General features: G+C 46.1%; 6 protein-coding genes across 8 annotated transcripts; 4 read left to right on the top strand and 2 right to left on the bottom strand.

The window, feature by feature from the left end:
• Positions 1-3,773: 3,773 nt before the first annotated feature.
• LOC147219343 (cysteine-rich secretory protein LCCL domain-containing 1-like) lies at positions 3,774-17,033 on the bottom strand. Its single transcript, XM_086172120.1, has 15 exons — positions 16,882-17,033; positions 15,989-16,299; positions 11,253-11,371; positions 9,469-9,601; positions 8,751-8,866; positions 8,571-8,671; positions 8,279-8,437; positions 7,460-7,520; positions 7,306-7,372; positions 7,094-7,224; positions 6,412-6,455; positions 6,250-6,322; positions 6,089-6,158; positions 5,857-5,990; positions 3,774-4,390 (listed from the first exon to the last, which is right to left on the bottom strand). The coding sequence occupies exons 2-15, from the start codon at positions 16,235-16,237 to the stop codon at positions 4,339-4,341; spliced, it is 1,509 nt and encodes a 502-aa protein (XP_086028246.1). The 5' UTR covers positions 16,238-16,299; positions 16,882-17,033; the 3' UTR covers positions 3,774-4,338.
• A 5,643-nt stretch (positions 17,034-22,676) lies between these two features.
• Positions 22,677-34,314, top strand: LOC147219342 (neuropilin and tolloid-like protein 1). The gene is made up of 10 exons (XM_086172119.1): positions 22,677-22,832; positions 23,225-23,290; positions 24,736-24,870; positions 24,938-25,186; positions 31,785-31,826; positions 31,903-32,030; positions 32,123-32,351; positions 32,458-32,571; positions 32,649-32,793; positions 33,547-34,314. The coding sequence occupies exons 1-10, from the start codon at positions 22,805-22,807 to the stop codon at positions 34,052-34,054; spliced, it is 1,644 nt and encodes a 547-aa protein (XP_086028245.1). The 5' UTR covers positions 22,677-22,804; the 3' UTR covers positions 34,055-34,314.
• Positions 34,315-34,925: 611 nt separating this feature from the next.
• On the top strand, positions 34,926-38,463 carry atpsckmt (fATP synthase c subunit lysine N-methyltransferase). Of its 2 annotated transcripts, none has more exons than XM_086172121.1 (4): positions 34,926-35,473; positions 37,588-37,725; positions 37,936-37,986; positions 38,067-38,463. In XM_086172121.1, exons 1-4 carry the CDS (start codon positions 35,198-35,200, stop codon positions 38,274-38,276), a joined length of 675 nt encoding a protein of 224 aa, XP_086028247.1. In that variant the 5' UTR covers positions 34,926-35,197; the 3' UTR covers positions 38,277-38,463. The 2 variants fall into 2 exon arrangements, with proteins under 2 accessions (XP_086028247.1, XP_086028248.1); XM_086172122.1 differs by having other exon boundaries at positions 37,588-37,744.
• Positions 38,464-38,565: 102 nt separating this feature from the next.
• On the top strand, positions 38,566-52,609 carry LOC147219340 (E3 ubiquitin-protein ligase MARCHF6-like). 2 transcript variants are annotated; one of them, XM_086172117.1, is made up of 26 exons: positions 38,566-38,815; positions 39,883-39,982; positions 40,050-40,123; positions 40,198-40,341; positions 40,444-40,516; positions 40,659-40,839; positions 41,931-42,207; positions 42,297-42,358; positions 42,471-42,503; positions 42,725-42,776; positions 42,846-42,904; positions 42,990-43,070; positions 43,738-43,806; positions 43,878-43,952; positions 44,026-44,160; positions 44,239-44,358; positions 44,466-44,566; positions 44,660-44,797; positions 44,878-45,091; positions 45,155-45,224; positions 45,299-45,480; positions 45,592-45,726; positions 46,636-46,725; positions 46,803-46,935; positions 50,401-50,536; positions 50,621-52,609. In XM_086172117.1, exons 1-26 carry the CDS (start codon positions 38,797-38,799, stop codon positions 50,694-50,696), a joined length of 2,829 nt encoding a protein of 942 aa, XP_086028243.1. In that variant the 5' UTR covers positions 38,566-38,796; the 3' UTR covers positions 50,697-52,609. The 2 variants fall into 2 exon arrangements, with proteins under 2 accessions (XP_086028243.1, XP_086028244.1); XM_086172118.1 differs by lacking the exons at positions 50,401-50,536; positions 50,621-52,609 and adding an exon at positions 48,845-50,056.
• A 471-nt stretch (positions 52,610-53,080) lies between these two features.
• On the top strand, positions 53,081-60,039 carry ankrd33bb (ankyrin repeat domain 33Bb). Its single transcript, XM_086172751.1, has 6 exons — positions 53,081-53,308; positions 54,724-55,825; positions 56,300-56,429; positions 57,303-57,443; positions 57,514-57,677; positions 59,074-60,039. Exons 2-6 carry the CDS (start codon positions 55,367-55,369, stop codon positions 59,722-59,724), a joined length of 1,545 nt encoding a protein of 514 aa, XP_086028877.1. The 5' UTR covers positions 53,081-53,308; positions 54,724-55,366; the 3' UTR covers positions 59,725-60,039.
• A 2,850-nt stretch (positions 60,040-62,889) lies between these two features.
• Positions 62,890-64,095, bottom strand: LOC147219338 (coiled-coil domain-containing protein 42 like-2-like). The gene has a single exon (XM_086173138.1). It carries the CDS (start codon positions 64,093-64,095, stop codon positions 62,890-62,892), a length of 1,206 nt encoding a protein of 401 aa, XP_086029264.1.
• Between the last annotated feature and the right edge of the window lie 277 nt (positions 64,096-64,372).

The following is a 64,372-nucleotide window of genomic DNA, read 5'->3' as shown; positions in this document are numbered from 1 at the left end:
TGTGTGTGTGTGTTCAAAGATGTCAGGTTATACTGGGCTATGTCTGAAAAAAGAAAATCAAGGTCAGGGAGCCGAGTTCCCCTTTTCTTGCCGGGAGGCCCAGAGCAGTCCTTGCAGTAGCAGGCAGAAGCCCAGAGAAGTACTTGGAGTAACACATCAAGGCTAAAAGCAGTACTCGCAGTACTATGCTAAGGCCCAGAGTAGTACTCGCAGTACTATGCAGGGGACAAGAGCACTACTCAAAGGTTCCTGGAGAGGCCCAGAGCAGTACTTGCACTACCATGCAGAGGCCCAGAGCAGTACTTGCAGTACCGTGCAGAGGGCCAGAGCCGTACTCAGAGTACCCTGCAGAGGCTCAGAGCAGTACTTGCAGTACCAAGCAGAGGCCGAGAGCAGTACTAGGAGTATCATGCAGAGGTCCAGACCAGCACCTGCAGTATCCTGCAGAGGCTCAGAGCAGTATTCCCAGTACCCTGCAGAAACCCAGAGTGGTACTCACAGTACCCTGCCCAGAGCAGCACTTGCAGTACTGCGCAGGGGCCCAGAACAGTACTAGCAATACCCTGTGGAGACCCGGAGCGGGACTAGAGTACTGCACAGAGGCTCAGAGCACTACTCGGAGTACCCTGCAAAGGCTCAGAGCAGCACTTTGCAGTACCAGGCAGAGGCCAAGAGCAGTAATAGGGGTACCATGCAGATGCCCAGACCAGTACTCACCGTATCCTGCAGAGGCACAGAGCAGTACTGAGAGTACCATGCAGAAGCCTAAAGCAATATTCGCAGTACTGCGCAGGGGCCCAGGGCAGTACTTGGAGTACCCTGTGGAGGCCCGGAGTGGTACTCGGAGTACTGCACAGAGGCCCAGAGCACTACTCGGACTCGCACTACCTTGCAAAGGCTCAGAGCAGCACCTGCAGTACCATGCAGAGGCCCAGACCAGTACTCACTGTATCCTGCAGAGGCTCAGAGCAGTACTCGCAGTACCCCGCTGAAGCCCAGAGCAGTACTCGCAGTACTGCGCAGGGGCCCACAGCCTTGCAGAGGCCCAGAGCAGTACTCGCAGTACTGCGCAGGGGCCCAGAGCCCTGCAGAGGCCAAGAGCAGTACTCGCAGTACCAAGCAGAGTACCCAGGGCAGTACTAGGAGTACCACACAGAGGCCTAGACCTCCTCTTCCTCCTCCTACCCTTCCTCTTCTTCCTCCTTCCCTCCTGACCACGGTGTCCTCCTCCTCTCCACAACATTGTCCTGTGAATTCTCTCACCGTTGTGGCTCCTGTTCTCCGGTCAGTCGTGGAGGTCTGGAGCTTCTGGTATCTTCTGTGGGCGGTTGTCATATTTAATCTTGATGAAGGGCCTCTTCCCCGCCGCCTGATGTTTGGCTCTTGGCCGACCCTCCCCGACCTCGGCGACCTTTCCCTCGTTTATCTGAGGGGGGAAACACAGCTGGCGGTTTTAAAGGGGCGGCACCTGTTCTGGTTTTCCTCTCCGCTGCACCGGGAAGGGAGGTGGATCTCTGAGGTTCCTCCAGGAAGGAGGCGTAGATGATCCAGGAGGTGCACCGGTTCCAGTTGGTACAAAAGAAACTGTAACCGCGCTAAGCTAACGGAAATTGAACTACAACTAAGATGGTAGCTTTTCCTCATCTATCCGGATCTTGTGGTGATTGACAGGCGGTTCGTCCAATCACCTTCCAAGTTGTTTTTTTTAGAAGCCCCTCCTCCCCGTGGAGTTGTTCTTCATGTTCTTCACCATTTTCCCAATGTTCTTCATTTCCTGCATGTTCTTCACCGTTTCTTGGAGGTTCTTGGTTGTTTCCATGATGTTCTTCAGTGTTTCCATGGTGCTCTTCAATACTACCCAGATGTTCCTCATCATTTACTAGATGTTCCTCATCATCTTCTGGATCTTCTTCATTATTTCCTAGATGTTCTTCATGGTTACCTCGGTGTTTTCTTTCATCACCTGGGTGTTCTTCAACATTTACCCAATGTTCTTCATTGTTTTCTGCTGGTTCTTCAAAGTTCCTTGAATGTTTATCATTGTTCTCTGGATGTTCTTCCTCGTTTCTTGGATGTTCTTCATTGTTCTAAAGATATTCTTCTTTGTCTCTAAGATCTTCTTCATCGTTTCTTGGATGTTCTTGGTTGTTTCCATGACGTTCTCCATCGTTTTCATGGTATTCTTCATGGTTATCCAGGTGTTGTGCTTCATTTCCTGGACGTTTTTCATTTTTTCCTGCAAGTTCTTCATCTCCCGCATGCCCTTCATTGTTCTCTGGATGTTCTTCATCATTTCTTGGATGTTCTTCATCGATTCTTAGATCTTCACCATCGTTTCTTGGATGTTCTTAGTTGTTTCCATGGTGCTCCTCATGGTTATCCAGGTGTTGTGTTTCATTTCTTGGATGTTCTTCATTGTTTCTTAGATCTTCTTCATGTTCTCCCTCATTCCCTGGATGTTCTTCATCATCATCTAGATCTTCTTTATTGTTTCCTGGATGTTCTTCATGGTAACCTCGGTGTTCTGTTTCATTTCCTAGATGTTCTTCATTGTTTTCTGGATGTTCTTCATCATTTCTTGGATGTTCTTCATCGTTTCTTAGATCTTCTCCATTGTTTCTCAGATCTTCATCATTCCCTGGATGTTCTTCATTTTTTGGATGTTCTTCATCGTTCTCAGGATGTTCTTCATCAGTTCTTAGATCTTCTCCATCGTTTCTTGGATGTTCTTGGTTGTTTCCATGATGTTCCTCATGGTTTTCATGGTGTTCTTCATGGTTATCCAGGTGTTGTGTTTCATTTCCTGGATGTTCTTCATTGTTTCCTGCAAGCTCTTCATGGTTTGTTGGATCTTCTTCATGTTCTCCCTCATTTCCTGGATGTTCCTCATCATCTTCTGGATCTTCATCATTGTTTCCTGGATGTTCTTCATGGTTACCTCTGTGTTCTTCATCATTTATCCAATGTTCTTCATCGTTTCCATGGTGTCCTTCATGGGTACCCAGATGTTCCCTTCCATTTTTCTAGATGTTCCCCATCATGTCCTGGAGGTTCTTCGATGGTTCCTTCTTCTTTCCATAGTTCTCCTCAATATCACCCAGATGTTCTTCATCATTTATTGGACATTCTTCAGCGTTTCCTGGAGGTTTTTTGTCGCTTCCTAGATGCTCTTCAACATTACCCAGGTGTTCCCTTTCATTTCCTGGATGTTCTTCATCACTTCCTGACTATTCCTGGATGTTCTCCAGACAGAGCCATTTGAAACCTGGACTCAGGATTCCACCTCTTCCTGTTTTTTCTTTTTGTTCATGCCAAACCTTCTCCTGGGAACCAGCTGGACTTGATCTCCGCTCCTCCGTCCTGAAGTTCTACCATCGCCAAAAATGTTCCTCAGAAGAGATAGAGATCGAGGGGAAACACAATGTCCGTCTTTGTCTGGAGAAACCTGGAAAGATCTTCTCACCTTCTTTGTTGTCTCTGAAAACCAAATTAAAAAACAGGAATCGGCGGGGAAAAAAAAAAAAAAACCTGTGACGAGGCGACCAATCAGAACCCAGGATTCAAAGTTTGGGGGAATTAATCCCCGATCTTGTCTGTCAGGAAGCGTTAGCTTGTTTTGCTCCAAGTCGGTAAACCGTAAAACAACGGCGGCTGTTCTGACAGGACACACACACACACACACACACACACACGCACACACGCACACACACACACACACACACAAATGACACATTTGCTTATTTTCCCCATCAGGAGTGTTTTTAATGGTAATCCTTGCCATGCACGTACCTGGCCAGCCAGGGGCTCCTTTAATTATTTATTCATTTTTATTTATTTTTTTTATAAATTTATAAAACCAAAGCCGGGGAGGGAATTGCAGCGGGGGAATATATTACCTGAAAATATTTACAAAATACGCTAGCAGGAGAAAACAAAGATGGCCGCCTCACCGCCTATTGATTATTGGCAAAAGGAAATACTAGAAGAGTTCACAATCCAGCAGGGTTGTAGTAGTATTTACATTTTCATGTACAAAAATATACCGTGTGTATTTGTACCGCCTTGACGTTCTTCATAGTGTGTAATACTAGAATTGACCCAGCTCACCGGCGCCCCCTAGTGGCCGGAGGTCAAAAGGTTAAACGTAAACAAAAGGAAAGCGTGTTTTTTTGTTTTTTTTTTCGGAGATCGGATGAAGCTTCGGCGCTTCGTCCTCCAGGTGACCTTGAAAGAGAGCGAGGCGGCGGCGCCACGCTGCCAGTGGTTGAAGGAGCTGAACGGAGGAAGTGAAAGAAGGCGCCGCTGGGACGTCGTCTTCTGGAATCCGTGGCGGCGTTTTCAGACGACCGCAAACACTCGGAAGGCTTTTCCTCCCGAGGGGTTGAGGGAGCTGGACGGGGACGAAATGGCAAAATTGCAAACATAAAGTCTGATTATTATCAAATGGCACCGCTTTGTTTAGGACATGTTTATTATTCGCTTATTACACAGTTATTACTATTTTATTACACATATATTAGTTGGCGTTGAAATCTTCTAATTCAGTGTTTTTCTTTATTATATGTTTATTCATCTCAAGATACAGATTTATTTACCGCTTGTTAAACATTTATTACTAAATACAAATTCGACTTACACTGAATACTGACTGTTATTAATCACATGTTGTCACGTTTTCATCTATTTTACAAATATTAATCATTTGCATCTGGTTTTTGAGTATGACACATTTTGTATTTGCTTATTTTATTATCCATTATATGCAAAATAATACATATAAATATAAAATATAAATTTGTTTAACTTATTTACAAATTTATTATTTACTTATCATAATTTAGCATTCACTTGTTACACTCCTATTACCCACTTATTTATTCATTTACTATTATATATTCAGTATCTTCTCATTAGACGTTAAGTATTTGCTTATTTAAAATGTTTTGTTCACTTAAAATGCATTAAGTGTTCGCTCATCACTCATTTAGGATTTTTTTAATACACATTTTATATCCGCTTATTACACATTTATTATTTACTTATTGCATTGCACATTTTATATCTACTACTTAACAGTAGCTTATTACACATTTTTTGCCATTTGCATATTACAAATTTTATATTCCCTTACATTCCCTAGTACACATTTAGCATGTGCTTATTACAAACTTATCACTCATTTAGCACGCACTTATTACACACTTATTACCCTATTAGCATGTGCTTATTACACACTCATTACATGTTTCGCAAGCGCTTAGTACACCCTTATTACACATTTAGCATGTGCTATACACACTTATTAGACGTTTAGCATGCGCTGAGCACACCTTTAGCATGCGCTAATTACATACTAATTACCCTATTAGCATGCGCTTATCACACACTCATTACACATTTAGCAAGCACTTAGTACACATTTAGCATGTGCTTAGTACATGTTTAGCATGCGCTTATTACACACTTATTACACATTTAGCATGCCCTCATTACACACTTATTACACATTCAGCATGTGCTTATTACACACTTATTGCACATTTAGCATGTGCATATTACACACTTAGCATTCGCTTATTACACACTTATTACACATTCAGCATGTTCTTACCACACACTTATTACACATTTAGCATTTAGCAGTGCGTTTAGCATGCACTTGGTACACGTTTAGTTGGTGCTTATTACACACTTATTACACATTCAACATGTACTTATTACACACTTATTACACATTTAGCATGTGCTATTACACACTCAGCATGCGCTTACTACACCCTTATCACACATTTAGTATGTGCTTATTACACACTTATTACACATCCACCATCCTTTTATTACACATTTATTACCCACCTCTCGGAGGTGACGCCGTTCTGGAGGCTGCCTCCGTACTGCCGCCGCCCGTCCACCGGCATCACGTCCAGGTACCCTCCCGCCTCATTCCGGATCACGCCGGCGTGGACCGCCGCCCGGCAGATGCCGGACCTCTGGACCAATCAGGAGACGAGGGGTTTAAAAACACACACCAGGCAACCGCCGGAGGGCGAGATGAGTGTTTCCGGTTGACGACGAAGCCCAAACGTACGTCTGAGTAGTACTTGGAGCCGATGACTCGTGCACGGCCTTCCTGCAGGCAGTTCCTGGGGCAGAAGAGCCTGGGCGGGGGGGCAGATACGATGAGACATTCAGGGTCCGGGAAAAAAATCCGACACCTGAGCGTCTGCTAGCGGACGCGTCGGGTTTTACCTGGCGCAGTGGCGGACGGGTTTTTTGAAAGGGCAGAACGTCGCCACCGTGGTGTCGCACGTCACCGCCTTCACTGGGAGGAGAAACGTGCACGAGGAGATTGGTGGTTAGCCTCGGTTAACTTGTGGGCGGCGGCGGCGGCGGAGGTGGCGAGCGTCTTACCAGGTACCGCCTCCACCTTGAAGGAGTTGGCGCTCTTGTTCTTCCTTGAAATTGAAGAAAGGAAACAAATTGATGGAATCAACCGACTATTACACTGTTATAACACACTCTAAATGTTATTACTGTTTATTACATTGTTATAACAACGCTGTATGTTCTATTGTTTATTACACTATTGTATATTATTACCATTCATTACACAGTTATAACACACTCTATATGTTATTACTGTTATTACCATAACACACTGTGCAGGTTATTACTGTTTATTACATTGTTATGACATACGCTGTACCTTTCATTACCGTTTATTACACAGTTATAAAACACTCAAAATGTTATTACTGTTTATTACACAGTAATAACACACTGGATGTTATTACCATTTATTACACAGTTATAACACACTCAATATGTTATTACTGTTTGTTAAACAGTTGTAACACACTTTATATATTAATACTATTACACATGTTAATACCGTTTATTACACAGTAATAACACTCTGTATGCTATTACCATTTATTGCACAGTTATAACACGATGGATGTTATTACCATTTATTACACAGTAATAACACACCCTATAATGTTATGACCGTTTATTACACAGTAATAACACACACTATGTTATTACCATGTATTATACAGTTATAACACACTCGCAGGCGGGGGTTACTGACCCGAACGACTGGACGCCGTTCCTGTAGGATCTGGCGAAGCGTTGCCTCCTGCCCAGCCGGGTCACGTCCAGCCAGCCTCCGTCGTCGTCGATCACGCCGGCGTGCAGGGCTGCGCCGCACACGCTCGATTGCTGATTCGCCAGTAAAAAAAAAAAAACAGCAGTGGGTATATGCATGAGAAACCTCCGCCTGCGACGCCGCGTCGTAATTACCATGTCGTAATGCGTGGTCCCGACCACTTTCCCGCTCCGGTAGAGGCAGCCGGGCGGACACTCGTATCTGCAGGTGGAATGATCTCATTGGTTCCCTGCTGGTCACATGACACAATGAAGGTTGTTTGTTTGTTTTTTTTTAATTCAGACATACCTGTTGCAGGTGGTTCCTTTGCAGCGGTCCCTCAGCTTGGTGTCACAGTCCACCTGCTGGCCTGCAAACAGAACATACAGTTATAACCTGGTAATAACATGGTAATATAACATGTAATAACATGGTTATAATATGTTTATAACAAGTAATAACATGCAAAAAGCCTGCAATATCATGCAATGACATGTAAAAGCCTATAATAACATGGTCATAACACGTTATAACATGGTACTACCTGTTAATAACATGGTAATAACATAGAAGTACCTAACAAGTAATAACATGTAATAGCCTGTAATAATATGTAATAGCATGGTTATAACATGGAATAAACATAAGAGCTGTAATGGCATGTAATAACATGGTTAGAACATATAATAACATTTAATGGCCTGAAATAACATGTAATAGGATGGTAATATAATGTTATGACACATAATAACATGGTAATATCATGTAATAAAATGTAATAACAAGTAATTACTATCAATAACATGGTAATAACAAGTAATAACATTCAAAAGCCATAATATGTAATAGCCTGCAATAACATGTAATAACATGTAATAACATGGTGATAACATGGTAATAACAAGTAATAACCTGTAGTAGTCTGTAATAACATGTAATAACATGGTGATAACATGGTAATAACAAGTAATAACATGTGATAACAAAGTAATAACATAATAATAACAAGTAATAACATGTAGCAGCCTGTAATTACATGCAATAACATGGTTATAACATGTAATAACATGTAATAGCATGTGATTACATAGTAATAATATGGTAATAACAGCGTTGGCTCCTCCTTACTCATCTGCTCCGTGCTGACCACCCGGTTTCCGCTGTTGGTGGGGGGGGTCCGGCTGGGATCAGGGGTCTGGGGGTCCCGTTCCCTCGCGGGGTCCGGCTCCGGCTCGATGTAGTTGGTCTCCTCGGTCTCAGGAGCCGGGCGCCTGTCCACGCCGCCCTCTGGGAGATGTGTTAGCATTAGCGTTAGAAAAAGAAGCTGTAATTCAGCATCAGAAGAGGCATGGGCTATATTAGCGCCTTATCTAGCAACCTAGCTCTGCACAGGACTAGCATTAGCATGCAAAGACCCCACCTTTGTAGCAGAGGTTGTCCCTGCAGCCGCCGCCGTAGCTAGCCGGGCAAGCCGAGCACGGGGCGCCGTACTTGTACGGGGCGTGACCCCACCAGTTGCCGCTAGGGAGGGGCAAGAAAACAACATTTAGCGGCGCCATCTCGTCAGTCACGTGACCTGCCTTGGGCGGCGGGGACTCACGGCGGGGAGTAGTTGCACACCAGGTAGACGGCTTTAGCCCAGATCATCCCCCACACGTTCATGTTGTAGCAAATGTTGATGGCGCAGCCGATGCGGCTGCTGGTTGCCCACACCAGCTGGTCGCCACGGAAACGGAGACAAAAACCAACAAAAGACATCGAGGCTCACCTCTGAACCCGCACTTCCTGTTTGTGTAATAGTCAACACGGCTAGCGTGTCGAAGGTACATGTTCTGCCCCCTTTTTTCACCTTCAAGAACGGGAAGTTCTTCCCCCGGTGCGACGCTCAGCGCCGGACGGGACGCCCCCGCCCCCGGACCCCCGTCCCATCTGGCTCTTATTTTTCCCAAATATCTCCGAAGCAGCACTTCTGGCCTCCCGGAGCGCCGCCGGGCTCACGTTCTGTTTGGGCTCCGCCGGCGTCTAATCCCGAGCGGCGGCCCCGCCGGCCAACGTCAACAAAAACCCCCGACGAGGAGGGCGCCGCCCCTCCGGCTCGGGGAAATCGGAACGGACCGAAGAACGAAGGAACCCGCGGGGTTGAACCCGGTCGCGTGTTTTTGATTGACATCCGAGGGCGGCGTCCGCCAGAACAGGATACGGGGTTTCAGGAAATGAACAAAATCTACCTCCGCTTGCGCCGGAATCCGCGTGCGAAGCGAAAAAACCTGGATGAGACCGTGATTAGCTTGTTGCTAGCGATAAGCCCCGCCCCTTACCTGGGTGTAGTGCGTGCACACGGGGCCCGAGCACCTGAAGGGGCAGTGGGGGTTGCACTCCTGGGCGTAGGGGTAGCTGTAGTACCGCACCTCGTCGTACCAGGCCTGGACGTGGTAGGTCGGGGGCCGGTCCCTGGGGTCCAAACAGAAACAGCGACACCAATGAGGGTCGGGCTAGCTTAGTAGCCGCCGCCGCCGCCACGTCGCGTGACAAGACCCATCGGACAGTTTGTTTTGAAATTTTCTGTAAGGCGCCGGGCATCAGGATGCGGGCTGGGGGGTTGGTAGGGGAGGTGGTTTACCGACGCCCCTCAGGATGCAGGGGGGCTCCGAAAAACGCCGCCACGCTAATCAGGTGGTTGTCTTAGCGGCTAAGTATAGCTCAGCGGCGGTAGAGGCGGGTCCCGTTCCCGATTTAGTCCTGAAAACACCACGTTTCACAGCTTTAACCCCAAAATGTTAACCGCGGCAATGAACCCTGAAGTGGCCTTTCGCCAGTTGCCAACGTCGCATGGCGCTTTCAGAACCACCACATGATGATAACCACACCCCCTCGCCGGGTTCAACCGCCGGAGCCCCACTGACTTTCTGCTAACACTGTTCTCACGGGGAATGTTCTGGACGTTTCCCGTAAAAGCTTATCAAGCAGCCCTCGGGGTCACGCCATTAGCATTGTTAGCATTCTTAGCATTCTTTTTGCTAGTCTGCTTTTCACCGACAAGGACTCTGAAAGTAAAATGTTTGCTCTTACTTTGAGATTTATGACCTTTCTGGCTCAGTTCTGCTAACTATAGCTGCTAACCTGGTCTGCCACCCTGTTAACACATGGCAAACAGTAGCTTTAACAATGTTCTGCCATTCCGTGTCAACAGTTAGCTAACTATAGCAGCTAACTTGGTGTGCCATTCTACGTCAACAGTAAGCTAACAGTAGCTTTTAACCTGGCATGCCATTCTCTGTCAAGAATTAGCAAACTGGAAGTTTTAACCTATTCTCCAACAGTTAGTTATTGGTATTTCAACAGTTAGCTATTGGTAGCTGCTAAACTGTCTTGCCATTCTGTGTCGACAGTTAGCTCAAATAAGCTAACTGTATCTTTTGACCTGGTCTGCCATTCTGTGTCACTGTTAACAACCTGTAGCGGCTAACTTGGCTCGCCATCCTGTGTCATGAATTAGCTAACAGTAGCTTCTAACCTAGTCTGCCATTCTGTTTAGACAGTTGTCTAACTGTGGTGTGCCATTCTGCGTCAACCGTTAGCTATTGGTGGCTGCTAAACTGTCTTGCCATTTTGTGTCAACAGTTAGCTCTATCGAGCTAACTGTTTAAGCTAACTGTAGCTGTTGACCTGGTCTACCATTCTGTGTCACTGTTAACAACCTGTAGCGGCTAACTTGGCTTGCCATTCTGTGTCATGAGTTCGCTAGCAGTAGCTTCTAACCTAGTCTGCCATTCTGTTTAGACAATTGTCTAACTGTGGTGTGCTTTTCTGTGTCAACCGTTAGCTATTGGCCGCTGCTAACCTGGCCTTCCATTCTGTTAAGAGACAGCTGACAGCTTTAAACCTGTTTTGCCATTCTGCGTCACGAGTTAGCTAAATGTAGCTTTAGATCTGGTCTGCCATTCTGCGTCAAGTAGTTTGGTTACCATAGTTGCCACCTTGAAACAGATACAATAATCTAGCTTACACCATCATGAGGGGTTATTGTAAAGGCAAGTGCGCAGAGTCCGCGATAAAGAACTACCCTCGAACCGAGTGACCTCCGGTGTCCGGACATACCCACCTGCCCCAGTGCGCCCCGAGGTTCTGGCCTATCTGGGTCAGCATGTGGCTCGGGCCGTGCTCCCACCGGCAGGTATGCGCCCAGTACTCGGCGCTCCTTTCCAACTCGTAATCCCACACCTGCAGGGCGCACACATGCCCGCACAAAAACAAACACAGACGCAGCGACGGTTAAAAATATTTGCCCCACCACCCCTGTAACCCTCTAACCTCCTCCTCCCCCGCGTGGGATCAACACTGAAGGAGAATCTGGGAGATCAGATGACCTGAGCGGACAATTACCTTTTGGGTTTAGCTTCGGTATGCTTCATAAATGTTTCTTTTTGAGATTCATCCACCGGGTTTAGAGGGACGGCGAGCAGGTTTTGGTGATTGCATGAAGGGCGGCAGGGGGTCGGGGGGGGGGGCATGAACACCCAAATTATCTGTTAGCATAACTGCTAACATAGCAATGTTTCTCCCGCAGAAAAAAAAGGATTTTGTTTTTGTTTGAGACAATGTAGTCTAAAGAGGGTGAGCAGGTTTTGGTGATTGCATGGAGGGCGGCAGGGGGTCGGGGGGGGCATGAACACCCTAAACATCTGTTAGCATAACTGCTAACATGGCAATGTTTCTCCCGCAGATAAAAAATGATTTTGTTTTTGTTTGAGACAATGTAGTCTAAAGAAGGTTCATGGTTTAATTCCAACTTGGGCCCTTCTGTGTGGAGTTTGCATGCTGAGCTAAGTATGTTAGCTATATGTAGCCCTCTGACCCAGGCTGGGATAAGCTCAGCTTGGATTAGTGTTAACCAGTTGTTGTTAACCAGTGACAGTTAGCAGAATAGACCAAGGGGACTGTGTTATGATGTTCATGTGTGTGTGTGTGTGGGTGTGTGTGTGTGTGTGTGTGAGACCCCCTCCCATCCAAAAAAACAAAATAAATCGTGCAAAGTAAACCCAAAACACCGGCCTAGCCATACGCATGCATGTAGCAAATGTAGCAGGGTCGAGCCAAAACCATGGCTGTCCCATAAAACACATGCACACACACGTGGGTAGAAAACACACACACACACACACACACACACACACACACAGGTATCACCACCTCATCAACTTGCAGCTTTGTGCTACTACTCCTGCGCTGCAGTTTGACCGCACGTCCTCCTCTAGCAACAAAACGCCAAAACAGAGGGTCTTTGTTTGGCGCCTCGATGGCGTCTCGGCTTAAAAAAAAAAAAAAGCAAGAAAAAAAAATAAAAAGAAGAAAATTAAACCTAATTCATGTCAAAGTGCCTGAAAACTATTTGCGCGCCGATTTCCCATTTTGGCAACGGAAAAGCTGCAGTTGCGCGCCGCTGTTTTGGTGACATTTCAGCTAGCGCACGTCAAAGCTAATAGAATAATAGCCTAGCGCCGCACAGCAGGGGCAGCAGCATCAGCAATCGGGATTGGCCGCCGTAATGCCTTCCACATGGACGCGCCGCGCACAATGTCGCCCATTCAGGCGGCCTGGAGGTCGTGGCGGGGGAGCAGAGGTGAAGCAGCGGGAGCTCGAGGCTAAGGAAGCAGCACCGGCGACGGCACCAGAAATTACTGGCTCAGCTTCCGACTCCCTTGGCTTCACTCGTCTTCTCACGCTTGTCACTCAAGAAGGAAGAAGTGGGGTCACTTTAAGAGACAACCCTGTGACCAAGCTAACCCTCTAGCAAAGAAACATGGTAGCAGCCAAGTGCTAGGTCACAGCAGATCCAGGGACAGCAGATTCAGGACTGCAATCCGGACTGGTTTGGACAACGCTGCCCCTCGGCTAAAGGCATACCAAAAGATTTCCAGACAAAAAGGGAAGGAGCTGGCAGCGCTCCCGTCATCTTAGCCGTTAGCTATACGGTGGTAATCCAAGTTTTTTTTTAAGCCATCACGGGGGAACCAGGAGCAGAAGGCAGCCACTTAGCGGAACCAGGGGAGCAGCTAGGGGTTCAGTGTCTTGCTCAGTAACACTTCGACAAGCTAGGAGGCCCAAAAGGTTGCTCTTACGACAATGATTTATAAGTCTTTATGGTGGCGGAACTCAATCGGCAACCATTAGATGACCTCGGAAACAGGAAAATGGTGAGTGAACAACCAATCAGCGGCAGTGATGGCGAAGGACTTCCCGATCACTGTGGAGTGTCCAGAAAGAGGAGCAGAACAGCCCAGTGGACCTTGTCAACACTCCGACGTATCACCAAAAGCATCGAGTTGTCGACTTGTAAATGGTGACTCTGTAAGATTCACCGTCTTTGGGAAATCAAGGCTGCGACTAAGAACTCTGCAAACCAGTCTTGGGATGTGAGCAGGAGTGAGGTGGTAGTTCTCCACAGCTCTACTATGGGCGTACTAAGGATACTTGTGGAAATCTTCTTGTCTTGGCAACTGGACTTGAGTTTCTTCCCTTGAAGGCGTTTCACCCCTCATCCCAGAGGCTTCTCCAGTTGCCGAAGACGACAACTAGATTCCGGAGAAGGTCTGGGGTGAAACGTCTTCAAGTGAGGAAACTCAAGTCCGATTGCCAAGAATGGAAGATTTCGACAAGAATTCCTCATGACCCGGTAGACTGAGAACTTACTCAGGATAAATACTAAGGATAAGCACTTCCACCTCGCAGCGTGAAGTTTGGATTCCCATACCAGATCGGCAGCGACTCCATCCACCTGCGACGGGCTTCACACCCTCCCTCCCCGGAGTTCCCCGAAATACCGAGGCACCTCCAGCCTTCTGCCAGGACCACCGAGGGTACGGAGTTCCCTCCCACCCAACCGCCCCCAAAGAAAAACAAGAAGGCGCCCTTTGTTTTCCCCAGGTATGTTAAACGGCGCCTGCAGATTCTGGTAATCTAATTTACATTGACGAAACTGATTGTGATTGCAGAGCGGGAGGCGTCGGGGCAAAACAGGCGGTTCGGGTTTCATGAGAAAGCATGCAGGAGGTGGTGTTGGGGTGCAGGATGACGCGTGACCCCCCCCTTCACCTAGATCCTGCAGTCCTGAAAACCCAAATCCTTGGCCCTCAACAGCGCCAGGGGCCCCCACCGCATCATTATCATCAGTAACAGGACCCCAACCCCGCCCGGATTAGTGCACGGAACGCACGTTTGCAGAGCCGTGGCCCCCCGTGACTCCAAACGCCATCTTTTGTACCCCCAAAAAAATGAGCTGCATGGGGGCGGGATGGATCAAATGAAAGATAACATTGGGTTTTTGAACAAGCCGTGATGGATGGGTGGAAGTGTGTGTGTGTGTGTGTGTGTGTGTGTGTGTGTGTGTGAGTGTGTGTGTGAGTGTGTGTGTGTGTGTGGGGGGGGGGGTGCAGATGAGGAAGTGCAAGGCAGGGAGAAAAAGTGATAGAGTTGGGTGGAGGTGGAGGTCTAGAAAGGGCTTTCGCCACTGCGAAAATAAAATAAAATAAAATAAAATAAAATAAAATAAAATAAAGTTAAATTAAATTCAGATTTATTTATTTATTTATTTGTTTGTTTTTTTTCTTGATAGTGGAAACGTTTGGAGGAAAGGTGTTGTCAGACCGGGAGATCTGAGTGTCACCGGGAAGCTGGAAATTTAGACAACATCAGGAAATGAAACAAAATGGATAAAAGGGAGAAATTGCTATAAAAATATGGAGAGAGATTCACGAAAAATGAGCTGGAAATTGAGATATTCAGAGATAGAACAGGAGGAGCCCTAGGATTTGATCCTCAGATTGAAGTGTTTGAAGTGATTGTGTTTCCTCTTTGATGTGATTGTGTTTCCTCTTTGATGTATTTCTCTTTTTCATGTGATTGTGTTTCTTGTTTGAAGTGATTGTACATCCTGTATGATGTGATTGTGTTTCCTCTTTGAAGTGTTTTGTGTGTCACATGATCGCTACTACTTGATGTATTTTCTGTTTGATGTCCTATACTTCCTAATTGATGTGTTTCATTTTTGATGCGTTTCCTCTTTGATATGTTTCCTGTTTATGTTTCCTTTTTGATGTGATTGTCTTGTTTGAAATGATTGTGCATCCTCTTTGATGTGATTGTTATTTCCTCTTTGAAGCGTTTTTTTTGTTTGACATGATCGCTACTACTTGATGTATTTCGTGTTTGATGTACTTCCTATTTGATGTGTTTCATTTTTGATGTGTTTTCTCTTTGATATGTTTCCTGTTTGTGTTTCCTTTTTGATGTGATTGTCTTTCTTGTTTGAAACGATTGTACATCCTCTTTGATGTGATTGTGTTTCCTCTGAAGTTTTTTTATATCTTACATGAGTGCTCCTGTTTGATGTATTTCCTATTTGATGTGTTTCCTGTTTGTGTTTCCCTTTTGATGTGATTGTCTTTCTTGTTTGAAACGATTGTACATCCTCTTTGATGTGATTGTGTTTCCTCTGAAGTTTTTTTTATGTTTGACATGAGTGCTCCTGTTTGATGTATTTCCTATTTGATGTGTTTCCTGTTTATGTTTCCTATTTGATGTTTCTTGTTTCCCGTTTGATGCACTTCCTCTTTCCTGACTGACACATTTCCCTTTGTGTTACCACTCGATGATGTTTCTTGATTCAAAGTGCTTCCCGTTTGACGGGTTCCCTATTGATGTTTCCTATTTGATGTTTCCTTTTTGATGTCATCCCTATTGATGTTTCCTATTTGATGTTTCCTGTTTCCCATTTGACGTGTTTTCCTTTCCCGTGTCGACGTCCTCCTCTTCCTGTGACCGAACCTCGGCGGATCGTACCATGTACTCCATGTTGGAGGCGGGAGGGTGGACCTGCCCCCGCAGCTTGTTGTGCAGGTCCAGGATCAGGTTCATGTCCCCCTCGCTGATGGCCCGCCGCCCCCTGGACCTGGCCCGCCACCGCGCCTCGTCCTCGGCGCCGTCCCGCTCCGTGGCGTTAGCCACGTTGGCTAACGCCGAGGCGATCCGGACCGAGCACAGGAGCAGGGCGGCGGTCCCGAACCAGCGGGGGAAGGGGCGGGGCGTCATATCCGGGCTGGGACGGCGTCGGCGAGAAGATCCAGACGGCCTTCGGGTGACTTCCCTCGCAGCTTTGGGACGAGAGAACATTATTTTTGACGTGCTAGCAGCCGGAAAAAATCGAAGAAACAACCCGGTCATGGATGAAATGAACACAATGAAATGAGGATCCAAGATGGCGGCGCGTGTGGCCGCGCCGCCATCTTGGATCCTCATTTCATTCTTTTTTTTTCTTTCTTTTTTCTTTCTCGGTCTGATTTCCGTCGCGGATTGCGCTAACCCAGCACGGAAGAAACATTCACGTCACCCTTTCACGCCATCCGCACCAAGAATATAGTAAATAACTTGTTTATTTTGTTTCATTTTTTTTTATAAAATAAACAAAAATTTCACCGTGGCTGCACAATGACAATTAAAAATCAGGATTCCTTTGCTCACCGAGCGCACCCAACCTGAGCCTCCAGTAATAACACGGTAATTACCCTGCGTGTGTGCGTGTGTGTGTGTGTGTGTGTGTGTGTGTGTGTGTGTGAGGGTCAGCACAGAGGCGCCAGTGTGACTTCTTGCAAGTCAAAAAAAAGCTTAAATAAACCATTAAAGATTATCTTCCGCACATGCCCTTATAAGGTGTGTGTGTATGTGTGTGTGTTTACCTGCAAGATCCCGCTCCAGGTGGGATAATCCGGACGCCGGGGTGGAAACACCGCGAGATCACGCGAGAACGGCGCCGTGCGCCGCGGGAGTGTGTGCAGGCCGGCGGGACTCCGACCCGCCTCGGCTCGTCATCCTCAGCAGGCCGCTGGAGCTCCGCCGACGGCTGCGCAGCTGCAGCCGCGCATCCCGCGCTTATATGCCAAGGTTGCGCTTGGCAACGGTCGTCAGGAGCGGGAGGGGCCACGCCCACAGATCCCGCCTCGAAAACACACACACACACACACACACACACACACACACACACACATGGATCTGCCCAATAGTTTTCGTGAAGGTGTCACTTTACAAACATCTGTCTTTTTTTTTTCCCTCCCCCCTCCTTTGACCTCTGACCCCTCACCTTCCCGCCACACACACACACACACACACACGCACACACACCCACACAAACACACACACACACACACACACCGGTTGTATCTCCTGCTGTGAGTGACGTCACAGAAGGCAGGGTGAAGCGTGACCTCAGTGTTTAACATCTGAGAATGCCAGTGTGTGTGTGTGTGTGTGTGTGTGTGTGTGTGTGTGTGTGTGTAGCGGGGGGGGGTAATTCCCCTGCTACACCACCACAAAGCCCTGATTCATCTCCCTTTGCATACACTGGACCATTTGTGAAACTGTGTGTGTGTGTGTGTGTGTGTGTGGGTGTGTGTGTGTGCACGTCCTTCACCCGTGCACGTGCCGTCTTCCTGTGACATCACGCAGCGCTGGCCCAAAGCCTCCACACATGTTATTCTATAAATATTATCTCCCCGTGGTTCTTTCTCCATTTAGAAATAAAATGCAGGGGAAATTAATTAAAATGCTCAATTAAAATAAAATATATTTAAAAAAAATTAAATATAATTACATGCTTTTATGGAATTTGTACATTTTGGCCAAGATGATCCTAAAGTAGATGAAGTTGAAGCCCGTTTTTTTTTTGGTTGTTTTTGTTTATTTTATTTTTATGACAGTAAATAGATAGTTAAGCACTGTGAACAAATCGTTATTATTTCTTTTAAATTTAAAAATTAATAAAAAAGACATTTTACATTTGGAGCTGCTGAGCTCTTACAAGTAAACCGCTGCTGCTCCCTTCTGGTGAGAAAGCAGTACTGCACACAACAGTGAATCATAATTATGATAATAATATTATTATAATAATAATAATTATTATTATTATCATTATTATTGTTGTTGTTATTGTTGTTGTTGTTGTTGTTGTTGTTATTATTATTACCATTATTGTTATTATTGTTATTATTATTATCATTATCATTATTGTTGTTGTTGTTGTTATTATTATTATTATCATTATTATTATTATTATCATCATTATTTTATTATTATTATTATTATTATTATTATTGTTGTTGTTGTTGTTATCATTTTTTTTTTATGACTTCATCCATTCTCATCTATTGTTGAAAAATAAATGAAAAAATATGTTTGTTTTTTTTCTTGGATAAACTTGAATGGATATAAAAGCAGGACATAGTAACAGAAATATCGGGGGGAGAAAAATGCTAAAAATCCACTCCACTAAAAAGGAAATAATGCCGATGTTCAAAACATGACAGTTGGTCATCGTTTCATAAAAAACGACTTCTGAAGTCTTAATGAAGATGTAATTTGCTCCATCTGGTGTCCAAAAGTATCATCTCATCCGTCCAAATAATCAGAATCAGGTGTTCCAACCTCCTCCGTGGCCACAGGTGGGTAAAATCAAGCACCCCGACATGCAGAGCGTTTGTTTGTTTTTAACAAACATTTGTGTAAGAATGAGTTCCGACAAATCCAACATCGGACGGAACGAGGTCTGCGGATGCTGAGGTGCCAAGAGGTCGTCAGAGGGTTCGAACCTCCAGACTTCAGTGGCCTCCAGATGAGGTGAAGAACAGTAAGCGAGAGCTTTAGAGCAGTGGAGATCATTTATTTTATATTTTCATGCAAAAAAAAGTGCAGGGCTTTTGGGGTAAAACTCAAAAATTGGTTAAAGACAAGTTTCCATCGTCATCAGTTTCCTTCTCAAGGAAAAGTGTCACTGAGACACTTCATAGTTTATATTTTATTTTTATTTCTAATTCTGCCTTTTTCTTTTTTTTATTTTCTACTTTTATATTTTCTGTAACTCTGGCACAGCAATTTCCTTCGGGATTAATGAAGTTGTTCTTATTCTTATTCTTATTCTTATTCTTATTCTTATTCTTATTCTGAAGAGAGGACGTTAAATTTGGTTTATTTTTAAGCAACAAAAGAGATGAACTCAATGTTATTTTAGGCCTGGTCAAGTTCTTTATTCACAAAAAAAAGAATGCAAAAGTGAATGCAAAAGATTTTAGTTTTTTTAGTTTTTTAGTTTAGTTTTTTTAGATTTTAGTTTCTTTTTTAGTTTTAGTTTTAAGTTTTTTAGTTTTTTTTTTACTCTCCATTGAGCCAACGGCAACCATAAAAACCTATCTTTAACCTAAAAAAAAACAAAAACAAAAACTGTGCAATATTTCATTTCATAACAGCTACACTACAATTTTTCCTTCTATCATACTATTGTGCACTCCTTACCTCACTTGTTACTAAGACACTGAGACACTTTATAGTTTATAGTTTATTTTATTTCTAATTCTGCCTTTTCTTTTTAATATTTATTACTGTTATATTTTCTGTAACTCTGGCACAACAATTTCCTTCGGGATTAATAAAGTTATTCTTATCTTATCTTATCTTATCTTATCTTTATAAAAAATTTTGAATTATAAAAAAAAAAATCCTTAAAACTTATGGAAAAATCCCAAAACCAAAAAATATATAGTTTGATGTCTGAGATTTCTTGTGAACTACCAAGTTAAATACAGTATTTTTTTAATTTTTTTATTTTATTTTATTTTTCTTCTAGCGTTAAACATTTCTCACAAACCTTTAACACTTTTAAATTTATAATAACATACAGAACGAACGTCCTTCCTCATCCCAGGTTGTTTCATTGACATTCGATTCAACCTTGCTATGTTTATTTGTACACATGTGTATTTGTTTGTATTGTTTTTGTTCAAAAAAAAAAGGAGGAACACGTTCAGGTTACCTTTAATATTGAAGATAATATTTGAACATTTTGTGAAGTACAATATTGTATCTACAGGTCATGTATTTTTGTAATGCAAAAATCACCAAAATGGATTAAAGTTTGGAAAGATGACATACTGAAAAAAAAAAAGTTTATACATATGTATATCTGTTTATACTATTTATGTTAAAAAAAAATTATTTGTTTTTTTTTACAAATTTTTATCGAACATAAATAGATATGTACAAACAAACATGGTGAAACACTTTAACTGCACAGGTTCAGAGGATTAAAGGTTTGTGAGAAATTCTATAAGAGAAAGAAAATAAATAAAAACATATTAAAAATATAAATGACAAGGGGATTATAATGTGTATTTAACTTGGTTGTTCAAAAGGAATCTCAGTCATAAAACTTTACATATTTCTTGTTTTTTGGATTTTTCCACATATTTAAGGATTTTTTTATATGATTCAAAATGGTTTATAAAGAACATAAAATTGGGGGAAAATTTTTGCATTCTGTTTTTGTGAATGAAGAACTTGACCAGGCCTGAAATAACATTGAGTTCATCTCTTTTGTTGCTAAAAAGTAACACAAATGTTATGTCATCTCTTCAGAGAGAAACTGGTGACGATGGAAATTTGTCTTGAATCCATTTTTGAGCCCAAAAGCCTTGTTTTAAATGAAAGCGTTACGTCTCGTCACATGAATGGACGATTCAGAAGATCATTATTAATATCAAAATTGATTCATTGATTGAAATGGCGCCGACGGGCTGCAGAAACCCAAAGGTGGAGGAAATAAATCAAATAGTAAAACAAAATATATGAAAAAAAATGAAATTAATGTTTACGACATACAAATGAATAAACAATGAATGAATATATAGAGATAATTCAATAAACTGATATGAATAAATGAGTAATGCAAATAAACTAAAAACAATGAACATGTATAAATGGATAAATCAATCAGATAAACACACAAATTATTAAACATAATAAATGAATGAATGAATTCTACATTCAATACATTCAAGCACATTCATGAATATATATATATGTATAAGTGGATAAATCAATAAATAAACACACACATGATTAAACAAATAAATGAATGGGTGAATTTTACATGCAAATACATAGAAAAATTATTAAACAATGAATATAAATAAAAAATAAATTGATAAATCCATTGATAAACATGCAAATAAATAAATAAACGTCTAAATGGGGGAATGAGTGAAAACTACATGCAAACACATGAATGAATATATACAAATATAAAAATAAATGGATAAATCCATCAATAAACATAAATGAATTAGTGACTGAATAAATGAATACTACATGCAAAAGCATGAATGAATATATACAATTATATAAATAAATTGGTCAATCAATAAATAAATAAACATAAATGAATGAATAAATGAATACTACATACAAAAACATAAATGAATATGTACAAATACATAAATGAATGGATAAATCCATACATAAAAAAAAGTAAATGAATGAATGAATAAATAAATACTACATGCAAAAACATGAATAAATATATACAATTATATAAATAAATTGATCAATCCATAAATAATTAAACATAAATGAATGAATGAATGAATAAATAAATACTACATGCAAAAACATGAATAAATATATACAATTATATAAATAAATTGATCAATCCATAAATAAATAAACATAAATGAATGAATGAATGAATAAATAAATACTACATGCAAAAACATGAATGAATATATACAATTATGTAAATAAATCATAAGTCCATAATTAAGTAAACATAAATAAATGAATGAATGAATGAATGAATGAATGAATGAATGAATGAATGAATAAATACTACATGCAAAAACATGAAAAGATATATAGAAATGTATAAATAAATTGATTAATCCATAAATAAATAAACATAAATGAATGAATGAATAAATAAATACTACATGCAAAAACATGAATAAAAATATACAATTGTAAAAATAAATTGATCAATCCATAAACAAACATAAATGAATGAATGAATGAATGAATATATAAATAAATACTACATGCAAAAACATGAATAAAAATATACAATTATAAAAATAAGTTGATCAATCAATAAATAAAGAAACATAAATGAATCAATGAATATATAAATAAATACTACATGCAAAAACATGAATGAATATATACAAGTATACAAATAAATCATAAGTCCATAAATAAATAAACATAAATGAATGAATGAATGAATGAATTCTACATGCAAAAACATGAAAAGATATACTCAAATGCATAAATAAATTGATTAATCCATAAATAAATAAACATAAATGAATGATTGAATAAATAAATACTACATGCAAAAACATGAATAAAAATATACAATTATAAAAATAAATTGATCAATCATAAATGAATAAACATAAATGAATGAATGAATATATAAATAAATCCTACATGCAAATGAATAAATAAACACGTTAATATAGATATAAATCAAAAGATAAATAAATAAACAAACAAACAAATAAATAAATAAAAATAGGAAAAAGGTGGGGGTTTTAATCCCGGACGACGCCGGAGAGACAGATGGAGATGATCTGGATCCCCCGAGGATGGATTTGACGCAACAGGGGAAGAACCGGAGCAGAGAAGAGGAGGAGGAAGAGGAGGAGGAGGAAGAGGAAGAGGAGGAGGAAGAGGAAGAGGAAGAAGAGGAGGAAGAGGAGGAGGAAGAGGAGGAAGAGGAAGAGGAGGACGCTGGATGGCAGCTCTGCACTCCTAGCGTAGCGTCCTCAGGGGGAAGAGATGTTTCACCAACTTCTGCTGCACGTCGGTGAGTTTCCAGCCTGAATTTTTTTTTTTTTCTTCGCTTTCCCTTTCTTTTTTTTTTTTTTTTTATAATTGGAAGGAAATCAAAAAACTTGATATTTTTAATTTACCTATTTTTTGATTATTTTAGCAGGTTTTTTTTTCCTCCACGCACGGTGAGAAAAGTAGTCATTTCCATGCAAATGTGTTTCATGTAACAAAATGTTTTTAAATTGAATTTTGTGACTGTTTTTTTCCAGGTGTGTGGCCTCTAGGGGGCGCCAAAAACACACACACTTTTTTATTTTCATTTTTATTTCAAGCAACTTGTCACTTCTTCATTCTCTCTGGAGTTTCGTGTTTCCGTCATCTTAACTGCTTCCTCTTCTTCTTCGTCGTCGTCTTCCTCCCGCTAAGCGCTAGCAGCGAGCCTCGTCCCGCCCGAACCGTCGGATGCTAACGCTACCAAAGAGAGAAAACAAGGTAGTACGTCGCATTTGGTGCAAACGCGCTTGAAGTCCAGTCGTACCTCGACTCGGGAGTGGAACCGGCTCCGAGCTGTTAACTCAATTTGCTCGTATATCAAATAAAATTTCCCATTTTACCTGAATTGAAACGCTATTAATCCGTCCCGGCCCTCATGTTTGATTGCGTCTTTTTAAAGAACGAAAATGTACTTCATTGATAACAAATAATGTATATTATTTGTTATTAAACCCCCATAAATCTCCTTTTTTTACTCGTTTTTAAACAATAAAAATAAACATTTAAAAGGCAAATACTGTGTAAAAGTATGTAATAAAAGAATTCACCCGTTGAAATAAATTGAAATGCTGTTAATCCCTTCCAGATCCCTGGTTTTGATACATGTTTTTAAATTAAAAAAATAATGAATAAAAATAATTATACAAAATTTATAGATATAAAAATAAATTATTAAGAAATAAGAAATGACCTGCTTTTATTAATTGTATTTAGCTGAAAGATTGGATGAAGATGTCGTCAGTGGCAGAGCTGTTGTTAACTCATTGGCTACTTGATTAATGCTACAATGCTAACTTTGTATCTAAATCTCATTTATGGGCGGGGTGAAGTCGCACCTTTTTATAAAACCGTCAAACCGCCTTTGGACGCCTCGTCCATCGACGTTCCCGCCGTCTTCTGCACCAAACCCCTGCCAATTGTTCTCGGCCTTCTCGCAGACGATGCCCTTCGACACCGTAACTCACCCAAAAACTTCTCGCTCATGTTTTGCCAGTGTTTAGATGCTGCTAACACAGATCTGGACTTGTGTCCAGAAGCCAAAACCCCACTGAGAGACCACAAGTATCTCAGAAAAATCCCAAATCAATGAGTTTGTAAGTCGAGGTTCGGCTGGACGGCATTTCCGCATGTGGCCACTAGGGGGCGCAAGTGAGCAGGGATCGATGTAAACAGCAGCTTAAATCTTCTTGTTGTGGCAACTAGACTTCATTTTTTTCACATGGGGAGTTTCCGAATATAACTGCCGGGTTTTGAGTTGGTCTAGGTTTGTAAATGGTGGCTCGTTATGTAAATGGAAGAGTTGATGGACAGAACTTGGTCTAAGGGGAATGCTATGCTAACGGGAGTGTCGTTCTTTGGGGGCGAAGGAGCAGCTTTTGGGGATTACATGTCTGTGGAGGTTCTTGATCATCAATCCCATGGTGAATTCTTGTCCATTCTTCTTGTCATGTCAACTGGACTTGAATTTCTTTACTTGAAGATGTTTCCGAAATTCAAGTCCAGTTGCCACGACAAGAAGATTTCGACAGGAATTCCCCGTGACTTGTATGACTAACAACCTCCACAGTCTTTGCTCTGCTTCTTTAGAGGACAGGGTGAGGTAGGTGTCCGAAATTTGGTATTTTGGCCCAGAAGTGTCTCAGACCTCCTTCGTCCTCCACCAGTGAAGAACAACTCTGGTGTGACTCCAGCCGGCCTGTGCGGCACCTGGATCAAGGAGCCCGACGGCGGTTCCTTCACCTCCCCCAACTACCCGGAGAGGTACCCACCCGAGAGGGAATGCGTCTACATCATAGAAGGTTAGCCCCCGCCGCACCTCGCTAGCCTCCGTGCTCCCGCCTCTAGCTTACCCCCGGTGTACCGCAGCCGCCCCCCGCCAGTGCATCGACCTCTTCTTCGACGAGAGGTACTCCATCGAGCCGTCCTGGGAGTGCAAGTTCGACCACATCGAGGTGCGTGACGGGCCCTTCGGGTTCTCGCCCATCATTGGACGCTACTGTGGCCAGGAGAGTCCAACATACGTGCGGTCCAGCGGCAGGTACCTCTACATCAAGTTTGTGGCCGACGGGGAGCTGGAGGCCATCGGCTTCTCTGCGCGCTACAACTTTACGCAAGGTGAGCTTCGGGGGGGAACGCTAATGTTAACGCTAACGCTAGCCACCACAGTTGCGGCTTAAAATCCGAGGACTGGTAGTTTCTCTGAGTTTGGACTCAGTCAGGAAGTTGATCTTGGGGGTGATGAAGGTTGGAGTGGGGTCCTTCTTTGGCACTGCCTAGCGACACCATCCTCACCTGCAGTTCACCAGTTTGGCCACTTGCTGGATCCTGTCCTGCATCCACTTAGAATAAACTATAATAATATCTTGACATCCGAAAACAGAGTGCAGTTTGGGCTTCAGTGTACTTGTACTTCCAGCATACATGTGCTTTTAGCGCACTCATACTTGCAGCATACATGTACTTTCAGTGTACTTGCTTTTTCAGCGTACATGTACTTTCAGTGTGCTTGTACTTTCGGCGTTCTTGTATTTTCAGCATACTCGTACTTTGAGCATTCTTCCACTTTCAGTGTACCTGTACTTTCAGCGTACATGTACTTACAGCATACTTGTACTTGCAGCGTACATGTACTGTGTAATAGTAGTTTCAGTGTACCCGTACTTTCAGCGTGCTAGTACTTTCGGCGTTCTTGTATTTTCAGCATACTCGTACTTTGAGCATACTTAAACTTTGAGCATTCTTCCACTTTCAGTGTACCTGTACTTTCAACGTACTTGTACTTTCAGCGTCGATGTACTTTCAGCCTAATTGTAGTTTCAGTGTACCCATACTTTCAGCGTACTTGTACTTTCAGCGTACTTGTACTTTCAGCTTAAATATACTTTCAGAGTAACTGTAGTTTCAGTGTACCCATACTTTCAGTGTGCTTGTATTTTCAGCATACATGTACTTTCAGGGTAGTTGTATTTTCAGCGTACATGTACTTTCAGTGTACTCTTACTTTCAGCGTTCTTGTACTTTCAGCATACTCCTACTTTGAGCATACTTGAACTTTGAGCATACTTGAACTTTGAGCATTCTTCCACTTTCAGTGTACTTGTACTTTCAACGTACTCGTACTTTCAACGCACATGTACTTTCAGCGTACTTGTACTTTCAGTGTACCCGTACTTTCAGCATACTTGTACTTTCAGTTTACCTGTACTTTCAACGTACTTGTACTTTCAACATACTTGTACTTTCAGCATAGATATACTTTCAGTGTAATTGTAGTTTAAGTGTACCCATACTTTCAGTGTGCTTGTACTTTCAGCATACTCATACTTTGAGCATACTTGAACTTTGAGCATTCTTCCACTTTCAGTGTACTTGTACTTTCAACGTACTCGCACTTTCAACGCACATGTACTTTCAGCGTACTTGTACTTTCAGCGTACTTGTACTTTCAGCGTACATGTACTTTCAGTGTAATAGTAGTTTCAGTGTACCCGTACTTTCAGCATACTTGTACTTTCAGTTTACCTGTACTTTCAATGTACTCGTACTTTCAACGTACTTGTACTTTCAGCATAGATATACTTTCAGTGTGCTTGTACTTTCAGCATACTTGTACTTTCAGGGTAGTTGTACTTTCAGTGTACTTGTCCCGGCACCACTTCCATCCCCTCGGCGGCAGCAGGATCCGGGTTTTGTTCTCTTGAGATGATCTCGGGGCTTCTTCCGTCCACGTATCTGTGAAAACCCCGTCTTGTAGAAACTCTGGGATTATTATGGTCTGTCTTCCTGGGTAATTACAGGATGCTTGAAGGACCATCAGAGTCCCTCATTAGGCCTCGGATGTTTACTGTCACCCTTTTAGTTTATATGTAGGATATTTTTTTTTGGTTTATGGCTCGGGGGGGACACTTTGGCACATCCCAGAAGAGTCCATCTCTGTTTTAGGGTTGAGTTGAAACACCCCCGTCCTGCAAAGTGGACTCTTCCACCAGGTAAACACACTGGTGAGAAACACAAGTAGATCACATTTGCAAAAAAATGAAATAAAATAACAACACATGTAATAAATGAAAATGAAGTACAAAAATCGAAACAAAATGAAATAAATCAAAACAAAATGAAATAAATTGAAATAAATTAAGGAAATTAAAGACAAGAAAAGAAAAGAAAAGAAAAGAAAAGAAAAGAAAAGAAAAGAAAAGAAAAGAAAAGAAAAGAAAAGAAAAGAAAATTAATCAGAACACAATGAAATAAAACAAAATAAAGAGAATCAAAACAAAATAAAGGTAATCAAACACAATTAAAGAAATCAAAACAAAATATATCAAAATAAAATATATCAAAACCAAAAAAAATCAAAACAAAATAAAAGAAATAAAAAATAGATAAATAAATCAAAATAAAATAGAAAAATTAAAGGAAATGAAAGAAAAGAAAAGAAAATTAATCAAAACAAAATAAATCAAAATGAAATAAATCAAAACCAAATAAATAAATAGATAAAATCAAAATAAAATTAAATGAAATTAAAGGAAAGGAAAGAAAGGGGAAAAAAAGAAAAGAAAAGACAAAACAAAAGAAAATGAATCCAAACAAAATAAAATAAAACAATGTAACTCAAAATAAAATTAAATAAAATAAAATTAATCAAAACAAAATAAAATTAAATAAACAAAAATGCTTCTTTTTTTTTTTTTACTCAGACTTCAACGCTCTGTCATCGGATTGTTTGCAGCTGTTTGGCTGAAGGACGATTGCAAACACTCCCCTGTAGCTGCAGCTGACCAGAGGGGGGGATGGGGAGGGCAACACACACACACACACACACACACACACACACACACACACACACACACACACACACATGCGCTGGCGGTTAATGAAAGCGTGTCTTCAGGGGGATACAGCTTGTCAGCGCTGAGCCGGCGGCAGCGGCTTAAAGGAGTCCGAGGGGTTTTATTTCTTTTTTATTAGCACAAGAATTTATGCGTCACCTTGACGAACGACATCCCAGAATAATCTGCATCCCTTCATCCCTCAGAACAATTAAAAATTACACCAAATCTACCTTTAACGCGTGACAAATATGTGTATTATCGCCTGATTTATCGGCCTCTTGCAGATCGATCAGCCTCAGCCGGAGAACTGATCGATATTTATCAATAATTCACCGGTTAACTGTCCGATCGGTGTCGTCTCCACGGTAACCGGTTTACCGAAAGATTTGGGTGAAATCAATTTATAGTTCCTCTTTTTTTTTTCAGGATTAGTTTTTGTGAATACGTGGCATTCATCCCCAGAGCGCGAGTGTGTGTGTGTGTGTGTGTGTGTGTGTGTGTGTGTGTGTGTGTGTGTGTGTGTGTTACATGTTCACCCTGAACAATACAGAGGAAAGATTTACATAAACCGAGCCTTCTATATCTAATCTTTATGTTTTTGTCTCCTATTGGATATAAAACCCACGGGGATGGGCACACACACACACACACACACACACACACACACACACACACACACACACACACACACACACACACACACACACACACACACACAAAAAGTGAATAATCTGGCCAAGTCCGCAGCAGAAAGCTGAAGAAACACGAGAGGATTAATGAAGAAGAGTCCGCTTGATTCTTCCCCCGGTTGTCATCTTCACCTTCACCATCAGGAACAATTTTGTGTGTGTGTGTGTGTGTGTGTGTGTGTGTGTGTGTGTGTGTGTGTGTGTGTGTGAGACGCTCTGATCCTCCGCCGCCCCAAACAATATGAGACAACTCGCAGATGTGACCTTCTCATCACCAGGTTGCCGCCGCCAGGGTCCTAATCTGTCCCCGAAGTAAAGCCGGTAAATCTGGATTATTAATCCACCTCGCCAGTGGATTCATCAGCACAAAGGTTCAGGACACAATGTCTCCGCTTCGTCGGCGGGGGGGTTCGAGTTCGACGCCGTTTAACTCATGGGGGCGTCGTGATGATTAAAAAGCCGTGCTGGCCTCGTGCCTCCCCGATCTGTTTTTGTCAGTCTTTGTACTTTAAGCTGAAAACCTCGGGGTCGGGAGATTTTGTTTTAATCCGTCGCTAGTCGTCGAACGGCGTCGGAAAAACACGCAACCTCTCGCCCGTTTTTTTTTTTTTTTTCGGATTTTTATTAAAATCTCGATTTGCGGGAAAAGATGCTTTGAAACGGAGAGTGATTGGCGTTCAGAGGATATGCGCGCAGTTCTGTGTTTGGCCACTAGGGGGCAGCACCAAGCCCTATTTAGTCTAGTTAAGTTAGCGCACAATATCATCTGCAAACATATATATATATATACTGCTCAAAAAAATAAAGGGAACACTTGAACAACACAATGTAACTCCAAGTCAATCACACTTGTGTGAAATCATAGTGTCCACTCAGGAAGCAACACACATTCATTTGGACTTGTTTTAAGGACATTACATCAAAGTTGGATCAGCCTGGAGTTTGTTTTTACACTTTAATTTTGAGTGTGATTCCTAATCCAGGCCTCCATGGGTTGATACAATTGATTTCCATTGATCATTTTTGTGTGATTTTGTTGTCAGCACATTCAACTGTGTAACGAGCAAAGTATTTCATAAGAATATTTCATTCATTTAGATCTAGGATGTGTTTTTTAAGTGTTCCCTTTATTTTTTTGAGCAGTGTATATGTTAAAAAAATAAATATGTTATGAGTGTAATGGCGCTCATCACATATTTATTATATTAATGCAGAGCAAGTGTTGCCTGTACAGTAATTTATATAGATATATATAATTATTTTTATACAATCATGCAATTTTTTATACAATTTTTTACAAATTATATACAATTTTTTTCCAATTTATATTATTTATTTCCTTTTTTAATCTGAATGTTCGCAATTTTGTTGCTGCTACCCCCCAATTGCCTTCAATTTTTCCTGATTCTGATTCTGATACTAAAATGTAACTAAATGTAACAAAATTTAATTTAAAATGTGATCGGCAGGAATTGTGGGAAATGTAGTTTAGAGTCAAAGCACGTGTTTGATTTATTTATTTTTAAACTATCAGACTTTTTAAGACGTTCTCACGGGCCGCATAAAATTACATTATGGGCCACATTTGGCCCGCGGGCCTTGAGTTTGACACATGTTGTAACATCTTAATAAAACATGTCAATTTTTTTTTTTCCTAAATACAAGAAGGACTCAAATAAACACTTAGTAAATTAGCTTAAAAATAACCTTCAATCCAACGTCCCTTTTTCCAAAAATCTTTGTTGCATGTGAAATGTAATTTCGTTGTCTCTGCATTTGTTCATTGATTTTAAAAAATAAGATGATTCTTTATTGATCCCCATTGGGGAAATTTGTTTGTCACAGCAGCGCAACAATAACAATATCAATAAATATGAATATAAATATAAATAGAAGAGACAATTAAAAGGATGAAAACAATAGCAAGGAAAGGAACAAATAAGAGAATGACAACAAGGATAAAAATGACAACATCGAAGGTAAAAAAATAAAACATATTTCGTTCATACATAGCATAAAGGCAATAAAACGTAAGATTATATTAATATATATATAAATTAATTTTAATTTATATATATAATTTTTCTTTCAGACGTTTCAGCCCCTCATTCCGGAAGCTTCTTCAGTTCTGAATATAGTTTCTGAATATAACTGCCAGGGTTTTGGGTGCGTCCAGGCTATGGTTGCTTGTTATGTAAATGGAAGAGTTGATTCTCCCTTCAGCCGCAGGGAATCCCAAAATCTTAAACCTTAAAAAAGAAAAAAAAAAAAAAATCTCGACCACTTACTGTAAATTGTAATAATTTATCTGTATCTTTATGCATATATATGTTCATAACTGCGCAATATTTCACTTCATAACAGCTACATGTACAATATTTTTTCATACTCTTGTGCACTCCCAAGACCTTAAGACACTTTATAGTTTATTTGTATTTGTATTTGTATTTGTATTTGTATTTGTATTTGTATTTATTTATTTATTTATTTATTTATTTATTTATTTATTTATTTATTTATACTGTTTATACAATTTTCTACTACTATTTATTATTGTTATGTTTTTCTCGTAACTCTGGCACAACACTTTCCTTCGGGATGAATAAAGTTGTTCTTATTCTTATCTGCTTAGACTAGGGGTTGTTGCGTGACAAAAGAGCTAATTTGTGGGATTACCTGGATTGGACTGTGAAAAGCTAAAGCTAAAAAAAGGAGGGAAACCTGTTGGATCACATGGACCGAGGCCCATGTTGACCTCACCAGGGTGCCGGTTCTGGTAGTTTACATTCCAATCCAGGTAATCCAACAAATTAGCGCTTTTGACGCAACGAATGACACCTCCATTAGCATAACAACCCCCTTACATGTAGTTTCCGCAGATCAACTCCCCCCTGTAACCAAGACCCGCCCAAAACCCTGGCAGTTTTATTCAGAAACTCACCATAAGAGCTGAAGACGTCTCTTGGGATGAGGACTGGAACGTCTTCAAGAGGAGAAACTCAAGTCCATTCCTGGTTCCATTCCCGGCACCTCCTAGTGTGTCCAAGTGTTGTTGAGCAAGACAATGAACCCCTAACTGCTCCCCTACTGCTTATGGTTCATCCACGGCGGGTTCATTGCAGATAATGAATTTCCCCACGGGGATTAATAAAGGATAAATAAAAATCTGGTCTTTTTCTTTGTTTCCAGACCCCGAGTTCAAAGACCTGGGGGAGCTGCCCCCTCTGCCCTGTGAGTATTCACCCGTCCACCTCCACCGGGTGGAAGTAGCTCTAAGCTAATGAGTGCTTGTAACCTCCGGTCGCAGTTTGTGAGTTCGAGCTGAGCGGTCCGGAGGGCTTCGTGGAATCCACCCAGATCAGCCGCGAGGGTCAAGCCCTGCAGACGGAGGCGGTGGACTGCAGGTGGTACATCCGGGCTCCGCCTAGAGCCAAGGTCCGAAACGCCGCCCTTTCCCGTTTCCCCATTCCCGCCTGGAACGCGCCTGATCCGTTCTGAGGTGTTGTTTCGGGACTCGCCGACCGCAGATCTACATGCGCTTCCTGGAGTACGAGATGCACAACTCCAACGAGTGCAAGCGCAACTTCGTGGCCATCTACGACGGCAGCAGCTCGGTGGAGCACCTGAAGAACAAGTTCTGCTCCACGGTGGCCAACGACGTCATGCTGACCTCCGCCGTTGGCGTGGTCCGGCTATGGGCCGACGAGGGGAGCCGGAAGAGCAAGTTCAGGATCCTCTTCACCACCTTCCACGACCGTGAGTGAACCCTCCCGGGAATTCATCGCAAACACGCGATTCTGGCGTCAAAAAGTTGACGAAGCTGTCGATTAAAGCTGTGTAACAACCGCGTGGTGTCGTTCAGCGCCGTGCGAGGGAGATACCTTCTTCTGCCACAGCAACATGTGCATCAACCACACCCTGGTCTGCAACGGCATCCAGAACTGCGTTTACCCCTGGGACGAAAACCACTGTAAAGGTGCGCCGTCACCCCGCTGAGTGTGTGTGTGTGTGTGTGTGTTCGTTTCAAACACTCGCTGTCTCTTCCCCAACCAGAGAAGAGGAAGCCGAGCATCCTGGACACCCTGGACAACACCAACCTCACCATCATCGGGGTGACGTGCGGCCTGGTGGTCATCCTCCTCATCATCTCCGTCATCATCCAGATCAAACAGCCCCGCAAGAAGTACATCATCCGCAGGTCGGACGGTTTATTGCACTCTTGTGGCTGGAATTTGTATTGTAACATTAACAATAATAATAAAAATCATTATAATACATGTATTATAATGTATTTGTATTATATTATATATATATTATTTGTTTTATATATAATTTGTATTATATTTTAATTCCTCTTCCTTCAGCCGCAGGGAATGTTCAAATCTTTGTAGTTAACAGTTAACAGTTAAGACAATTTATATTTGATTGTATTTCTTATTCTTCCTCCTTCCTACTATTATCTATTACTGTTATTCTTTCACTTGAAACTCTGGCACAACAATTTCCTTCGGGATAATTAAAGTTGTTCTCACCTCATCTCATCTCACCTCATCTCATCTCATAATGAGGCAAAAGTGAACTCTACCGCCCCCTTGTGGCTGCAATGTACATTGCAACACGGGTTAAAACTGGATTTGTGGCTCTACCGCCCCCTAGTGGCTGAAATGTGTATTATATTTTATTATAACATAATATATATTATATTATATTAAATTATATTATATAATAGAGTATTTAATTGTATAATAATTGTAAAAAAAAATAAAGGTTTCTACTTCACGGATTTTTCCTATCACGGGTTCTTTTTGGAACGTAACCCCCGTGAAAAACAAGGGTTTACTACAGGAATAAATAATGAGCATAGTGGGAATGTGAAGTGAGGTATTTTATAGGTTTATGTTTGCACTCCCACGTGTGATTAATATAGTTCGTATTTCATCTTCGTTCACAGGGACGACTTTGACCCGGCCCTCCTGCACCCGGGCTTCGAGCCGCCTCACTACGAGCTCTGCACGCTACGCCGCGCCCCCTCCGGCGACCTGACGGACGCCGCCATGGCCGAGGACTTCGAGAAGTCCTACAAGCTCCGCCGCTCCTCTTCCAAGTGCATCCGCGACCACCACTGCGGATCGCAGCAGGGCAGCGTGCACGGCAGCCGGAGCAACCTGAGCGCCAGGGACGCCGGCGTCGAGTCCGACGGGGGGCCGCCGGCGATGGCGGGCCAGCAGTCGCCGCGGCCATCCCACCATAACACGCCGGCGGGTCGGCGGAGCGTCCTGGTGATGAAGCACAGCTACTCCCAGGACGGGGCGGAGGGCTACAGGGCGGAGGAGGAGGACGACCTCATGATGGACGACGGTCCAACCACCAGCAGGCATCACGCACACCATCACCAGCTCCACCACGGCGTGCCGGGACTGGATCACGCCGTCCATCGCACGCTCTCCAATGACTTCTGATTTAATATTCCTGCTGTTTTCCCCCGTCGAGACCAGAATTCCAACTTTTCCCCCTTTTAAAGAGTTTTTCTTTTCCGTTCTAGTTTTTTTTTTTTTTGCCTTGTCTCTTGTGGATACTATTAAAGATTTTGCCTTTCCTTTATTTACACAACATCAACCCTGTCGTCATTTAATTTTGTACGTTTATCGACACATGTTTTCAGTTAGGGCTGGAGGTTCATGATTTTTAGATATCGATCTATTGCACATCATCTGGTGTAGTTACAGGAATTCCCAAGTCACACTGAATATAAATATAAATAAATAAAAATAAATATAAATATATAATATAAATATAAATATAAATAAATATAAATAAAGTTGTCCTTATATTCAAATAACCCCTTGCTTAAATATAATAAATATATAAATAGATATAAATAAAGTTGTTCTTATATTCAAATAACACCTTACTTTTAAGCATAGAATTGCAGTAATTAAGATAAGATGAACGTTATTGATCCCCATAGAGGGAATCGCTTTGTCACAGCAGTGTAACAGTTATATCAAAAATAGAAAAAGTAAAATAAATATGACTAGAGAGACAGATGATAGTAAGACATCCATGAATAAATAGACAGCAACAACAACAACAGTGATAATAATAGACGAACATAAAGGAACATTACAATTCACATTACAATTACAAGTCCAAATTCCAGTAAAATTTATATTTAACACCGTTCTTCGTTTACTTTAAAATAAATACACTATATCATATAACGGGTGTTCCAATAATTTATCTATCGATTAATCGTCCTATTTGTGGTTGGGGATAATCGAAGGAGCGGAACCTTTGTTAGATTGTTTCCGACTTCCGGTCGGACCCATTATAGCGCTGCACGGGTCATCCGAGTGGACCGTCAGGATGGAAAGTGACTGTTAGAGCAATTAAAATAATGACTTCTTTCTCGTTTTAAGCCATCGAATAGATTTTATGCTGTTTAATAATTACTTTCCACCGATGATATGGTGATTTTCGGCAACGTCAGCCCACTCGGCTAGCTAGCTAAGCCGCTAGCCTGCTGTTGTTCATGGAGTAAGTTAGCGGGTTAAGCTAAAAGTTAACTTCCGGTTCTTCCTTTACGACTCTAACGCCCCCTCATGCCGGGAGAGGAGCTTCTCCTTCTGGGGTCGGCGGGTCAGAGCGACCCCGGTGCCGGGAAGAAGAGGAACCGGCTGGGTCTGATCCTCACCGGTGCGCTGGGAGGCTCCCTGGTCGCCCTGTACGCCGTGGCCGCGCCGTTCGTCACCCCCGCCTTCCGGAAGATCTGCCTCCCGTTCGTACCGGCGACCGCCGCGCAGGTGGAAAACGTCCTCCAAGTCCTCCGGTCCAGGACCGGGACTCTGGTGGACATCGGCAGCGGAGATGGGAGGATTGTGAGTCAAATACCGTGGTTGAAATTCATGTCCCCATTAATATCTACGTTCTTCTTCTTCTCCTTTGGGCTTTTCCCTTCAGGGGTCACCTCAGCGAAGCCACCTTCTCCATCCAGCCTTATTCTCTGGATCCTCCTCTCTCACACCAACTACCTTCATACTATCTCTCACGATGTCCATCGATCTTCTCTTTGGTCTTCCTCTAGACCTCCTGTCTGGTAGCTACACCTTCAGCAGCCTTCTACCCAGATCTTCACCATCTCAGTCATCACTTTGTCTCGGTCATACATGTCCTGCACCCCTGTAACAAATTCTTCTGTTCTTGTTTTTTTTTTTTCCTCAGGGGCTCCCGAAGCGAATCAACATTCTCATCCTCTCTCACTACATCCATAAATCTTCTCTTTGGTCTTCCTCTCGACCTCCAATTCCAGCATCCGTCTACCACTTTACCTCACTATCCCTCCTCTGTCCATGGCCCAACCATCTCTGACCTTCTCTCCAAAACATCTAACATGCGCCGTCCCTCTGATAGACTCATTCCTGATCCTCTCCATCCTGGTCACTCCAAAAGAGAACCTCAACATCTTCATCTCTGTGACCTCCAGCTCTGCCTCCTGTCTTTTGGTCACTGTTTCTAGACCAGTGGTTCTTAACCTGGGTTCGGCAGAGGTCAAGACACACACTGGACTCATATATATGATGACACGCCCCCCCCGGCCATCGCTGGCTGCAGGTGATTGTGCTACATAGGTGAAGCAGCGCCTTCTTGAACTGGTCTCTCAAAGGCAACAGCAGAAGTCACACCGATTCGCATTAAATATTCATTATTGTGATTTTGTTTTTAGGTGAAAATCATGTTTTGCTGGTTTTGTTCTTTGAACACAGCGATGTTGATGCACGGTTCGTTTTGTGCACCAGTAAAACATATACCTGTCCTGCATTTTGAAAAAAAATTACATTTTATTTTTCCTATAAAGAGGGTTCAGCGAATGCGCATATGAAACTGGTGGAGTTCAGTACCTCCAACAAGGTTAAGAACCACTGCTCTAGAGCATACAGCATGGCTGGTCTCATCACTGTCTCCTCTGCCTTCCCTTTCCTTCTGGCTGATAGTATTCTATCTCATCTTACCCCTGACACTTTTCTCCACCCATTCCTACCTGCTTGAACCCGTCTCTTCACCTCTTTTCCACACACTCCTATGCTATGGACTGGTGACCCTAAGTACTTGAAATCCTCCAGCTTCTTGATCTCCACTCCCGTTAGCCTCACCTCTCGTTCACACACATATATTCTGTCTTGCTGCGACTAACCTTTATTCCTCTACTTTCCAGAGCATACTTTCACCTGTCTAGATGTTCCTCAACTGGTTCCCTGCTCTCACTACAGATCACAATGTCATCTGCAAACATCATGGTCCACAGAGATTCCTGTCTAACCTCATCTGTCAGCCACTGCAAACAAGAAGGGTGTCAGAGCTGATCCCTGAAGGAGTCCCACCTCCACTTTGTACTTATCTATTACACCTACACCTACAACCTCAGGACTGTCTCACAGCGAGCATACATGTCCTGCACCAGTCTAACATACTCCTCTGCCAATCCAGACTTCCTCATACAATACCAGTTCCTCTCTCAGTACCATGTTGTATGCTTTTTCTAGGTCAAAAGCGCAATGCAGCTCCCGCTGACTTTCTCCGGACTTCTCTATTAGCATTCTCAAAGCAAATACTATATCTGTAGTACTCTTTTTAGGCATGAAACCATACTGCTGCTCACAAATGCTGACTTCTACTCTGTCTGGTTTCTGTTATTCTTCCCATAACTTCATTTTATGCCTCATCAACTTTATCCCTCTATAGTTACCACAATTCCGCACATCCCCCTTTATTCTTAAAGATGGGCACTTCTCAACCCATTAATATCAACCATTTTATCAGAATTTCTTCATAACGGAAAGACGGGAATGAAGAAACACCTGCACCCATGATGTTGTGTTGCACCTGTTGTCTGTTTTTGAGTGTCCACATCGTTCACGTACTCGTGTAAAAGTGAAATGCACTTGAAGTATCGAACGCAGAAGGAGCTGTCATGACGTCCCGTCTCGTGCCCCAGGTGATCGCAGCAGCCCGGCGAGGGTTCCAGGCGTCGGGCTTGGAGCTGAACCCCTGGCTGGTCTGGTACTCCCGCTACAGGGCCTGGAGGGACGGGGTCCACCGCTCGACCTCCTTCCACATCTCCGACTTGTGGAAGGTCGGTAGGGGTCACCGGGGTCGGTAGGATCCCTTTCGTCCTCAGCGTTCGTGTGTCCAGTCACGTGTGTTAATGAATGTAGTATTATGATACACAAAGACCAATATTTGCACCGTAAATGTCGTGAGATCTGCTTGGATACTTCATGATGAGCTCTTGTGTTCACATACAAGAGAGTCCGACTGATCTGACATTTTATCCCCTTTCCAGGTCAGTTTTGCACAATACTCCAATGTTGTCATTTTTGGAGTCCCTCAGATGGTGAGTTCCTCGGTATTTCGATAGAAGACAACGGTGAGCTGATCCCGACAGCTGTGTTTGAGACCTGGTTGTTTCCGTAGATGGACCAGCTGGAGCTGAAGCTGGCGAGGGAGCTACCAAGTACAGCCAAAGTGGTGGCCTGCAGGTTTCCCTTCCCCAACTGGGTCCCCGAACACACCGCCGGAGAGGGCATAGATGCGGTCTGGATGTACGACGCCGGGACTTTTAAGAAGTCGCACGTGGACAATATGACGGAGAGCGTGCCAGACCTGAGGGATTTGGATAAATGAGTTTTGTGAAACACTGACTTACGAGAAAGTGGAATAAAAAAATCTAACGCTACCAAAGCATCTGACGGCTGGAAGCTGTTAACCTGCACTATCTCAAGTGGGAGGTTTCTCGTCAGAAAAAAAGATGACCCTGCGCTACATCTTTATCTCTGACTTGTGTATTTAATAATAAATCCTTTCAAACTCGATGCTGCGTTGGATTCTGTGAAAGTCTTCGAATTGCAATTGAACGCATCATCGGAGGGAGTACCAGCACTCTAGCGCCATCTAGCGGTGAAACCCCGCATGACAGCACGTACTATAATCCCACTCAGCATGAGAAGCATGAGAATCATGGCATAAAAAAAGGCATTTTTAACCTTTCTTTCCCCAGCGACGCTGCACCGGCGCATCACCGGAGCTTTACACGTACAATCCGGCCAGAAATGTTCGTGGCAAGTCGGCAAGCGGTCATCGTTAATACCGACTGACTAGCTTGAGTGCAAGGGAGCGGAGCTGCTACTGTGAGCAGCCATTCAAGATGGACACCGCTGAGGAAGGTAGCTAATGAGAAAACTTGCTAAAAACGATAGTCCTGCTTAAAATGATCCTCCCGGATGAAGCTAGCGGTATCCGCAACGCTCCCCGCTCCGAACTGTATCGCTGTCACCGCCGATAACCGCCTCTTTATTTGTCCGCAGGAAAAAAATAACCCAAGCTAATTAGCTAGCTACCGAGCAAGCATTAGCGTACATTAGCTAGCCGTTATCGTCCAGACGGATTAGTTGTTTCGCTTTGACAATTCGAGAACTTTCCGGACTCGGTTGTGTTCTTCGACACTGGGGGTGACTTTCAGACGATTTTGCGTGTCCAGTGCGACGTTGGCTGACACAAACAAGTCCAGATAGTTATGTGACACTAGCAACAAGCTAAAACGCCCATTGCCCACTGTATCACAACACTCCGTATGCTAATTAGCTAACCTAACGCTACCACAGCGGCACTGCAGAGCGAGGCGTGTTAAAACATGACAAACTGTTTAAAACTCATCTCCTGACAGCTTCATTTAAGGCTGAAACACTGAATTTACACGCAATGTGTGCCCCAGCGAAGGATTTAGGCCAGGTCGCGTTTATTGGGGGTACCTGTAAACAACACCGCTGCGTTTTTGCAGCTTGAACGTCACAGCTGTTATGAATAACACGACAAGGATCCCGGTTTGTCCCCCAGATTGTATTTCCTTGGAGGAAATACAATCTGGGGGACCTCCTGGTATCTCCAAGATAGAGCTGTACTGCGAGAATGAAGGCTCAGGCAGGGAGTGTTAACACAGGTTGGATCGGCTGCAGAAAAGAGTTATCAGGAAGACTGAAAGGAAAGGTGGGGAGAAGAGTCAGAGCTGGAGGTGTGGACAGTTTGAACGTGGACAGAGGAGGGATGCTGAAGATCTGGATCGGAGCTGCCGGGCAGGAGGTCTAGAGGAAGACCAGAGGAAGAAGAGATCCCTGAAGGGCGGGTCCCTAAAGGAAATATCTCCTCCTGCCCTTTGGTTTACATCTCGAAAAAGGCTGATGAAATGTTCCTGGATGAAACGTCCTCACCGTGTGTGTTTGTGTGTGTTGCACAGCGGACATCTGCCGGGTGTGCAGGTCGGAAGGCACCCCGGACAAGCCCCTCTATCACCCCTGCGTCTGCACCGGCAGCATCAAGTTCATCCACCAGGAATGGTAGGCTCTCGCACTTTTCCCCGTTCTTGTCCTGGACCTTCTCACCTTCTTCTCTCTGCCCCTCCAGCCTGCTGCAGTGGCTGAAGCACAGCAGAAAAGAGTACTGCGAATTATGCAAACACCGCTTCGCATTCACGCCAAGTAAGTGCGCCGTTTTGTCCCTGTCGGTCGCTCCCATTGGCCGGTTCCTCTCTAAGCCCCGCCTCCTCTGGCAGTCTATTCCCCCGACATGCCGTCCCGCCTGCCCGTCCAGGACATCTTCGCCGGGCTGGTCACCAGTATCGGGACGGCCATCAGATACTGGTTCCACTACACGCTGGTGGCCTTCGCCTGGCTCGGCGTGGTGCCGCTCACCGCCTGTAAGTGCCCGTCGCCATGGTGACCGTCGAGTTGTGTGTCTGGAAGAAGGAGGGGGAAACCGGGAGGTCCGGACGCGGCGTTCACGTTGTTTTGCCCCGCAGGTCGGATCTACAAGTGTCTGTTTACGGGCTCTGTGAGCTCCCTCCTCACCCTGCCGCTGGACATGCTCTCCACGTGAGTGTGCCACACACACACACACACACACACACACACACACACACACACACGCATTGGACCAGGACCGATGTTGCTGACTTGAATCTAACGTTGTCGTTCTTGTCGTTGACGTTCTTGTCCCTTCCCTCTACGCTCACAGTCAGAACCTGCTGGCCGACTGCCTGCAGGGCTGCTTCGTGGTGACGTGCACGCTGTGCGCCTTCATCAGCCTGGTGTGGCTCCGAGAGCAGATCGTGCACGGCGGCGCCCCCCAGTGGTTGGAGCCCAATCAGCCCCCTCTGGTTCCCAACCAGCCACACGGCCCGGCTCCGCAGCACGAGGTGACCACGCTCGCTTTGGTTCAGTCTGAGGAACCGAGGAACTTTTTCTATTCATATTTGTTGTTATTATGGCACAGCTGAGACAAATTTCCACTATTTGGGTCAATAAATTATTATAATCATCATTTATAGTGTTATCAATTTGCTTGTATGGCAAATTCAATTTCCTTGTTTAAACTGAAACGCTGTTAATCCGTTCCAGACTCCCGGTGTTGTTATGTGTTTTTAAATAACAAAAATGTACCGTATTTTTCGGACTATAAGTCGCACTTTTTTTCACGGTTTGGCTGGTCCTGCGACTCGGTGCGACTTTTATATTAAAATATATATACGGTAATTTCACATGTTCGTTATATTCATACTAACAACCGCGAGAGTGCGCTCTTGGCTTGAATGCCAGTATCTGCCACTCCATTACTCCTGTATTACGAAAATTTAAAATTTAAACATCAACGTTTAAAGACAACTGAGACAGACTGAACACAAATGCCCCCAAAAGGAAAATGCTATTCTGCAAGTTACAAGCCGCAAGTAGGGAAATTTGAAGCGAAACAAATAAGGGACCGACCAGAAGCAGAGGATACTCTAACTGCAATGAAGAAAGCAAAAATGCAAAAAGATAATTGCGCGTTTTAGTCCAGTGCGACTTATATGTGTTTTTTTTCTTCTTCATAATACTTTTTTTGGTTAGTGCGACTTACACTCCGGAGCGACCTGTAGTCTGAAAAATATGGTACTTTATAAGCAACTATTAGATGTAAAGACATGAACTGGTTTTATGAATTTGTATGTTTTTACTGTGAAGATCAGACAAAGATGCTATTGGTGGAGTTTTCCATCCTTAAGTTCACTTACCGGCTACACACTTCATGCTACAAGGTGTTGCTAAATGTAGCTTTGCTACAATTTATATCTAAACTCCATTTATGGACGGAGTGAAGCCGCTCCTCTTTTTAAAACCATCCTGCTGTTTTAATCTGGGATCATTTAAAGGCGGGATCAGTTTGAGCGCCTCTCACTGCTCCGTCCAATCAGCCTCCGCACCCCAGACTGAGCAAGGCTGTGTGTGTGTGTGTGTGTGTGTGTTGCAGGGTGCAGGAGGACACGCCGCTGTCAACGCCCAGGCAGAAGGAGGGGGCGCCGCTGAGGGACAGAACCCCGCCGAGCCCAACCCTGACGGGCCGCCGCCACCAGAACCCCTCGCCGCCGCCCGCCAGGGGGACGACGGCGAGCTGGAGGACGGCGAGGAAGATGAGGACGGCGATGAAGATGATGATGACGACGAGGAGGACGACGAGGAGGAGGACGACGACGACGACGAGGAAGCGAGGGAGGGGGATGCTGCCGGCGGCAACAATGGAGGACAAGGTGAAAGCGGGGAGGCGACGGGACACACACACACACACACACACACTCTTACACACACTTTCACACACTCACAGATTGTGCTTTTCCAGAGGACCTGAACTGGAACGCTCTGGAGTGGGACCGAGCGGCCGAGGAGCTGACCTGGGAGCGGGTGGGTCTCCCCGAGACCAGGACCCGGACCGGACCAGACCGGGTCCCCCATATTTACCCGCTAACGCTCTGAAGCCGTTTACGGGTTAACCGTTCTCTGCTTGTCTCCTCAGATGCTGGGACTTGACGGCTCGCTTGTTTTCCTGGTTAGGAAACACACACACACACACACACACACATCCTCGTTAAACCATCACACACGTTTGCTTTTTATTAGAAATATCAATCACAGTTTCTGTGTGGGTTTTCTTTGAATTAAATTTCAAACATTTAGGCTTCTGAATATCCTGATATTCATACTTTCCCTCTTGCTGAGCCTTTGATATTGATTCCCGTGTGTGTGTGTGTGTGTGTGTGTTTTCTCCAGGAACATGTCTTCTGGGTGGTTTCTCTCAACACCCTCTTCATCCTAGTCTTTGGTAAGTTCCTCGCCTCGTCGCAGGACTAGTCGGACTTGACGCGCTAAACTCGCGCTTGTGTTTGCGCAGCTTTCTGCCCGTATCACATCGGCCACTTCTCGGTGGTGGGTCTGGGCTTCGAGGAGCACGTGAGTGGTTTCCCTTCCCCGCCCGCCGAGCCGAATGTCCCCGCGCACCTCCTCTGACCCCCGATGGCGGTCTCTCTACATGCAGATCAGAGCTTCGCACTTCGACGGCCTCGTCACCACCATCCTGGGCTACATCCTCCTGGCCGGAGCCCTCATCGTCTGCCACGTATCCTTGACGACCGCGGAGGTCGCCTACTAGTCTTTTAGCCCTCAAGTCATGCGACCGGGTAGCGTCCGGGATTCTCGACCTACAATGCATCGACTTTGGGAGTTTTCCCAGATCCGATCCGAGCGCCGCGAGCGTTTGACGCCGATGTCAACGGACGCTTGAAGTTAGCCCAGGTGGCTAGCTCGGAGAAAACCATGTGGACTCGTCCGTGAAGAAACGCAGAAGTTGTCGTCTGCGAGAAGGCGGGAGACATTTACGGGGATTCGGTGCGTCGGACGAGTCGTTTAAAACCTTCAAGTAAAGTTAACTTTATTGTCAATACTACCATATGTTCACAGTCAGAGCATTGAAATAGTCTAAGACCCACGGTGCTAAAGTACAATAAATTATAAATCATTTGTCACAGACAACAACCACAAGTAATGCCGAGGTAGACATTGAAGGATTTGATTTTTAAAGTGACAGGTTTATTTCTCTCTATTATTACTTGAGTTATGAGCTCAGTCGCTCTTAAGTCAAAATGCGACTGTACATTTAAATCTCTGAAACAAACCGCGGTCCTTTCACGACCTCATTTCCCAGTCAAATACAAAAGGTTAAAAAGAGAAACTCCAAACCACCTGGAAAGTGTTGTTTCTTCCCGTTCCTTATCGTTGCTCCTCAGGCTTTGGCGTCGCTGGTGAAGTTTCAGCGCTCCCGCCGCCTCCTGGGCGTGTGCTACATCGTCGTCAAGGTAACCGGGGCGCCCGCCAAAACGTGTCGCTCCTTGTCGCTGGATGTAGCCTAAATATCTCCCGGTCGCAGGTGTCCTTGCTGGTTGTCATGGAGATCGGCTTGTTCCCGCTGATTTGCGGCTGGTGGCTGGACGTCTGCTCCCTGGTAAGACGTCCGCGGGACGATTCGGGGCGGAGAACGGCGGTCGCTTCTGAATCCGGCGTCTCGTTGGCCGCAGGAAATGTTCGACGCCACGCTGAAAGACCGCGAGCAGAGTTTCGACTCCGCCCCCGGCACCACCATGTTCCTGCACTGGCTGGTCGGGATGGTCTACGTCTTCTACTTCGCCTCGTTCATCCTCCTGCTGCGAGAGGTGAGCGGCGAGCGTCCTGTTTCCCCACGCCGATCCTCCCCTGGATCCCTCACCTCGCCGTCCTCGCCCCCCCGGCAGGTTCTCCGCCCAGGCGTTCTGTGGTTCCTCAGGAACCTCAACGACCCGGACTTCAACCCGGTCCAGGAGATGATCCACCTTCCCATCTACAGACACCTGCGCAGGTTCATCCTCTCCGTGGTCAGTCCGCTGGCGCCGACCTTCACACGTCGACTCAAGAAGAACAGAAAATGTAGATTTCAGGTGTGTGTGTGTGTGTGTGTGTGTGTGTGTGTGTGTGTGGACAGGTGGTGTTCGGCTCCATCGTTCTCCTGATGCTTTGGCTTCCCGTCAGAATCATCAAAGTTCTCTTCCCCTCCTTCCTCCCCTACAACGTCATGCTCTACAGGTACGGATGTTTTAATTGTTTTTTAATTTTGAATCCTTCTTGAAACATCTCTTAAACTTCTTTTTTCACGTCGCCGTGTCTTCGTCTCCATAGCGACGCCCCCGTCAGCGAGCTGTCGCTGGAGCTGCTGTTGCTCCAGGTGGTCCTGCCGGCGTTGCTGGAACAGGGTCACACTCGCCAGTGGCTCAAACGGCTGGTACACGCCTGGACGTTCACCGCCGGATACATGCTGTAGGCCACACACACACACACACACACACAGACACACACACACACACACACAGACACTGACATCATTCATGCATCCCCAGTGACCTTCACTCCTACCTGCTGGGTGACCACGAGGACGACGAGTACCAGCACAACAACAACAACAACAACGCCGCCGGTCGCCATAACAACAACAACAACAACCGCATCCCGGGACTCGGGGAAGGGCTCCACGCCGCCCACCAGGCCATCCTGCAGCAGGGCGGCCCGGTGGGCTCCCGGCCGTACCACCAGCCCGTCAACTTCCCCCTCAAGGTGAGGATGTTGCTTATATATATGTGTGTGTGTGTGTGTGTGTGACACGCTGTGTTTCTGCAGATCGTCCTGCTGGTGGTCTTCATGTGTGTGACGCTGCTGCTGGCCAGCCTGATTTGCCTGACGCTGCCAGGTGAGCCGCCGACCGCGGCGTCCAACCGCAGGCCGCCCTCCTGTATCACTGACTCCGCCTCCTCCGCCCAACAGTGTGCGTTGGCCGCCAGCTGATGTCGGTCTGGATGGGCAGCGCCGCCGTGCACGAGCTGTACACGGCCGCCAGCGGGCTGTACGTGTGCTGGCTTTCCATCCGGGCCGCCACCGTGCTGCTGTCCTGGATGCCCCAAGGCAGGACGGTCATCATGCTCAAAGTCCACGAGTGGACGCTCATGGTAATATTTCAAGACGGCGTCCTCCAGCCGTCAGCGTGGTTATATCGCGGGTAGTTTGATGGAGACCCCTGCTGAGTGTGTGTGTGTGTGTGTGTGTGTGTGTGTGTTCAGATCATAAAGACGGTGGTGGTGGCCGTGCTGCTAGCCGGCGTGATCCCCCTGCTGCTGGGTTTGCTGTTCGAGCTGGTCATCGTGGCTCCGCTCAGAGTGCCGCTGGACCAGACGCCGCTCTTCTACCCCTGGCAGGTGGGACAACCGCTCTCCTCAGTTTTTATTTTATTTTTAAGATATCATATATAAATATAGGCAGATATCAGCATTGACGCTTGCAGCTGGATCTGTCCCTGAAAAATAATCAGGTCATATCTTGTCAGTACCCTGGAGTGGGCTTCCTGTCTCAATGTTTTATTCATATCACCGCGCAACAGCGCCCCCTTGTGGCGATAGATGGAACAGCAGGACAAACGTCATGTCCTTAAATTAACTTTATTGACTCACCTTATTTTTTTTCGTCTTTTTTAATCATATTATTTCTAATCGGTAGACATTTTCATTCAATCCCCCGTGACTTCAATTTCACCATCATTTAAAATCCGACCTTTAGAACGTCATCCTTTTCGGAGAGGTGCCACTTTTAATTTTCTTTTCTGATGCGAATTGGATCGTGAATTTAATCACGCTAAGAGATGATTTCTTACTCAGATACTGGCTTTCAGCAATTTTATTTGTGTATTGTATCAGACGTTAAAGTGTTTTTTTTAGTTGATTTCAAAGGTGAGATGAGCAGGTCCAAGGTGAGCAGATGAGTGTGACTGGGCTGGGAACAGAGAATACTATCGCCACGGTTACGGATGTTGTTAAGACTCTGGGTTCACACTAACGAGCTGGTTTTTCACAGACCGAAACACCGGGAATCAAACATTTATCACATCAGACTAGATTTGTCACATGACGATCGAGCCGTGTCGACCAGTCACAGGTTGGAGGGTAAACAAACATGGCCGACAAGCGGTTAGCGCTCGCTGTTGTTAGCGCTGCTATCCCCTCCTTCCTTTAATAACAAATCAGTTTGGCTTCTTCTGTCCACTCACTCATTCGCCGCTCGCCATCGTCGTTTTGATATTGTCGCTGATTCCCGTCTGCCTTGCGTTGCAGGACTGGGCCCTGGGCGTGCTGCACGCCAAGATCATCGCCGCCATCACACTGATGGGCCCTCAGTGGTGGCTCAAGACCGTCATCGAGCAGGTGTGGCCTCACACACACACACACACACACACCTGAGACCGAACCTCCACATCGCCGTATCTGTTTGGAATCTGCAGGTTTACGCCAACGGCATCAGAAACATCGACCTGCACTTCATCGTCCGCCGGCTGGCCGCCCCGGTCATCTGCGTCCTGCTGCTGTCGCTCTGCCTGCCCTACACCGTCTCCAAGGGCGTCACGCCCCTGCTGGGTGAGTCCCCGACCCGCCCACGGGCGCTTATTCATTATTTTGCCGTGCTCGCTCACGTCGTTGAGAGACACGTTCATTATTACCTTCTGTAGAGACACAACAAATATTCAATCATCACCCTCTCGTTCACACATCATGTATTGACAGTCAGTCATTCACTCACTCCTTCACGTTATATATACTGCTCAAAAAAATAAAGGGAACACTCGAACAACACAATGTAACTCCAAGTCAATCACACTTGTGTGAAATCATAGTGTCCACTCAGGAAGCAACACAGATTCATTTTGACTTGTTTTAAGGACATTACATCAAAGTTGGATCAGCCTGGAGTTTGTTTTTACACTTTAATTTTGAGTGTGATTCCTAATCCAGACCTCCATGGGTTGATACAATTGATTTCCATTGATCATTTTTGTGTGATTTTGTTGTCAGCACATTCAACTGTGTGAAGGGCAAAGTATATCATAAGAATATTTCATTCATTTAGATCTAGGATGTGTTTTTTAAGTGTTCCCTTTATTTTTTTGAGCAGTGTATAAACCTGCAGTTATTCACTCTCTCATCCACACACACACACACACACACACACATATATAGACATGCAACCATTCACTTACTCATTCACATGTCACATATGAACATAAAATCACTCAGACGTCCTATAGAGACGAGCAGGTGTTCACCCTCTCATTCACGGCATTTAGACATAAAACCATTTATTAGTTTATTCGCATGTCACACACCAAGTTCATAGGGTCAACAGCCCAGAGCAAAGGAAAAGAGGTGACGAGACGGGTTCAACCAGGTTGGAATGGGTGGACAAAAGTGTCATGGGTACAATGAAAGGAAAGGAAAAGGTGGACAAGACAGTGGTGAGAGCAGCCATGCTGTATGGACCGCAAACAGTAACAATGACCAAAAGACAGAAGGCAGAGCTGGAGGTTGCAGAAATGAAGATGTTGAGGTTCTCTTTGGGAGTGACCAGGATGGATAGGATCGGTCCATCAGAGAGACAGCACTTGGTTTTGGAGAGAAGGTTAGAGAAGCCAGACTGAGGTGGTTTGCTCATGGACAGAGGATGGAGAGTGAATATATTGGTAGATGGACACTGGAATTGGATGTCTAGAGGAAGACCAAAGAGAAGATGGATGGACGTTGTGAGAGAGGATATGAAGGAGTTGGTGTGAGAGAGGATACAGAGAATAGGGTTTGATGGAGATGGTGAATTTAATGTGGAGATCCCTGAAGGGAAAAGCCCAAAAGACAAGGAGACATTGTCACAGGGGTGCAGGACATGTATGACCGAGAAAAAGTGATAACTGAGATGGTTTGGACATTAACACGCTGTGGCAACCCCTGAAGGGGAAAACCCAAAAGAGAAGAAGAAGATGAAGATACAATCATTCGCCCTCTCGTTCACAGAGAAATAGAGGCGTGCTAGCATTCACTCGCTCATTTTTACATCGTATGACGACACAAACATTCACTCCCACGTCTGGGTGAATCCATGTTGGTCCCCTCCAGTCCGGACGCCGTGCGTCCCAGATGTCGATGTGACAACATGAAAATTAAATCAATTGGCAAAGAAAAAAAAAATGTTCAAATACTGTCCAGAAAGTTCGGAATCCCATTTTTCCAGTAATGAGGTTTGAGGGTGGAAGTGGATAGTACGTGCGCACACCTAAAATAACATGAGTAGATGAACGTGACCTTTGACAGGTGACGACTCCAAACAAAGCCTCCGCTGCCACTTTGCACCCGTGAGGGTTAATATCGTCTGCGCCCCGTCAACACCCGACCCGACACAACGGCTCCCGTTAATTTGTAGCCGCCGCTCGCCGCCGAATCGACACGCCAATTTACCTCCAAACGAGCACTTTTGATTTTTTTTTTTTTTTTTTGACAGCTTGCCACGTTGTCATTGTTGCCGTGCTGTCTGGAAGCCAGCGGCGTGTGTGTGTGTGTGTGTGTTTGTGAAACCCACCGCAGATGAAGACGGGATTTACAAAAGAACAATCATTTCTGTGCTCGGCTGCTTCCCCGCCATCGCCGGGGGAGGTCAGAGAGTCGGCGGCTTCCCGGGAGGGCCGAACAAAACGGCCGACCCGGCATCCAGGATCTGGCACGGAATATAATGGAAACGCAATTTACTGTTTTTCTTCCCGCTTGATTTCGGGAAAGATGTTTTTCCAAGTTATCAGCAAAATATGTGTCTTCTCAAACCGCTGTCCTTGGGTGGAAGGCAGTGGCAGCTGTCAGATCACGAAAGCTCCCGGTTCAATTCTCTGTTTTCCGGTCCAACACTACTGCTCACTAGCACCCCCTAGTGGACACAACCAGAACTGCAATACACACCAACGCGTGGAGAGTGGAATCTTGACTGACGATTGCATCGACTTAGGAGTTTTCTCAGATCCAAGCTGTCGCCCGGTGGATTTTTAGCTCTGCGATACAAGCTGAGATTGGAGTAGGAGCAACTGGGATGAGCGTTTGACAAGGATGTGGCCGCTGCTGTCCGTGGAGCGGCGTTTAAAAAACAGTTGAACGCGTCGCCCGCCGCTAGTTAGCCCAGAATAAATCATGGAAAAACATGAGCGAGGTGTGCGTGTTGTGGACTCATTCGTGAAGAGATTGGGAGCATTGTCTGTGAGAAGCAGTCAGGAAAGGCCGTGTTAAATGGTTCTATTTGCACTAAAAATATATTTTTCATTTAACTTCACCAGTTTTAGATTGTTTTTTATTCAAAATGGCTGGATTTTCACATTTCCTGTTCAAGAGATGTGCGATGAGGCCGCCAATTGTAAATACAGCTGACTCCTAGCATGCACCACACTAAGACTGTATTACTGTCTCTCTGTATGTCGCTATTAAAATATTTAAACACTCTTGCTGGACAAACTACGCTTCTAACGCACAGTGTTACTAGTTTCTTGTGCTATGCAATCAAGAAAAAAACCTGCGAAGAGCCATTAAGTGAGGCACGCAGTTCCCCTGCCTCACGGTTAACCTGTTAACTGCTGCCGATCGAATGGTGAATAAGCTACTCTGTAGGGTTTATTTGTTTGTAAATCTGCCTCACCAGGCATGAACCTCACTGCACGTCACCGATGAGAAGGCAGTTTCCAATCTTTGTCCAATCTCTAAATTAATCAATAAAACCAGTTGTCTTTTATTACGCATTACTATTTTCATACATTATTTCTTATTTAAAAAAACGCAAGAAATTGAATTTGATAGCTGAGAATATTTTGAGTGACGAGCTCGGTCACAGAACCGATTCAACATTGATTGACGGCTGACGGGTCTCAGTTAAGCCCCGCCCCCAAATTAGCGAGGCGAGGCTCCAGCCTGCCAGAGCAGGATGGTACGGTCCGGACCTCACCGTTCACCCGCACCGTTCCCACTCATTGTGTGTGTGTGTGTGTGTGTGTGTGTGTGTGTGTGTGTGTGTGTGTGTCGCAGCCGTTCAGCCTGAAATGCAGACGCTGGTGGAGCGCAGGATCTACCCCTTCCTGCTGATGGTGGTCATCCTGCTCGCCATCCTGTCCTTCCAGCTCCGGCAGTTCAGGCGCCTCTACGAGCACATCAAGAACGACAAGTCAGTCCCGTCGATCCCGATCGATAAATCCGATCAGCCAAATGGGAGCTGACGCCTCCAGGTGTGATGTCACGTCTTCTGCAGGTACCTGGTGGGGCAGCGGCTGGTGAACTACGAACGCAAGACGGCCAGAAGCTCCGCCTACAGCTCCCCCTTGTGAGCGGCCGCCGCGGGATCGTCCAGTCGGCGGACGGCGAGCGCCATCATCGACCCCTGTGGTGAAACGTTTTTCTTTTTCCCACCCCCGGAACGACACCCGACGCTTAATGGCCCGAGATGCAAAGTTGCGGACTGTTATTGAGTGTTTGTCTCCCAGCGGCCATTTTTAAATTCCCCCCCCCCCGCTGTGCTCTCGCGCAGAGAAAAGGTTAGCATCGGGGCGTGCTAGCACCAACGCCTCCTCTCTGCTGTTGATGCCCCGCGCGACGGACAATGTAGCACACGCTAATGTTAGCCTATGCGTTAGCTGTTAGCCAACATCTGTGAATTTTTTTTTTTTTTTTTTTTACTCTCTCAAAATGTGAATTTATTTCTTTTTTTAAAGCGGAAGGTTGTTGCAAACTTTTTAAAACAGCGGCCACTCAGTAGGAAGAAGCGTCACATTTCAGCTATGAATATTTAACCCTTTCCCTGCCCGGGATTACAATCTTTTTCTACTGTTGTGTGTGTGTGTGTGTGTGTGTGTGTGTGTGTGTGTGTGTGAAGAGGCTAACATTGCGGCGTATTTGACAAATCAGTAGCCCCTCCCTTCTAAAGAGGTTCCTACGAATGAAAACCCAGCTAAGGCTCGCCCGTGTCATGTTACGTCAACGGGTTGCGTGAAGAGACGCTCCTCCTTAGAAGATCTCGGGCGGGAAAAGGGTTAAACAAAGTCGCTCCACCTGCAGGTCCACCCTGGACGTTCTTGAAGAAACAAAACACTGCTGCTAGTCGTCTATTCAGTATTCTGGTCTACAGATAAAAAAAAAAACACGAGCGTCGATTATATTTTAGCTAACCGTTAGCGTACTGTTACTCCTCAACCTTCCTACCTGCATCTCCATCTCCCAGCCCATCTCGCTCGACTAAAAACTGGAATGCACGAGGTGTTGCTCCACGGTTCCACCATTTCATTTCGCTTTTTTGAAAAGTATTTATCGTCTTTCGTGAGCGATCGGAGGCTCGTATTTTCCCAGCGTCGTCGTCATTTCAGACGTTCCTCTCGAATGCGAAACCTAAAATGGCCGACGGACTCGCTGCGTTCACCGCTCGGTTTGGACTGTCGGGTTGTTTTGGATGAACGCGTCCGAAAATGAACCACAGATTTCATCGGTTCTTGTATGCTAAGCTAACTAGCGGGAGGAGGATCTTACTTTAAGGATCGTGGCGAACGGGCCTTTGAAGATTCGTTGCCTAAAACAGATTTTTCCAAAACAAACTACAATTTTCCGATGGATTGTTGCGACTTCAGTGGCGTTCAAGATGTCTGACACTTTTTTTTTTTTTTTTTAATTTAACTTGGTTTTATTTCTTTATTGGGAGACTAGGAGAAGGAAACCCGATCTCTGGTGTTCATGCTGCTGTCGGTAGACAATTTGAAGTCCTGCACATTTCCTCTTGACAGACTGGAAAAACAGCGTCGGGCCGTTACCATGGTAACAAAAAAAAAGTGTGACTTTTGGAGTTTGTTTTTTTTCGTTTTGTTTTGTTCTCGACGGCACATCCTGTTGTCGGGGTCGCTCCGGGGGAATTGAACATGAACCACTTTTATTTTATTCTAAGTTATTGGTAGGTTTTGTGGAGCCGTTTACGTAGCGTAGCGCTGCTGCTGCTGTGTGAAATGCTAGCGCGCTACGCACAACGCTGTCAAGTGACCTTTCGGTAACAAGCCCCTCCCTCGGACGGGGCGAGACGGACACTTCAGAGTTTGGTCTTGATTTTTTTTTTTTTTTTTTTTTTTTTTCAAGTTTCTAGAAGCAAATGATTTCTATTTTTATATTTGTGACGACCAGGCGGCGGCGGCGCCTCGTCCCGCGCCGCCACACCCATCGCCGGCTCAGCGACGCCAAACAGTAATAAATGGTTGGAATGGTTTCCTTGCCTGTGCCTCTCTCTCTCTCTATCTTCCTCTCTCTCGCCTTCTCGGGTTTATTCCCAAGCACGAAGCCATCGCTGCAGAGTTTTTTCACGCTTCAGGAGAACCTGCTAATTTCACCGTGAGCGGCCGCGGAGGAGAATCAGTACCTCCCAAGTCCTCAGCTGGAAAAGGAGCTGAGTTCCCGGAGTTGAAGTACCTGGATTTACCGGTGGATCTTCTTTCCGGCCCTCGTACTTATTCAGAGGAGTATTTGGAAGAAAGACCTGAAAGATCCAGAGGAACCATCTGGATCCACCAGAATCGCTCACCAGACTGGTCTAGAATCACATCGGGAATCCCACAGAAGAGCCAGACAGTGAGGTCATCCACACAAATCTTTGGGTTTTTTTTTATCAGGATTTAAAACCCCTTTGTCCCCGATAAGCTTCAGCATCTTTGATTAGCATAACAAAACGTGACTATTGGAAATAAAACCTTCAAGGAGACATCTCCGCCCTGGGAAGCCACTCCTGATGTTCACACGACTGACAGTTCCCTTTGCTGCCACTAGGGGGCGCCAAAAACACACTTCAGGTCAAAGTGAAGCATGCGGAGCTCCAGAGGGCAACGTCAACCGTTTAGCATACCCGTCTTGGTGCCGTCTCCATGCCAACCGCTAGGCTCCTCAGCTTCACAGACCAATGAGACGCCGCCAGGTGAGCAATGTTTTACATTAAATTGATATCCTTTTTTTTACTAGATTTTAAATAGGTTTTGGATTTCCTGAACCTGCTTTTGGCGCCGAGGCTACCCGCAGTTCCCGAGCTTCTCCCTTGAATCCAAACATCTTGACCCTTCCGTCTCACCGTGTGTCTTTCAAAGATGGCCGTCGAACCGCCGCGATTTTAAAAAGGCGCCTATCTGCTGCGCTCGCCGCTGCCGCCGCTCTCGGAAACAGGATGTAGGGGTTATTTCTGCCGAATCCAATTACCTGCCAGGTAATGCGCGGTCTTAGAACTTGGGTAAGCCAGGCGCGGATTAGCAGCGTTTCCATCTCAAACAGGATCCCCGGCTAAATCTAAAACTGATTCTTCCCAACGAGGACCTCGCCGCGCCCGAAACGCGACCGGGCGAACTTTTCCACACGGATGAAACTGCGGATTTCTGTTTTTTTTTTTTCTTTTTTTCTTCCGCCCTCTTCCCCCTCTCCGTACTAAAGGAGCTCTGAGGAGATTAGAGCTGTGTCACTTTTGAGTCTCACCGCTTTCCCTGTCGTAACGCCAGACTTCAGACAAAACCCCGAGCGGCCTCAGCCGGAGTGTGTTTCCCCCCTTGCAGATTAGCATAAGTCCGTGATAGGCTTCTGGTTTCTGCAGTATCCGTTGTAAGCGGCGGTTCAAGCTGTTGAAACAGAGCGGCGAGGCGTCTTCAGGAAGGACAGGTTGTTGCAAAGACAAAGTCAAATGCATTGGAAAACCCCACATTATCATGTTCTTCGCCTTTCTCCACCGGTCCTGGAACCGTGGGCGGCTTCGTTGACGACTCCGAAATTGTCCTTGACGTTAATGAGGACGAATGGTCATTGACAGCTGACGCATCCGGGTTAAGCCCCGCCTCTCGCCCCAAACGCCAACTTTGAACCCTAAGTTTGGGTTCGAAAAACTGACGGAGGTTTAAATTATTGGATTCATGACAGTATTGAGTGAGAGTACATGTCCTGCTCCCTCAGGGGACCCTCGGTATCCGGGTCCGCTGCCGCAAAGTTCTCGTTTCTGCAGCGAATGTTCCTATCGGTGTCTGGCGACATCGTTTCGGATCCAATCAATCACCGCGGCGACGTTTCACCCGGGAAAATCCACCTTGGGTCGGAAGGGAAAAAAATAAATACTGGAAGTGTCAGGCTGATGGATGGTCGCCGGGGCTCGGAGGTGGACGTTCAGACCTTCTCACCCGGGTCCATGTGTTTATGGAGTGGGGTTTCTTGAACCATCAGGAGTGCACGTGTGTGACCCCGAGTTCTGTCTCAGCTAGCTAACGTAGAAACTGCTAGCCGCCGTAATCCTTTCTCACCTGAATCCTGACCTGCTGCCCGGCTTCCGTTCCCCACGGGAGTCTTCCTTCACCCCTCCAGAACATCTGCCGACCTATCACGCCACCGTTTGGTTTTACATATTTCTAGAGACGCGAGATTCCAGAGTCTCCCATGATTTAGATAAGTGGACGCTGATTTTGAGCCGACATCGTTCAAGAAGAGGGAGGACCAGAGATGGAGAGAGAGAGCGAGAGAGAGCCTAACTGGATTACCCTACAGCTGAAGAACCCGCCTCTCATCCCGTTGCCGTCCATTATCAGGAGAAGCCCAGCATTCCTCCGCCTGGGGAACGTTGGATTAGCCGCTCTGGGCTGTTAGCGCCGCCGGCAGCTCTGCGTCGACGACCCGCTCAACTTCAGGAGAAGACAACTTCTCCTGACGGAAAACCCGCGACCGATTTGACGCCCAACATGCACAGGGGGAGAACTTGTGCAAGAGTCACGTGTCCAGAGCGGACGGATCTTCTGGAGGACTCGAGTGTTCCGAGAAGATTCGTTTGAAAATGAAGGAGTGCCGGAAGAGACGGCTCATCCCGGACGTCTGAGGTGGATGTAGGTCAGCAAGCATGGCGAGGCTCGGCCTTCTGCACGGCAGGAGGAAGAACTATCACCTCGGGCCACCGGACTCTCGGTTCTCCTCCAGGTTCTCCTAGGATTGGAGCGGAGAAGGGGCCGAGGATTAAATGGTGTTGCTAACGGAGGAAGGGGGCGTCGGCGGCAAACCTCTGGAGAATGGAGTCGCCGGGAGAAGATCCCCGGAGGAGGCGGAGCTTCGGGCGAGCAAAGATGCGCCGGTCATGTCGGTCACCGCGGCCGAGGAGGACGACGACGGCGAGGAGTTCGACGGCGACTACATGCACAATTACTGGGAGGAGGAGGACGACATCTACCAGGAGTTTGAGGAACTGGACTTCGAGTCGCTGCCGGATCGCGCCGACGCCAGGAGCGTCGCCTCCGACGACTCCTTCTACCCCCTGGACGGCGCCGTACCGTTGGACATTTACCGCTCGCCGAGCCCCGACAGCCCCGGGCCGCTCTCCTTCTTCACGGCCTGCTGCAACAACAACGCCATCATCGTCAAGATCATGATCCGCCAGGGTGTCACCGAGGAGGAGGTGGCCGAGACCGACAGGAACAGGAGGGTAAGAGCCGGCAAGCCCCGCCCCCTTTTTTAACCAAATCTGTGCGGTACGATTTTCTCCGCTAGCGTCATTAGCATTAGCATGCTCACGTTTATGGAGGTCTACGCTCCGAAAATGAAGACTCCCCGCGCACCTTGAAGGTCACGTCCCGGTAGAGGTCAAGGGATCTGGGTTAAGCCTCCTGCGACAGATGGCGCCTGGCGAACGGCTTGTTGAGTGACATCACGGCGAGCGTCCAGGGAGGGAGTCGGGGTTTTCGCCTGGAACGATGGACGTAGATCTAAAAAAAGCACGGAGATCTTCGAAGCAACGCGTCATTTCCCCGTGTGTGTCTTTTGAAGGCTGTCCATGCTAACGTGCTACAGGGGAGCACGTCAGGAAGCTAGCGCCCCCAAACGCTAAGCGCCGCTTTTCCGACATTTGTCGCCGCGTCTAAACCCCCCCCCCCCCCTTCCCGCTGTGTTTGCCTTTCAGTCTGGCCTGATCATGGCGTGTTACCACGGCTACGTGGACGTTGTCATGGCGCTCTCCCAGTGCCCGTATGTGGACGTCAACTGGCAGGACAACGAGGGAAACACGGCGCTAATTACGGCGGCGCAGGCAGGTAGGCTTCTGTTAGCTCTTACCCTGGTCACCATGGTAACGGGGCGAGAACCAGATTTTATTTTGTCTTATTGTGTGGAGGCGTCGTCCATCGGAGAGGGTGAATGGCTGGAGGTCTGGATATGATTGACAGGTCGAGACCCCCCCCCCCTCTGCTTCCCTGAGCAGGAAGTGATGTCAACGGCGATGAATCACTCGACACGGTTCGAAGTAGAAGTATCAACTGAAGCTAAAAGCTAAAGCTAATCCAGTACAGGAAGTGATATAATCCCTCGCCTGGTCTCCCCTTTAGCTAACAGTGATTAATTGCTTGCCATGGTACTTACAAGAAGTATCATGTGACACGAAAAGCTAAAGCTAACCCAACGCGGCACGCCACGTCCCCTGGTGACTAGCAGGAAGTGATGTCATCTTCCAACATTAAGAAGCCGCTGGTATAAGACTCGGAGCTCGGCCACTTCTTTGCTAACGGTGATGAATTGCTCTCCGCGGTACTTGGAAGAGGTTTCAACCGAAGCTAAAAGCTAAAGCTAATCCAGTGCTGTGCGCCACGCACCCATACCTCCTGGCAGGAAGTGATGTCATCTCCCAATGTTAACAATCCCGGTCCCTTCTTTGGCTAACAGTGAATTGCCTGCCGTGATAGTTAAAAGAAGTAGTACGTGAAGCTAAAAGCTAAAGCTAACCCGGCACACCACGCCCCCTGACAACCAGCAGGAAGTGATGTCATCTTCAAACATAAAGAAGCCACTGGTATCAGACACAGCGCTCAACCGCTCCTTTGGTAACGGTGATGAATTTCTTGCCGCGGTACTCAGAAGAAGTATCAACCCAAGCTAAAAGCTAAAGCTAACCCAGCGGTGGACACCCACAGGTCATGTGATGATCTCCAACTACCTGCTGAACTACTTCCCGGGGCTGGACATCGAGAGGAGGAACTGCCACGGCTTTACCGCGCTGATGAAGGCGGCCATGCAGGGACGCGCCGAGTGCGTCAGGGCGCTAATGCTAGCCGGTAAAACACAAACACACGCGCACCGTGTGGTGTTTGGTGTCCAATCGCTCACAGAGGTGCCGCATTTCAGGCTCCGACATCCAGGCCCGCGACCACGGCCGGAGCATGACGCCGCGGGAGTGGGCCCTCTTCACCGGGCGCCACGAGACGGCGGGCCTGATGCTACGACTGATGGAGAAGCCCTGCGCCGAGCAGTTCTGTGACACCTTCCCGCTGGAGTGGCCCATGCTGGAGGTAACGTGCACCGAGGCGGGGTCGTCTCGATTTATTTGACGTCTTGCTAACAGCTAACTGTTGCTAACAGTCTCTGCTCTCAGCAACAGTTAGCTCTCCTAGCCTCTCTTTATTTGACGTTTTATTCAGGGGTGCTTGCGCCCCTGCCACCTAACGGCTAACTGTTGCTAATGGTTTTACTGTCGCAAAAGGTCTCTGCTCTCTGCAGTTCAGATGTTCTCAGAGTCTCATTCAGAGGTGTTCGGTCGCTAACAGTCTCACTATCGCTAACCATCTCAGTGTTGCTAACGGTCTTTGCTCTCTGTAGCATGGAGGCATCTCCTTGTCTCTCTTTATTTGACGCCTTATTCAGAGGTGCTTGTGCCACTTCCGCCTAACAGCTAACAGTTGCTAACTGTCACTATGCTATGCTCTCCGCAGCACGGAGTATCTCTTTATTTTACGTTTTACTCGCAGGTGACGTGCCAGCTGACCTTTGCTAACAATCGTTGTTCTCTGCAGCATTGTGGGGATCTTCAAACCTCTATTTATTTAACGTCTCATTCAGAGGTCTTACACAACCGCCAGCTACTGGCTAACTGTTGCTAACGGACTCGCCGTCTCTAACGGTCTTTGCTCCTCTCAGCAAAGAGGGTCTCCTAGCCTCTCTTTATTTGACGTCTTATTTGGAGGTGCTTGCGCCGCTGCCACCTAACAGCTAACTGTCGCTAACAGTTTTCAGCTTTCTGCAGCATGGAGGGTCTCCTAGAATCTCCTCATTTGACGTCTTATTCAGAGGTGTTCACACCACCAGCCGCTAAAGGCTAACCGTTGCTAATGGTCTCACCGTTGCTAACGATCTTTGCTTTCCGCAGCATGTAGGGTTTCCTGGAATCTCTTTATTTGACGTCTTATTTGGAGACTGCTGCCGATGCCAGGCAGCTGAACTGTCACTAACAGTTTTTAGCTTTCTGCAGTACGGAGGGTCTCCTAGAATCTCTTTATTTGACGTTTTATTCTGAGCTGTTCGCACCACCAGCCGCTAAAGGCTAACCGTTGCTAATGGTCTCACCGTTGCTAACGGTCTTTGCTTTCCGCAGCACGGAGGGTTTCCTAGCCTCGTTTTGTTTGATGTCTCATTTGGAGACCGCCGCCTAGGCTACCACCTAACAGCTAACTGTCGCTAATGGTTTTAGCTTTCTGCAGTACGGAGGGTCTCCTAGAATCTCTTCATTTGACGTTTTATTCTGAGCTGTTCGCACCACCAGCCGCTAAAGGCTAACCGTTGCTAATGGTCTCACCGTTGCTAACGATCTTTGCTTTCCGCAGCATGTAGGGTTTCCTAGCCTCTCTTTATTTGACATCTTGCCACCTCCGGCTAACTGCTAACGGTTGCTAACTGCCCCCCCCCCTGCAGGAGCTGGTGGCTCAGGCCCGCGAGCGGAAGCCCTGCTGGAGGCGGCTGATGGGCCTCTCCTCCTGCTGCCCGTACAGGTTCTACATCACCAACAAGGTGAAGCCGGTGGAGGACGGCGTCCTGGAGCACATGGTCAGGATCACGACCGGCGTCGCCAGCCCTTTCGTGGGCACGGCGTGCCGGACCGTGTGCCCCGGCAGCCCGCCGTGCGTCGGGAAGCGACGGCACGCCGTGCAGGAGATCCTCCGCAGGCAGCGGGTGGCCGAGCTGAAGCGCCTGGGCCCGGACAGGCTCAACCACTACAAGAGGTTCTTCCAGAACTCCAGGGTCCTGCTGGTGCCGCGCGTCAGGGACCGGCGCGCCAGCCTCCAGCCGCAGCTGCTGAGCGGCGTGGCCGCCACGTCCACGCGGGTCATACGGCGAGCTAGCCTGCTGCCGCTCAACATGTTGCGGCGCAGCAGCGTCAGGCCCGGCATCGTGGTGCCCAAGGTCCGCCTCTGCAAGGCCCCGGCCCCGGCCTTCGTCCCCGAGGGGCCGCGGCGGGGCGGCGGCTCCCAACGCCTCCAGATCCCCAAGTGGGATTACAAGATGAAGAAGGTGGAGAGGAAGAGGAGGGAGGAGGAGCGGCGGAGGCTGATGGTGAGGAGATGAGGAGGACCGAGGGGGCGGAGCTTAAAACTCTTTCGTTGCCTTCTTCTTTCATTCCAGCTCACCTGGTTTTACTCGGTGTACTTTAACTAGTACACGCAGTACGAGTACATACGTGTTTTTTTTTTTTTCTACAGTTAGAATGATTGTATTTCAACCCTGGAAACCTGGTCTTTTGATAAAAACCATGACGAACAGAAACATAAGTGGATCTATCTCTTTTAATTTAGGCTAGATCCCCCACCACACACACACACACACACACACTGTAAACAGTTCCACGGGGTGTGTTTAAATCGTTCACTTCCTCTTAATCCTGCAGAAATATAGGAAATGACCACACTTACTGGACCCTCCATCTTTGTAGTCTTTTTTGTACAATACCGTCTCAATGTGACAAAAGAACCTTGAATGAGGAATTGCGATTTTAGAAACAGTTGGGAACCCACACACACACACACACACACACACAACGGATGTCACTAGTTTCCTGGGGTGTGTTCAAAGTGTCCACTTCCTCTCAATTCTGCAGAAATATAGGGAATGACTACAAATCCCGGACCCTCCATCTTTGTAGTCTTTTGTACAATACCGTCTCAATGGTGACAAAAGAACCTTAGAAACGGTTGGGCACACACACACACACACACACACACACACACACACGCACACACACACACACACACACACACACACAGCGCATGTCACTAGTTCCCCAGGGTGTGTTCAAAGTGTCCACTTCCTCTCAATCCCACAGAAATATAGGGAATGACTACAAATCCCGGACCCTCCATCTTTGTAGTTTCTATCTATAAAACCGGCTAAATGCGGCTAAAGAATCTTAAATAAGGAATCGGCGTCGGGAATCACAGTCTTTGGCGCCTGTTCCAGCCTCCCCACCTCCCCGGCGTCGTGTTCCCGGAGTTTTTATACCCACAAAGTGTCCGTTTCCTCTTAGTTCTACTAAATCGGGTTCTGCAAAGATGGCCGCCCTTTATTTGCAGCGTTGCCCTGGAAACCAGCCGAAGCAGTAGCCCTGCAGAACCTCCTGATACAGAACCGGAGACCCGTAACTCGCTGTTTCAGGTCATAAGGGAACATTGTACCCCGAAATATAGGAAATGACTACTTTCTGCACCGTCCATATTTGTAGTCTTCTTTAAAATACCGGCTAAATATGGCAAAAGTACCTAAAATAAGGATTTGGGGTCTTAGAAGCTGTCGGGAACAGTTTTGCAAATGTGACCGTAACCCCCCCAACACACACACACACACACACACACACACACACACACACAAATGATCAACTACCATCCTCCGTCAACCTGAGTGATTGTTATTTCAACGTGCTTTGTCACAGGCTCATTGCTCAGCTAAGCTAATTTTAGCTAGCACCCCTTCTTGTGCTCCTGCAGCTGGACTCTCCATCCCCGCTGCTTTATTTTTAATTTTATTCAATCGGCGATCCGGGGAAGGGTTGTTTTCATTCACCTGTAGCCAGAGTTAGCTTTAGCATGCTACCCTACCCCAGTGTGCGAGGCTACGTGTAAGTGTTGCGCAAACACAAGCACTTTTTGTTTTCCAGGACGCACACATGGAGATCACAAGGCTAGGCTGCACTTTCCAGCACACACTCGTTGCTAACGATGCTATAGCATGCTATCAGCCCCGGAATGTTACTGAAGATGACAACATGTGGGTGTGACAGGAAGTGAGGGGGTTTCTGAGCGGCGGCTCACGTTGACTTTGTTAGCAGTTCAAAGGGCGGAGCCTAAAATAGAGAGATTAGCATTGGGCCGACTGGGTGGCTCATGAGCTCGTCTGGATTCAGGGTGGGAGTTTGAGGATTATCTATTCCAGCGTGGTATTTCTTTACCTCTTGGGGTCTCCGTGCCGACGTGAAATATACAGGAAACTGAAAAAAATGTGACCTGACTTTTGATAATCCAGCTTTGCCATTTAGATAAACGTGACTGTTCAGATTAGCATGGCTGTTCAGATTTAAATGACCGTTCACATGAGCATGACTGCAGATTAGCATGGCTGTTTGTTTATGTTCACACAGCTGAATAGATTAATATGACAGGTTGGTCAGGAAACAAATCTATGAAGATTTGCATAGCTCCTCAGATTAGCATGACTTCTCGGATTAGCATGGTTCTTCAAATTCATAGTTGGCAGGATGAGTATGGCAGTTCTGATTAGCATGGCCGTTCAGATTGGCATAACTGTTCCGACTAGCATGGCTGCTCAGATTAGCATTACTGTTCCGACTAGCATGGCTGCTCAGATTAGCATTACTGTTCCGACTAGCATGGCTGCTCAGATTAGCATTACTGTTCCGACTAGCATGGCTGCTCAGATTAGCATTACTGTTCCGACTAGCATGGCTGCTCAGATTAGTATTACTGTTCCGATTAGCATGGCCGCTCAGGTTGGCATTCCTGTTTCAATTAGCATGTCTGCTCAGATCAGCATAACTGTTCCGACTAGCATGGCAGCTCAGATTAGCTTTACTGTTCCGACTAGCATGGCTGCTCAGATTAGCATTACTGTTCCGACTAGCATGGCTGCTCAGATTAGCATTACTGTTCCGACGAGCATGGCCTCTCAGATTAGCATTACTGTTCCGACTAGCATGGCTACTCAGATTAGCATGACTGTTCCTATTAGCATGGCTGGTCAGATTAGGATTGCTGTTCCGTTGAGCATGGCCGCTCAGATTAGCATTACCGTTCCGATTAGCATGGCTGCTCAGATTGGCATAACTATTCCGACTAGCATGGCTGCTCAGATTAGCATTACCATTCCGATTAGCATGGCCGCTCACATTAGCATTACTTTTCAGAAATCCAAGTGTCTCACAGACATTTATTTACAAAAGGGAAACAGAAAATGTGATATCTCAGTATTTGACAACCTCACCAATCACTGTGTGTGTGTTCGCGTGTGTGTGTGTGTGTGTGTGTGTGTGTGTACAAACAGTTCCTGCTTTCGGAGTTCACATCGGCAGCAGAGTCCGGCTCACAGGTCTTTAGGCCAGTTTGAGAAGCTGGCGTTTCCTGTCTGGGCTACGTAGCGCCCGTTAGCATAAGACGCTAAAAGGCAGGAAAAAAAACCTCTCTCCACGCCACGGATGCTTCGCCGGGAGACCCGGCGCGGCGGCGGCTACATGGGCAGGATCTGGTTGGCGTGCGCCTTGTGCTCGTTGGACTTGCGTATCCTCATCCTCTCGCGCAGCTCGTACTCCTTGACGATGTCGTCGTTGTCCATGGTGAAGACCATGATGCGGTTGAGCTGCGCCTCCGTGTCCTCCGCCCGGCACTCCTTCCCCACCTCGCCGCCGATGCTCTCGTAGAGGTTGAACGCCGCCATCATGGTCAGGATCAGCCGCAGCTTCTTGTCCTTGGACGTCTTGTGGACGTGCTCGAACTTGGGCGACCAGATGGCGATCTCCTTCTCCCACTTGGCCAGCTCGATGTCCAGCTCCCGCAGCTGGTTCCTCAGCTGCAGCATCAGAAGGTCGTGGCGTCCCTGCGAGTTGAGCAGCGTCTGCTTGTGCTGGTGGATGCGCTTCTGCGCCTTGGTGTCCTTCACCCACAGCTCGTTCTTGATGTGCAGCGTGATGTCCAGGTGGTTGGTGAGCGACGCCAGATCTTCGTCTTTGGCCACCTTAGCCAGACGTAGCATGAAGTCCTCGTAGAGCGACTCCTTCTCCACGCGGCCGATCAGCTGCTGCTTCCTCACCTTCAGCGTGGCGTACTCCTCCTGGAGGCTCCTCAGCTCCGCCTCCTTCTTGACCACCGCCCTCATCTCCCGCGTGGCCCTCTGCGTGGCCTCCTCGGCGTCCTGGTCCATCAGGAACATGGGGTCGCTGAGGAACGCCTCCTTGACCTTCTCGATCTCCTTCGCCAGGTCGTCTTGGCGGTTCTGCAGGCGCGACAGCTTCTGCTGCCGCTCCTTCAGCTGCGCCTGGACCTCCTGCCGCACCTTGTGCTTCTCCTGGGTCTCGGGGATCTCGGCCTCCGGCGTCCGGCGCCGGCTCTTGCGGGGGGTCTTCTGGTGGCCCTTGGTGGCCACCGAGACCACGCAGGAGGCCAGGTGCAGCCTGGGCCGCTCCGGGTTGGCGCGGAACTCCGTCACCACCTGCTGCGGCTGCGGTAGCTTGGTCGCCATGGTTACGGGACTCCGGTGGCTCGCCGGCCGCCCGTCAGTCGGCTCGTCGGCGCCGCCGCACTTATAGCCTCGGCGCCGCGTTCCGTGATCACAGACGGCGGCGGCGGCGACGCTTCCCGCTGTCATCCTTTCGGAACCCGCTCGCCGCTTTCGTTCGCCGCTTTCGCCTCCAAACGATGAGTCGCATCTTAAAATCATTTAAATGTTATAAAAACACGGATCCTTTTCAACGTCTTTGTCGTTCCGGGTCGTCCGGACGGGATGGAAGAGGTCGTCACGGCGACGACCTCCGCTTTTTCTTTCACAGCGACGTCACAAAGAGGTGTGACATCACCGCGTTGCCACGGGTGACGTTTCAAGAGCAGGAAGTGCGTTCGCCCGGGCAGGAAGTAAGGTGCGTGTGTGTGTGTGTGTGTGTGTGTGTGTGTGTGTGTGGTTCCAGGTGATTTTATTTTGAAAGAGCGTCCAGGCTTCC

Source organism: Fistularia commersonii, chromosome 25 (assembly GCF_037954325.1).
Source record: "Fistularia commersonii isolate RoL2024-O1a breed Wild chromosome 25, RoL_Fcom_v1.0, whole genome shotgun sequence".
NCBI classification, from domain to species: domain Eukaryota; kingdom Metazoa; phylum Chordata; class Actinopteri; order Syngnathiformes; family Fistulariidae; genus Fistularia; species Fistularia commersonii.
Note: the sequence above shows the minus strand (reverse complement) of the source record. Positions and strands in the feature narration are given on the sequence as shown.

Excerpts from the sequence above, each read along its gene's own strand:
- ankrd33bb (XM_086172751.1), top strand. The coding sequence starts at position 55,367 with ATGGTGTTGCTAACGGAGGAAGGGGGCGTCGGCGGCAAACCTCTGGAG. Across the intron at positions 55,826-56,299 it reads AGACCGACAGGAACAGGAGG|TCTGGCCTGATCATGGCGTG; the intron begins GTAAGAGCCGGC and ends TTTGCCTTTCAG. Across the intron at positions 57,678-59,073 it reads TGGAGTGGCCCATGCTGGAG|GAGCTGGTGGCTCAGGCCCG; the intron begins GTAACGTGCACC and ends CCCCCCCTGCAG.
- LOC147219340 (XM_086172117.1), top strand. Across the intron at positions 42,504-42,724 it reads ACGGCTCGCTTGTTTTCCTG|GAACATGTCTTCTGGGTGGT; the intron begins GTTAGGAAACAC and ends TGTTTTCTCCAG. Across the intron at positions 42,777-42,845 it reads CCTCTTCATCCTAGTCTTTG|CTTTCTGCCCGTATCACATC; the intron begins GTAAGTTCCTCG and ends GTGTTTGCGCAG.
- LOC147219342 (XM_086172119.1), top strand. The coding sequence starts at position 22,805 with ATGTTTCACCAACTTCTGCTGCACGTCG. Across the intron at positions 32,031-32,122 it reads GGGCTCCGCCTAGAGCCAAG|ATCTACATGCGCTTCCTGGA; the intron begins GTCCGAAACGCC and ends CGCCGACCGCAG. Across the intron at positions 32,572-32,648 it reads GGACGAAAACCACTGTAAAG|AGAAGAGGAAGCCGAGCATC; the intron begins GTGCGCCGTCAC and ends TTCCCCAACCAG.
- LOC147219343 (XM_086172120.1), bottom strand. The coding sequence starts at position 16,237 with ATGACGCCCCGCCCCTTCCCCCGCTGGTTCGGGACCGCCGCCCTGCTC. Across the intron at positions 11,372-15,988 it reads CCTCCAACATGGAGTACATG|GTGTGGGATTACGAGTTGGA; the intron begins GTACGATCCGCC and ends TGCGCCCTGCAG. Across the intron at positions 6,159-6,249 it reads CCCGTCCGCCACTGCGCCAG|GCTCTTCTGCCCCAGGAACT; the intron begins GTAAAACCCGAC and ends CCCCCCGCCCAG.
- LOC147219338 (XM_086173138.1), bottom strand. The coding sequence starts at position 64,095 with ATGATTTTAAGATGCGACTCATCGTTTGGAGGCGAAAGCGGCGAACGA.
- atpsckmt (XM_086172121.1), top strand. The coding sequence starts at position 35,198 with ATGCCGGGAGAGGAGCTTCTCCTTCTGGGGTCGGCGGGTCAGAGCGAC. Across the intron at positions 35,474-37,587 it reads GCAGCGGAGATGGGAGGATT|GTGATCGCAGCAGCCCGGCG; the intron begins GTGAGTCAAATA and ends CTCGTGCCCCAG. Across the intron at positions 37,987-38,066 it reads TTTTTGGAGTCCCTCAGATG|ATGGACCAGCTGGAGCTGAA; the intron begins GTGAGTTCCTCG and ends TTGTTTCCGTAG.